General features: G+C 37.4%; 1 long non-coding RNA gene across 1 annotated transcript; it reads right to left on the reverse strand.

Annotated features, from left to right (window-relative positions):
• Positions 1-1,109: 1,109 nt before the first annotated feature.
• LOC110684557 lies at positions 1,110-2,070 on the reverse strand. The gene is made up of 2 exons (XR_002503771.1): positions 1,720-2,070; positions 1,110-1,189 (listed from the first exon to the last, which is right to left on the reverse strand). It is a non-coding gene; the product is annotated as an uncharacterized LOC110684557 (long non-coding RNA).
• Positions 2,071-72,089: the final 70,019 nt, after the last annotated feature.

Raw genomic sequence — 72,089 nt, forward strand, 5'->3', positions numbered from 1 at the left:
TTCTCTCTCTAAACTATCCTAATCCTAACCTAAACTTAGAGAGAGAATCTCTCCTAAAAACTAATGAGAGAGTAGAATAGATGGATATTGTTTTTCCTCCCTCTTAATTACCCCAAAAAATGGGTATTTGTACTAAGCTAAGAATACTAAGTAAGTAAAAGAAAAGAAAAGAAAGTAAAAAGAAAAAAGAAAAATAAAATAAGAAAACTAGAGATAAAAATAAAAGAAAGAAAATAAGAAAAAGGGAAAAGAAAACAAAGAAATAAAAATAAAAAGAAAAGAAAAATAATAAAAACGAAATCAATTCCCATCAAAACAACCAGTCGTTCCTCGACTTTCCTTAGCAGCTTTGAACTCAATTGAAGAACCTCACCATCACCACTGTTCATCAACCATCATCATCAAATCGTCACCGCTCATCAGTGGCGTCTCCAGGATTTCCAAATAGGGGGTTCGAAATTTCGAAAGTTCAGAATCATAATTTACAATTGAATGAATTGCATATTTGCATACAATTATGTACGAATTGCATATTTGAATACAATTATACGAATTTCATATTTGCATACAATTATGTAAAGACCAAAAGTAACTCAACGAATTTCACCAGTTTCAATGATAGGCTAAGTGGCTAACAGCAACAATACGGCAAACCACTCGCCAATTAACAGCAACATGCAACAATACAACAACAATAGGCTAACTGGAAACTGGAAAGAATGGATACGAGAAAGAAATAAACCAAAAAATATCAATAAGCAAACCACTCACCAATACGGCAATACTGCAATACAGAAGTTCACACAATCACTATAAAATTATTTTTTCAGATTTTTTTTTTAGATAATAAAAATCAATACATCATAATTTATCAAGATTCAAGAAGAAGAATATCTTTGCATACGGCAATACGGCAATAGAGGCATACAGCAATACAGCAAACTAAGAAGAAGAATATCTTTGCAATTGCATACAATTTTTTTCAGATTTTTTTTTAGATAATAAAAATCAATACATCATAATTTATTATCAAGAATTCATTCATTCAAGATCAAAACAAATAGTATGTAAAATATATGAAATTAAGAAGTAAAAATTCAGTTATTCACCTACAGAGCCACGAAATATGGATGAGTGGATGACGGAGCAGTGGAGCACCGAGCACTGATTATCCCCTTCTAATCGACTTCTGCAATAAATCGATGATAACCCATGATAAGAAGTCAAGAACAATGTACAGATTACACTAATTACAGAACATGAGAACAATGTAGTACATTCTAAAACAACCTCCATTGAATCATTGATAAACACTCTAAAACAATAGACAATCAACACTTCAACCAACAATCAACATTCAACACTTCAACAAGCAACAATTCAAGTATTCAACAAACAACAATTCAAGTACAGGCTATACAAATTACACTAATTCAAGTCAACAGACAACAATTCAACAAATGAACTACTTCTACAATCTACAAACCCTAAATCAGTAAATGAAAATCAGATACTTCCTTCCCCAAGACCCCAATTTCAACCATTTTTTCAATAGACAGTAGTCACCCAAAAACCCAAAATTGATAGCTAAAGTTCATCACACATTCACACATTCAAACACCACGTATTCACGTAATTATCTACAAAAATCATGAAACCAAAAACTTTATATATTATTAACCCAGAAGGCCAGATAGAACTAGATAGAAGACGACATACAATTAAAGCCTTAAAGGAAACCGGCAAAGTGGGCTGACTAGTGACTACTGGCCTACTGCCGACCTGCCGTGCTGCGGTGCTGGCTGAGTGCCTGAGTGGCTGCTGCGGACTTCTGCGGTGCTGCGCCCGTGCGCCGGGAAGAGAAGGAGCCAAGGAGGAAGAACGGGAAGAGAAGGAGCCAAGGAGGAAGAACGGGAAGAGATTAAGAGAAGGAGGAAGAAGTTAGGGTTTTGCAATTTGGGGGAATGAGGAAGAGGAAAGCTGGAAGCAGGGGATTAGGGGAAGCAGGATGAAAGGAAACAAAATGAAAAAATAAAAGTGTGAGTTATGGGTTTCGAACCCTGAACCCACAAACTCTTGTATCATTGTATGATGAGAGGTAAAAATAACCACTGGGCTACAACTTTACTTGTTGCCATATAATACACAAATATTCTATTTAAACCTATTTTGATTTTTTTTTTTTTTTAAAAAAAAAAGTTTTTAATTTTTTTCAAAAAATCAGTGGGTTCAATGAACCCACTTGAACCCACCGTGGCTCCGCCACTGCCGCTCATCCTCCTTGTTTATCATCAAGCATCATATAAAAATCGTTCTATCTTCATTAAGAGTCACGCGCGAAACTCGTGACATGGTTTGGTCGAACCACGGGTTGGTGCGGCCGAACTACAGGGTTGGTTCGGTCAAACCATGGATGTGTTCGACCACACCTCTTCAATTTACAGAACTTTAAAAGTTTTAGACTCGTACTTTGACCGAACTCTCAACGGTTTGCTCGAACCTAATTGGAATTGTATTTTGCTCGTGCAAATTGGTGATTGGATGACTATTGGCAGGTTGTTGCAGGTTGTTGACGGTGGTGCAGGTGGTTGATGGCGGTTTAGGTGCGTGAGAATGGTGGTGCGGCTGTGACTTTTGGTAATGGGTGGTTGATTATGGGTTTGTGATTGGGTTAATTGGAGATGGTGGTGGCTGTTCCCAGGTGAGTAGGTGATTGTTACGGGGGTGATTGGTGGCTGCTGTGGTTGATTGTGGTGGCGAAGGAGCAGGGGATTTTGATGGTGGCTGTTACGGGGTATTGGTGAGGGGCTGTTGTGGTGCAGTTGTTGTTGCTGGTGGTTGTGGGGTTGCGCGTTGGTGTGAGAACATGGGGTAGTGGTGGCTGTGATGCTTGGTAGATCTGTGGGTTTTCGTGGCTGGTGGTGGTTGAAATGGGTGTTGGTTGGACGGTGGAACAGGGGAGGTTCTAGGTGTTGAATGGTTGCGATAAGTGGATGTTGATGTGCGCTGTTGCGGCTGCTAGGTAGTAATTGGTGGGGGTTTTGGTGGTTTGTGAATTGATGTGGATGGTGGTCAGGCGTGAGGTTGTTGCTGGCTGGAGAATGTTATATTGCTGGTGAGTGGCTGTGTGGTGGAAGGAGGCAGTAGGCTGATTTTGGGCAGCAATTGAAAAGCCTTGACTTGGACCTTGAACTCGAGCCTACACACAAACAAACCAGAGGATAAAAGTGTGAAACCGAGACAAATAAAATAAAATAAATAAAAAGGAAATAAATAAAATAAAATAGAAAAAAGAGAAGTAACACTAAACTAATAAAAATAAATAAAAGTAAAAATAGAAATAAGAGAAATAAAACTAAAACTAATAAAGACATAAAACTATACAAGTAAATAAAATAAACTTAAAACTAAGTAAAACTATGAAAGTAACAAAGGAAAGGAACGAAATAAAATAAAACGAAAGCAAATAAAATACGAAAATAAACTAATTCTAATAAAAACTACGAAGAGAACTAAAACACGACAAAATTACCAAATAAACAAGAAATGTTATTAAACAGAAAACAAGAGAAATAAAGGGAAAATAAGATAAAATAAACAAGAAAATTACTCTAATACTACTCCCTATGAGTGACATAAATGTCACTCATCAGTATGCATATACATTTCCACATTTGTTAGTTTTCTCCTTGAAAACATATTTGCAGTCGATGGGTCTTTCACCCTTTATGCAAATTAATCAAGTTTCAAACATGATTTTTAAACATGGTGTCTGTTTCGGATTTTTATAGCCTCTAACCAATATTCGGAATTTGGATTTGACGTAGCTATCTTACAAGACATTATTCCTTTACTATCTAATAGTAAATAGTATGCTTGTAAGTCTTAGTTTTATTTCTAACTTAATAGAAATTTATAGGATTCAATCCTAGCCTTTGGTGAATTCTATACCTATACGCGGCAATTGCATCAACCACTGAGTTTCAAGGCGCTTCCAAAGCCCTTTTATTATGTTGATCTTACTCCAACATTTCTGATGTTTTGTGAGTAATGAATTCTCTTTTAAGGCACTTGTAAAGTCCTTTTGAGTATTCTTGATCAAGCATTCTCACGAAGCCCTTTTAAGGTCTTCCGAGATTCTCAATTCTAGTTTGTTGCTAAGCTCGATGGTCATCGAGGTCATTTTCCTTCCACTTGTCTCTTTGGAAACGTGTTACTTTCCAAAAAGACACCACTTAGAGAAACAAACACTATGTTCTCAATTAGGTTTTGGAGGTAATGCCCATGGTCTCACTTCAATGCTTACAAAGAGACATATATATTGTCTTTGGGTAAACGTTCGTAATGATGAAACAAACAATTAGCTCCCACTTGAGCTATCTTAGCCTTTAATGAGCCATTAAGCTCCCACTCAACCACCTAGCTCTTGCTAAGATGGTGAGATCCCACTGAGTCACTTAGCTCCCACTGAGCCAATGAACTCCTACTGTGGCTAAGAGTTTTAGACATATATTTGAAAAGACATTTAGAAGATAATTCTATCCATAACTGAATATGGCGTACATTCTTAGCTTTCGACATTTTGTTTAGTGTAACATTAGTCCTTTGTGCAAATCTTAAGAACTTTATAGGAAGGGATGTGATCCATCATTGTTCGAGTCATTTTTAAATGGCATCCAGGTCTCCGTGAAGACACTATGTTCTTTGTGGAATTATTTATGAAAATTTCAACTTCATAACTTTGTGATGGTCACGCTTGGCTCAAGCAAACATCGCTCGATCTAATCAAGACGTTTTGATATCTTGCCAAGTCGATTCTGTACTTCACTAAACTCTTGAACTATTCAAGGTCAAGTTTGTTCACATTTGATGAATATAACCATATTCTTTCAAATCCTCTTTAGCTTTCGGATTCAATTGTCTATACCAAGAACAATAGCTTATTACTTTGTCGGTTTCAACAAGTAAGACTTGCTTGTCTTAGAATGATTCCGAACGATCAACTTTCAAGAGCCTATCTAATAGAGCATTGAGTACGTTCTTGTCGATGTGACATTGCTAAAGATGTCGATGGGTTGAAATGGAATCTTATTCCTTTTCTTCGTTCCTCGTTTCCTATATTTCGTATCATACTCTATCTCATAATCTTTTAAGAACCATTTCTTTAAGAGTCTTTGACTTTTATACTTTGTTCGGCATAATGCGCCGTAAAACAAAGTTCCATCTTTTCCTTTAATTCATGCTTGAATTACTACAACAATGAGTCCTACTCATCTATGTATTAAGCGAAAAGATATGTTCGTTGTCAATATTGAGTTTGCAACTCAATACTTCATGTTTTATCAAAACTGCCTTGAATTTTGAATACATGATATCCAACTGCCCTTTTGCACTTTTTAAAAAAATTCATTTATGAGAATTGTATCTTAGAAATGCTTTACTTTTCTTTAAGAACCATTCTCAAAGATTTCCTTTACCAATCATGGAAAGCAATACAGTTTGATTTGGAATTCTACAAATATAAGTGCAAAGTATAACCATTTATCAAGTAAATAACATAATAAGTTTGAAAATTGAAAGGTATTCATGCAAATATTCAATCTTATTAAACGTCTTATCCACGCATTAAAATTGTCCCTATTTGGCGAGAATAAATCGATTCCAATATCCAAATAAACAAAGAGTGGTTAAGCGTGGTTTGGCTTGTCTTAACAATCAATCTCCTAAGGTAAGCAACGCTTTGCTAATGACTCAAAGCCACTCTTGGTTGAATAAATCGTCGCATCTAATGCTCTATCAACAATGTATCCACTTTGCCACGACATGTTAGGAATCTATCACTCAAATCGTTGAGTACAACCAAAACCAACTTGCATACTCGGTATGCCTTACATTCCTTGGAGAGGTAGTGATGCCTCGTTTTGGCGTAGCCCACCACTACCCTCGTTCGATTATTTTGGAATGGAAAATTTTACTCAATATTTAGGGAACTAGGGTTTCTATGTTGGTTGATTTAAGTGAACTTAATTAATCATCACAACATTCGGAATCCTAAACATGAATCTTAACATATAATTCATATACATATATATTTATCGAAACACATAAATAGAGATGTATTTGGCAACTAGCATGACCCCTTGAGATCTTCAAATCTCCCAAAGGTCTTCATTTGCAACTTCATGGCTTCGTCTTCCAAGAACCTCCATCTTCAAGACTTGACCATAATTAAATGCAACTACTAGCATCTACGATTAGGACTAATCTAAATATTAAGGTACAAAACTACTCAACGATACGTAGACCGTATTTAGTTTTACAAAAATACATCACGGATCGCATTCCGTATTTTCTATCCTAATCGAGCCCCACTAGTTGCCATTTCATAAAACTTGTGAGAGAATATACATTCCATTCATCCATTCACTACTTGTGAATGCCCCGTGTATTTTACAACAATAAACAAGTAACAATGCATAAACACGCGGGAACTAGTAACTAATCTAGGTGGTGAACCCAATTAACACGCCTAATTAAAACTAGTTAAAGTTGTTCTAACCGGTTATGCAAATAAGCGCAATTAATATTTGAAGCTCCCACTAAATTCCGCATCCAACTCAATTAATCCAATTAATTAAGTCGGTAAAACTAAAAATTTGTCAAAATAAATTTTGCCAATGCCACTCAAAACCCGAGGCCTAGCCTCTAAAATTTATTAAAATAATTAAAACGACAATTTAAGCAAAAATACGTAGTCCAAAATGTCTAAGTGCCTAGCACGAAGTCATGGAGTTCTCACATTCCGCACAATCGTTTGATGCTCAATGAACGTGGGAGTGGGCCCGATGTCGCTAAGCGTTACACCACCCACATCAGCAAACTTTCACACATCAATAACGTGGCTCTTGTATTGTTGTACGAACTCATTGCACTACATTGCTTCGCAAGCAACGTCTACGCATATTCCCTTTTACACGACGCATGCACCAAGCCCAAGCACACCATGCTCCTGCACCACGCACCATAGCAGCCCCATACACCACGCACCACAGCACGCACGCACGCACCATCAAGGCAGCGTGCTGCTGCTGTGATGCTGCTGCTATGAGGCCGTGCGCACCTAGTTACGGCTTGGCTGCACGCATCCTCAAGGCAGCCCCTTGGCAGCCACATGCGGGCTACTATGCAGCCCGGCTAGCCAAGGGTGTTTGTGCCTTGATTTGCGTACCATAGCCTCGGGATTTTGATCCAAAATTTTACGTGACATTATAATTAATTCTAAATTAATTTTAGAACTAATTTATTGAGCAAAATGAAAAATTTAAACAAGACTAACTTAAAAAAAAAAAATTCAGAGTGCATCTAACCAAAATAATTCCCAAGAACAATTCTTTAATTAAATTGGTTTAACTTGGTGCAACAAAAATAAGAGAGCAATTACTCACTATTAATTTAATTAATTTAAATTAATCTTGAGTTTTTGACAAAATAAGAGGGAGGTGGAAAAATGAACATAAGTTCAAATAAATTCCATCCTTAATACTTGTGAATCCTTGCAATATGAAGCTAAACAATTTTCTATCACAAAGTTTCAAACTTTATGATTCCAATCAACTAAAAAATGATTAAATCAACAAAGTTTAACAAAAATTCATGGAATTTAGTAACTTAAAGTTTCAATCACTTAACATAATTAAAGATTGAATCTTTAGTACTTGGAAGCCTCAAAGAACAACAATTTCACACTTAATGCAATTAGTTTGCAATTATGAAAAATAAAACCAAACTTTCAAGCACAAATTATCACCAAGTAATCATGCCTAAAGAGGTTTAAAATTGCATATAAAATATGTATTGAACCCATTACATAACCACCATAAATATGCAATTAATTTTCAAGGTTAGAAAGACTTAAAATTTTTCGTCAAAACGAAAAATCCCTCGAAAAGTGCATTTCTAGTTGTTTTTGGCTAAAAACCGAGCCCTTAAGGGTAAAACCATTTCCAGAACGTCTTTTCCAACCAAAATTCACTATTTTTGGGTCAAAATCTGGGTTCAGGGCTGATGATAGCTTTAATACGAGGTTAAAATATATAAAACGAGCTACTAATCTAATTAGCAACTCAAAACCAAAAAAATTAAGCCATAAAAACACCTTAAAAAATATTATGATTTTTAAAATAAACGAGCAAGGCTCTGATACCGCTGTTGGGGTTTGGTGAGTCCGACTCACCGCGGAAACAACCCCGACCCAAAGAACCACTCGCAATTAATAAAACCATAGAGCATAACAAATAAACATAAAAGGATAAAATCGGAATTTACCTTTGAAGCGTGCTTCGCCCTCAAAGTCAGGTTCTTACTTGAGAGTTTTAAGTTCCGAAAATATGCAAGCCTCCTCAGAAATCCACCCGCAAAAACTACTAGCGAATTTTCTGTCCGTTACGTCAAGGTTAGCGAGCTTTATTGAACTCTCTATTGAACTCCTTCTCAAGCACTCTTCCCATAAACCCAAGATGGGTATTTATAGGCAAGAGGAAGAGTGAGAATTTCTATCCCATCAATGTGGGAGTCATGAAATTCCACAATTTATTTTAAAGCTAAATTAAAATAAATAAGCAAACTAATCATAAATCTACAAGTGGCACTATCATATGTAAAGGGTGGTGAGGACCACATGGAGAGTAGGGGACCATACTTTCTCCCTACTCAATACTCTCCTTGTGCCACATGTCCCTCACCCCACTTGCTTCCCCTAGTACTCGACCCTATGGCCCAGCCGTAGCCCAGCTGAGAGCCACGCCCCGCACTTGATGTTGCAAGCTGCTGCTATAGTTAGAAAGCCACACACACAAGTGCGGGCTGCTGGCCCATGCGTGCGCTGCTAGCTGCTGCTACCATGCGTTGCTTGCGGCTGCTAGCATGCTGCAAGCTACGGTGCGCTAGCACGCACCAACTGGCCATGCATGGCTCGGCTTGTTGCGCTTGCTAGCCACCTATGCTAGGACATTTTTGCCCCTAGCACTCGAATGCTCGGGGCACTCCAATGCTAGGGGTATTTTGCGAATATGGTCAATTTATTATTATTTTGCGCGTCTCATCATTTACTATTTTTGAGTCAACTACCGACGCCAAGTTTCGACGCTCTAAGCTTGAATTTTCGACGTCTAAATATTTAATACTCGGGTGACGAATTAATTTCTTCCGAATTAATTTGTTGAGTCGGTTCGTTTACTGCTAATGGTGTGACCCGAAGGGGTCAGTCAAGATTAAGCTGTAATATTAATTATGCATTAATATTACTGATTGGAAGCGGCCTCCACCTAGGCATTCCGATCACTTGACCTTAATGAATATATTAGCTTTCTAATAATTCTGTACGCACTAACGGAATAGTAAACTTGTTCGAAGGACACCATTCCTTTCCTCTAGTCATTGTTTATGAACATATAATAAGTTATAATACTATAATTACTTCACAATCAACAAGTATAGCGAAAATGAGAAAGCAAAACAAAAAGAAACAAACCAGATTCAAAGAAAAGTGCAAAAATCGTACTCAAACGAAGAAATGCTCATACAAGGTTCAATAATTAACCATTTTTCATAAAATTTGTTTCAAAACACTCCTTAAACATAGCATAATAACATGGAACAAACAATTTCAAGAATAATAGTCTTAATAAAAAAAAAACCCCAAATTCGAAAATTGGGGTTTAATGATTCGAAAAACACCCAAATTCCGTCAAAAACGAACAAATTTAAACAAAAAAAAATTACATCTGATTATGCAAAATGTGAATTAAGGGTGAGATCTGCTTCCTTTGGCTTCGAAAATCGCAAAAAACCAAGTTTTTTAGAGAGAGAAAGGAACGAAAATGGCGAAGGAAGAAGAAGAAGAAGAAGAAGAGAGTAATATGAAAATTGCGCTTAACGATTTCTTTTTGACTTAAATGTCGCGCACAAATGAAACAGTTGCGCGTCACAGACCTGCGCAACTCAGAATGATGCGTGCGCTTGGCCAGCGCAACCCAGTGAGTTGCACGCGGATATTGGTCACTAAAATGATCGGTATCAATATTTTGATCTGTTTGATTATTTTCCAACGGTTTTTTTGCTCGCTATTAGACGTAATGGCGCGCAAATTATCAAAATATTTTTAATTTGCTTTGCATTTTTTAGTTTGTTTTGTTCTTTGATAGTTTTTTTTTTGCATCATTTTGCATGCACACCGTGCTTTGTGCCTTCCCTAAGCATACGTTTTGAACGTTTTTCGTAAAAGTATCTTATGACGTTCCGTGGTGGTGATTTACGTAAAAGCTCCCATATATAGGTTTGTCATTTTACTGTACTGACGTTGTAAATGACCGACTTTTCTTCTTTTTTCACGTCCACAGTAAAATGGAAGGCGTCATCATGCAGCGTATAAATGTAAGACGTGTCATACAATGTAAAAATGTATGGCGTAGGTGTTGCGTAAAATTTCACTTCTTCCCCGGCTTTGGGAGATCTACCTCTCAGAACTAAAAGGTAGAGAATTACTTTTCTTTAGTCGTTAGCTCATGAGTCGAAAGGCACGCCGAACCATTCAGGAACAAATATTTCTTAATTGAAAGCAAATACGGTAGTTAGTGCGCTTACTAGCTTACCAGGCAGTTAGGGTGTCGGCCACCCCCTGTATAAAGAGCGACGAGAGAATGTCGCACCTATGTAGTCACGTGCCCACAGTCCTGAGACACGTGTACTCATCTTGTGGACAAAACTGCCTAGAGAGTTGCCGATTTTCTTCTCTCTCACTAGATTTGGATATATGCCTCCAGCCCTAAGACATGTATTTTCATCTTGTGGACATTGAGTATTGCCTTTTGACAAGAGAATTGTCAAGAACTCTATTCCGGTTGCGAAAGCCGAAATGTTTAGGCTGCGAAAGCCTAAAGGCTACGAAAGCCAAAACATTCTTTTTATCATCTTCTTAAATTGTTAAAATTAGACTAAATTTTCAATGACATATCGAGGGACTTTAGACCAAAGATGACATGATTAGGAGGACATCATCCCCTTTTTAATCCTTTATAAACCATTCTCTTCTCATGACATGACATCACCCAGAACGCTTTCACTTATAAAAGTGTTCTACAATTGAAAAGGATTAATCTAGATTCTTTAGCGCGTTAAGACCTAGAAAATTCTTTTTCTATCCTTATTAGCTACTTGTTTCAAACGCTTAGCGAATCAGGGATCGTTTCGACATCCTTAACATTTCTGAAAGATTCTCTATTCTTTGAAAACTTTGCAGAATAAGTCTCGGATTTATTTCCTTGGCTACTTTGATCCTCGTCTATCCTAGACTCGATCAAAGTGGGGGCTAACTGTAGTCATCTACTTTTGGCCTCTCGTCCCGACAGGAAATGCAATGACGATAAATAAAAACATCTTCGTGTTGGATCGAAGTGAAGATTGCTTATGGATGATTTGTTAACCCGCAGAAAAATCCAATGATGAAAGATTTAGAGGCGCCTAGGTTAAAATTAAAGCTGCCGCAGAAAAATCCAGGCGCATCTCAATGAGTAGCACTGGTCTGGCGTGCACAACTAATTCAGTTGCGCGCAACACCCAGCGCAACTTCTAGAGATGCGCTCGCAGAAGATTTAGAATTTTATAAAATATAGAATCGAATCTTACCATCAAACCGCGCGCAAGACATTCAGTTGCGCTGTTGACATTCAGTTATGCTGCCCATAACAGCGCAACTAAATAAATTACGCTGGGATGCTGCGCGCAACTCATCCAGATGCGCGCAACACCTGCTGCAGCAGAATTCTTAAAACCCTAATTGCACTCATTCCCTATATGTAGGGGCTTATTACGAGGCTTAAACACACAAAAATTAACTAAAATCCTTGCAAAAACTCTTGTGAACTTGTGCTACCAAACCCTCTTGTCTAAAACACTAACCCATTTTGAAATTTTTTTCTACGGTGGAGGTTACTGAACAAGAAGGAGTCCATAAGTGTTCTAAACAGAGATCTAGCAAAGAGATGTGGTAAATTCCCCAGCACTTAGATAAATCACATTTACTTTTCTTGTTTAAAAGAACTTTAATCAACAAAATAGTGTTGTTTGACCACTTTAAAAGGATATTTAATTAATCGATTCCACATAGCATCTTATGTTAAATAAGATTAGAATTGAATAATTAATTGATTGATTGATCACCTAAGCTAAGGCGAATCTTGATTACGTTTTCTCCTTTCACGAATTTGAAATAAATAAAGAATAACGAATTTCCAATGTAATTCCTACGGTATTAATGCTTGTAAATAAAATTAACTAACTTAGTTTTAGGTATCACGTTGCATATATTGTTTGGTGATGAAATTGTAAAAAAGAAGAGCTAGTAGAGGCCGCACTAGGGATAGAATATCGATTCTCCTTTAAAGGGAATGTTATTTTAGTACCCTCTCTCCGGAAATCATTTCTTGTTTATGTAGTCCAATTTGGGCATGGGTAAACTTATGATTTGTGCTAAATATCCCATGATATCCACATGGGATAAAGGCATGAACAAGGTTTATGGGTTTTCTCAAATTCATTGGCGACTCCAGCTTATTTCGTACAAAAAAGCATGATGATAGAATCAATTCTAATTCAAGGTCGTCCAAACAGTCAGGAATTCAAGGTCCCCCAAACAAGTGTAAAGTACTAGGCTTTTAAATGGCCATGGGAATCTAAGGAAGGAACCCCTACAATAAGATCACCCTCCTTCCACTATTTCAGCCATATCTTTTTATCTAATTTTTTTTTTTAATTTGATTACCATTGGGTTGAAAGTAGACTTTATGAGCTTTCGAACGACACACTACATGACTTATTCAGACTTCAGAATCAAAAGATATGATAAAAACAAAATTGGCAAAATTGATGTCCCAGTGCCAAACGATAGGTCTGTCGTCTAGAGCTAATACCTGTCGCCTGGCACTGCTCCTGTCCTCTGAGGCTAACTCCTGTCATTGGCGATAGGATGTCTTTTATTCCAAATGGGCCTTAAATTCTTTTCTATCATTTCCGAGCTATTTTTTCTATAAATAGGGGTCGTATCTCCCCGTTTTTAATCATTCACAACCATCATCTCTCTCTCTATTCTCTCTCTAAAAGGTTTAAGCTTTCTTTTTCTCTATTCTCTTTCTAAAGCTTCCCTCTTACAAAATTCCTCATACATTACTTCTATACACACCTAGCTAAGTTCAAAGTTGTCTTCGCCCTAGACGTGAAAGGTTGATACTTTCTGAGGGTTTGGTCCCAAATCCTATTTCAATTATTTAAATTAATTATTTGATTTATTATTTTCCTTGAAGTTCATAACGTGTTTATATTTTTATTAGAAAGACATACGAGGAATCGAAGTACTTAATTTAATTGCTTTATTGATCTGTTGATGTAAAAATCATGCTTAGATTACTAGTATCATGTTAGGATGTCTTTATGCTTCCTAATATCATGTTTAGGGTTAACTAATACTTCTGATATTATTATGATGATTCTTATTTCTCTTGTAATATCATATTAGTATCATGTTAAGGCTAATTGATATTTAATGTTTAGTGACATGCTAGGGTTTGTTATTAATCTTGTTAGTATCATGCCTATGATCTTGCTATTAATATTATGCTTTATTGTTAACATGGTTGTTATGATAATCGACATGATCATCATCATTATTATTATTATTATTATAATGTTGCTTGATATATTATTATTGTTATTGCTTAATCACGCCTTTTTTACATGTTTAAAGGGAACTTTGTACTTGTAATAACGCTTAATAAGATAATTAAGATCTTGTTTAGGATGATATGGTTATAATTCAAGTGATTGCCAATGATAGATTTGTTTGTGCATTAATAATATTCAACCAACATAGATAAACAGGTTTAGGGTTAACCTATTGATTGCATGTTAGTCAGAAAGCGCACATGAATACGAGAAGAATAAAGTAGAGGCATTTTTTAAGGCAAGTTCAATCTCTTTTAGGTTTGATTTGTACCTTCATACCCGAACCTCCAGTCATGGTTCCAGACCTATTGGAGTTAATGATCTCCTGGATCGTTATGGGGTATAACCTTCACACTGTTAACGCTTTACAAGTTCCTAAAACTTATTAGAGACTCTTTTGCTCTAGCTTCCTTCCCTTTGGACGCCACCATGCTTAAGTGTATTATCACAGTGGGTCTTTAGTGTGGGGTTGTTGAAATATTCCCTACAGTTTTTTGGCGACTCCGTTGGGGAGGATCTCTATTTTAATTTCTAAAATTTATTTTAGCAATGAATTAGATTGAATGGATGAGACTCGAAAAGTTCTAAGTATTTCATGTGCGTAATTTTTACTGACATTTTTGGCCTAAGAATAAAAAGGTTCGCATTGGAAAGACTATCCATAATGCGTCTAAAACATAGGATTTTTACACGTAGGAAATTAGGGAAATATCTTTCACAAATAAAGTCGAAATAACGATACGACAAAAACTGATAAATTCAAGAACAGAAAGCTGTCGAGGCATGTAGGAATTAGCGCAGCGAAAACAACGTCAGCACCGAGCGATGGAACTGTTGCCCGGCGATAGTACTTGTCCTCTGGCGACAGTGGCATCGTTTGGCGACAGATGCTATTTTCGCGCGCTGAATTCTTCCAATTTTGAGCCAGAAATCTACCTTCTTGTTTCAACTAGTTTTCTAGTATTGTTTACTCGGTTTTACTTCCTAATTGAGTTGTTCCCTTTTTTCTAAAACCCATATGTGTTCTACATATGGCCATAACCCTTGGGTAATTCACGCTCCATCTACCCAATCGAACGCTCCTGGCAACGAAGGTACATCCAAGTTTGTTGAATTCACCAAACCATGGAAGCGAGTTTAACTCACGGGGTCCCATCCACTCGCACCTTCCACAGGTAAGGCTTCCGCGCGGTTTATCCGGACTCATAACCATGGACCCTTTTTTGAATAACCCATATCCTGAACTTTAGAGAACTAGAGCCATTGTTAGGTTGCAAACTCATTGCGTCATGTTTTGACTACTTGACTACTTGTGCATTACTTGCTTGTTCAAACTTACATGTGATTAAACTGACCATTTGGTTTCACTTGTAATTATGAATATGCTTAAATAAACTCACCAAAGACTAAAAGACTTTGCTTAATTAATTAGTTAATTAATTTTGCTAATAAATATGTCTAAAATCGAGTCATATAAAGTTCCTTTGAGTCAACTCGGTTTTTTATTCTCATATACTACACAAACATAAACTTGTTTTGGTCATATCCAGAGTTTTAGGAAGAGTTACGAGTCTTATGTCCTATGGTTCTGTAGCCCCGGGTTTTATCTTCCATTTGGTGTTGGTTTTGTTCAATCCAAAGTCACATATCAAAATTAATGACTAAAATAATACAGCCTGTTCTGTTTAGTGCACATACGTGAAGTCTTAACTTAATCTTTGTTTGAGTCTAGTCACATAGTCTAGTCCCATTGTCTTGACACGAGTCTTGAACATATCACTTACACTCTGATAACTTGTTATTTGATATAATTTTAGAGTGGTTTTTAACCTTGTTTACTTGATATATTGGCATTTTGGTTCACTTCTACTCTATCTTAGTTCAATTTTTGTATATCCCATCTTAGTTCAATTTTTGTATATCCCTTGCTTCACAGGTTGTTAGTGTTTTTTTTTTATTTTTTAGGTACAAAGACGACCATTTGAAGCATATGGATGATAAACCGAGGTTAGAAGCCGAGATAATGGAGCAAAACCGAAGAAAAAGTGAAGATAAGGGCCTTAAAGAGTCTGCACGGACAAGCAAAGTATTGCACGTCCGTGCTGGAGTGCTTCGACACAATCGGAAACTGCTGCTTGCTACTCTTAGGACCTGCACGTCCGTGCAGCTTGCCCAGCCTAAATCAGTTTCGAGACTGATTGTGCAGAACAAGGCTTGCACGCCCGTGCAAGATTTCCAGGCTGAATCAGTAGCAATTACCTCTCTTCTTTCGGAAGTGCACGGTCGTGCACATGGTGGCACATCCGTGAAATTTTGGACGCACGTCCATGCCAACCCGTAGCCGTGCCCGACTCTTGTTTTCTCCGTCTTTTTTAATTGGGGGTCTTTATAAATAACCCCTTGAGCTCATTTGTACGACATCCAAGTTTTTAGTGCTTTCTCTTAGTTTGTAATTGTATAAACACAAATATTCTCAAATTATTAGTTAGATTTTAATTAATAGATTGGAAATTTCAATCTTAATCATTGTAGAAGACATGTTCCACCATTGTTATCCAAGTTGAAGCCTCTAGTAACTTTTTCTCACTCTTCTCTTCTATTTTAATTGCTTTGATTGTTAATTATCTTGCATAATTCTTGTATTCTTATATTATTATTTAGCTTAATCTTTAGTTAAATCTTATTCATGAGTTACTTGAAATTCTTAATTGCTTTAATCTCCACGGATTGTGAATAGTATAATTTTCTAAGGTTTGGGTAAAACCCTCAATGTAGTCACTAATTACTTGTTGCATAAGTTAATTTCGTAATTTTTGGGTGTTAATTAGTTGAGCTTAAGTGGTTTAATTGCTTAGTTCTCGTATATGGCCATTGCTAGAACTATTATCCAAGCTTTCTCAACGAAGGATCGAGAGATGAACTTGAGTTAGCTCCCTTATGCTTAATGGACATGAAATGCCATGAGAATAGGAATTTCTAGTTAAGGGAATGTTTTTTTCATCGTGATTATGCTTTAATACGTGTTTTATGCTTTGTAACCACGAGAGTAGGTTGTATTCATGATTAAAGTAATCCATCTAGCTTGAGAGAGTAGTTGGGTGCTTTAGATTACTTCCCTTATATTATCCCCTTAATTTATCATTGTTTGCTACATGCTATTTGTAATTTGTGACGAATTTGAGTAGTATATCCCGAGCCCTAGAATCCTCTAAATGTTGTTAGTCACCTCTTAGTATTACTCGATTTGAATTAGTACATGTTACATAAAACCAAACAAATTTCGACTTCATTTAGCTTATTTAAACGGTAGTATCTCGGTGGTTCATTCAATGCCTCTCTTGGGTTCGACGCTTTCATACCCTTGTTATTAGCTAGTGAGACCAAGATAGGACTTTATCATTGGTAGGCTCAACGACGGCCTATCACACTCACAAGTATTCACACACTTTGTACATACTCTTTTCACACCATGATCATGTCTTAGGTTCATGCATGAGTCGTCCTTTCCGTCATTTGAGTTGGGGTCCACTTTATTCCAAAATTCTTATATATATCCCCATCTACATCATCTTTCCATTCTCTACATGATTTCTCCATATCATAATTTTCATTCTTCCAACCTCCTTTCATCTATTTAATGTTGAATAGAGTTTGAGTCAAATAATTAACAATAAATATCCCCAATTTCCTTTTCACTGCACTTGGTTAAGGAGAAAAGGGAGATTAATTAAGGAAAACACCTTTGTTCAAGTACTTCTTTTTGACAAACCAATTAGTCGGAAAAGAAAAGCTAAGAAGATAATGGAAACTCAAGAAGAAATCAATGAACTTAGGAAGGATGTGGCTAACGTAACTGAATTGGTGAAGGCTATATATGGCCCTTCAAATCAATGACCCTATGAAGAAACAACAAATGGAGCTCATGTAAGAAATCTTGAGCAAACTATCCAATAACTATAGGTTCCAGGGAATTAGTTCATTAGGGGTCTTAGTGGTCAAGGAACTTCTTCCGGAGAGGTTCAATGCAAATGACATCCCTAAGTTTAAGCCAACGGACAATGGCTTTTAAAACTATAATGAACATTAAGGGAATTGTTAGGAATATTTTTCATTATGTATATTTTTCAGTTTTTGTTCTTACTATCTCTAGAAACTGTTTGTCAACATTGGTTCTTTTCACTTGATAAAGAGAAGACCTCTACTTGGGATGGAATAATAAACGCTTTCATTGATAGATATAAGTGCAACATTCAAGTTGAAACGGACCATAGACAACTTGATATGTTAAACAAAAGGAAAATGAAGGGTTTACTTATTTATTTAACAAGTTGATGGAAACTTCCGGCAATATGGTCGAGGTCCCTACTAAAAAGGACTCTGTAAGGATGTTCATCAAGAACCTTCAAGACAAGTATTTGAAGTATTTGAAATATCAACATAAAATGAAAATTTCAAAGTCGTCTATGACCTAGGTATTGAAATCGAAGATGACATTGCAAAGCAAAAAGCTATTAACAATAGCAACAAGAGTGGTTAGAAAGGGAAGAAGAAAGACAATCCTTATTCTTCCAAAAACGTCCATTCTAGTAACAATATTAGTACCTTTGATGTCAATGAAGTCTTAGCCATGGAAAATCAAGGGTCTAAAAAGCAACTAAGGAAATATTTCACTCCTATTCGGATGAGATATGATACTGCCTTCGATCGACTCCATGCCAAGGGACTCATTACTCCTATTGGACCTATTAAAGATCCCGCACCTGAGAAGAGATTGCCTAGTTGGAACCCAGATGCACATTGCAAGTAACTTCAAGGTAGGGGTCACACTACTAAGAGTTGTTGGAAGCTAAAAGAGGCCATCCAATATTTGATCGATAATAACAAGCTTCCCATATCTCCAGCTAGCAAGAAAAGCGAGTGATGATAAGGCATAAGACAAGAGGTGAGATTCAATGACAAGATTTCGTGACCTTTTTTTCTATTTCTTTTATTCATCCTTTCCCCAATGAGTCTAGCATAGACACCTTTCATTTTCCTTAGATCTTAATTTGCAGGTTTTTTTCCTTTTTAACTTTTAATAAAATGAGCATTTCTTTTCTTGAATGTGATTATTGCATTACAAAAAATTCTATGTCGAACTAAGCACAAGGTATACTTATGAACAAAGGCACCTCTTGTAGCTTGTCGAATCACCTTTCAAATATGCAATCATTTCTTGATAAACCACTTTGAGCCTCGTCTAATGATAGACCTTTATTTTTTCAACCCACATCTACAAAACCTTGGGATGGGATGGTGTGCAACTTATGCAAATTCAAAATACGAAAGCTTAAGAGATTTTACAAAAAATCAAAAAAGAAAAAATAATAAAAGTGTACAAAAGGGAAAGTATTCCAATGTCATTGACATGAACATTTCTTTGATAAGAACACGTCTCGGATTGCGTCTTTTATCGAGTGCTTGGTACCGTGCCTGAGAAACATGAATGCAAAGTGTGTGATACACCGCATGATTGAGATTGCCCACACTTATCAAAAAATTCAAAAGCAAACAAAACAAAGAGCAAAAAATAAACAAAAGAAAGAGAATTAAAAGGTGAGGAAACCTCAAGCATAAAAATATAAAGATCTCAAAAACAAGGTTGCACACCTTAGCGGCTTATTTAGAGTCTTGAGCTTTAATCCTCTTCTTCTTCAACCTATAGCCGTACAACGTTACTACCCTTAAAAGACCTCTTTGAGGTATACACATACTTGTGCGAAATTCGGCTAGACCTAATTCCTAATGGATACGTAGGCAACCTCACATCGAGGTGCGGCCGTAATAAAAAAATGTATTCATATTTACAATCATAATTGATCATATCAAGGGATCTGTTATGCTCATCATATCCATTTAGATCTAGACTTGGGGGCTTGATCCCTGCATTATTAGCTTACCTATCCTAAGAGTCACCATCATTTGACTCTTCTTGAAATAATAATTTTTCAATGTAGTTATCCTTTGTAGCCTAACTTTAGTATCACTTTCACACACATCACAGATACATAGACAAATAATCCACCTCTTAGGAACCTTTTGTCATGAAGACTTAACACAACGTTTAAGTACGCCTTGTCATATCAAAATCACTCATCTTTGCATCATTAAGTATGAAGTACTTAGCCTCCGTGCCTATGTTACCTAAATACTTTCACTATCGAGTCAACTAGGATAGTTTAGGATGTTACAATCCTTACACTATGAGATACAAAGTCGACGCCTATACTTGATTAAGCTCATTCAACATGGACCTTCAAAAACTTCAATTCTTCCTTTTTTGAGTCTTTCTTTTTCGGGAGAAAGTTGGTACCCTCCACAAAAATGACGGAATTTTTTGTTTTTCTGCGTTTTTGAGTCACACATTAAGTCATGAGTCAACACTTTGCACACACGAGTCACACAAAATGAAGCACATTAATTCAAGTTTACACCTTGAGTCATGTCAAGTCATGTATGTCAAAACGCTTTGAGTCGAGTTATGACAAGTCATATGCAATGAGTCAAGCAACACTAAGCCTTAGGTCAATCCTAAAAACGAAAAGATAATCAAAGTCCTATAGTAAAAAATATAAATGCAGGTAAAAAATATTGAAGCAAAAGGACAAAAATGGCTTAGCAAATCCACTAGAGTCGGCCTGATCGCTGTTAGATTAACGATCACCCTGATTGATCGAGCACATCCGGATTTTGATTAAGCACCTCGCAAATTTCCCAAGATGAAAAATCTCTACGGAAATTAAATTGGACTTGGTTTTTGAAAAAGTTTCAAGGCATAGGAAGCTATCACTTCCAAAGAGGAAGACAACAATAATGTTCCCTGATTTTGTGAAAAAATCGCGAATAATAACTGTATGAAATTCATCAAAGATAAGAGGAGTTTGAGAAAAACTTACATGGATTGGTAAATTACAGATGAAGATATTTAATTTGCAAAATATTTGAGCGGATTTGGTTGAAAAGAAGCGACCAAGTTGAAGGTTTGGAGTGAAACCGAGCAACGAACAGCAGAAGCAGCGAAAATGGAGAAGGAAAGGTTTTGTATTTCAAAAACGTGACTCTATAACCAAACGACAAGATTGTCGTCTGGCGCTGGTCTTTGTCGCATAGCGACAAAAGTGAAATTATGGTGACAGTATACCTTGGCGCGCGCTGGTGCGGCAACAGGATACATGGCCCCCATATCAAATTATGCGGACCTCATGTAGTAATTTCGGGTTCCTTAGTCTGCCAGTTAGCCCCTATAAGCAAACTGATATGATTAATAGTCAGCTTGATTACAATCACAATAAGTGATCGGCCTGATGACAATCATATCGAATGAACAATTTTGAAATTACACTTTAATCTGTAGTCGGCCCGATTATTTTCTTGATTGATGATTGGCCTAATGACGATCAATTTACTGATTGCATATTAAATAAGCAAATTTGAAAACCGAGTTGATTAGTAATTGATTGTGATCACAAAAGATTCCTAGGATGGAGATTTCTGCAGAGATAGATTTGAAGATAGAAGAATCTTAAGATAAGGTTTTTCCCAAAGCTAGAAAGGTCGTTTACTCCTAAAAGAAAAGACAAGAAGATTTGAATATTCAAGATGAAGAAGCTTTCAATAGGAGGCTTTAAGATTTGAAGATTAGAGAAGGATGGTTTGAGATGAAACAACCTTAGATAGCTTTCACTAGGATTGGGGAGGTTATTATTTGATTTGAGAAGAACCATTTGAGATGAAGCAATTTTTGATAGTTTTAGCTAAGATGGTGGAAATTATCATATGGATTTGAGAAGATGGCACGAGATGGCTGATAAGTGACTTTTATGTCACTTTTAGGGTGTTTATTGAGTTGCTTTCCCGCTTATTTAACAATAATTTAGCCCATTTTGTTCTTTATTTCTTTTATTTGCTTATTCTCGTCTTTTATCTTTATTTTAAGTATTTTAGTAGTTTTTAATAGTTTTTAGTTTATTTTCGTATTTTAAGTTAATAATTCCTAGTTTCTCTCATTTTCTTATTTTATTTTATTTTCATATTTGTTTTTTTATTTTATTTTTATTTAATTTCTTTTGATTTTATTTTTTTAAGTTATTTTATTTTATTTTATCTTTATCTTATTTTATTTTTATCTCGTGGTAATGCCCTCGTGATTTTGGTTGTAGGTGTTCTGGGTTTCAAAGTTATATTCGTAGTTGCCCACCTCTTATCCTTCACCACACAACCACCTATCCTACACCATAACTCAACCCCATCTCCCACTCCCCTGCTTTCCTCAACAACACCAACAACAATAGCAGCAAATCAATATCACTCACAATACCAAATCACCACCAAACCACCACCAATCTCAGCCTCCACAACCATCGCAACCACCAACTCCACCTCCTTACATCAATTCTCCCCTGCTCCACTGCTTTCCACACACCAAACAACCACTAGCAACCCCTGCTCCCTCACGCAAAACAGCCAGCAATCACCACCACACTCCCTTGATTTCCCTCTCCTCTTCTCACCTTCACGCAACAACAACAACCACCCGAACTCACCTCCAATCTACCTCCGTCAACCACCAATTAAGACCACTGTCAGCCACCAGAACAACAACAACAATTGCAGCCCGCAATTCGCCCAACACCCAAACCACTCACCAATTAAACCACCAATTCACCGCATCCACAAACCATCCAAAACCACCAGCCGCGCCACCGTTCTTTATCACCGAAACAACAGCAACCTCCAATACAAAGCAACCCCCAATACGAAATAGCCTAATTTAGCCCCAATGCGACTAGAGCTACTTGCGGCCGCGCAGCCCTGTCAGAAAGCGCGCAATTGGAATCCAAAATCAGAGTTAAGGCATTAAGTTTGCGGGACCCTGTGCCCAACTTCTGTGCGGGCGCGCAAATGTGGGTTAATCACGAGCTTTTCACGTGATTTTAATGAAAATCGGATGGCTGAGATGTGATGATGCTTGATGATGATAATACTAATTGAAATTGATGAGCGGTGGTGATGATGGTTGATGATGCGAAATAAAGTTAAAATATCATAGCAACCACGAAGTGAATTTTGGGGAATTGGGGGTCTAATGCTTTTCGTGGGTTTAAATCTATTCTTTTTGTTTTCCTTTTTTTTATTTTATTTTTCTCCTTTATTTTAGTTTTGTTATGTAATCAGTTTATTTAGTTTTCTTTTTATTTTCGTTTTATTTTAACTTGTATTATAAATACCCCTTTGGGGTTCAATACTCTCTTAACTTTCAATCAACATTTTATTTTAGATAGATTAGAATAGTTTAGCCTCTTTTATTTTATCTCTTAGGGTTAGATTAGGATTTTCTCTCTCTAGTTTAGGAGTAGTTGTAGAGAGAGAAAGCTTGGATTTCCATGGATTTTTTGAGAGGTTGAAGAAGCAACTTTGTGGAACTTCTTTTCATCTATTCAAAAAGCATTTTCTAACTTTCTCTCATCTTTATTTCTTTGCTTAATTCTTAGTTTTTGCCTTTTGTTTGTTGATTTGAGTAGATTAATTAGTTTGTTTGTTTAACCTTGTTTTTATTCTTATTTTACTTTGTTTTCCATGTCTTTGTTCTTTATGTTAGCTTAGGTCTTGTTCTAAGGAATTGGATGAATGTTATATTAATGAAGTGAATGATTGATTGTGATTAGTATGAAATTGTTTCTTGATTATTGTGTATGGGGTGATGCTTTTATGGATTAGAATCTTTCTAGTTAATCGATTCTATGCTCTTAATTGTGCTTTCAATCAATTGTGCGAGAGTAAGTTGGTTGAGAGCCCTAAATTCTTCCATACCTTTGCTAGGCTAGTTGCACGAGAGTGAATTAGTTTAGTAGGATAATTAACATGCTTAATTGTGCGAGGGTGAGTTAAATGTGTTGATGTTCCTAATCGAGGTCATTTTCATCTATTTACATGATGTTGTTTAATACATTGATGTGATTGGATTCCACTTTCCCTAGTTTAAGTTATTTGCTCTTAATAGTGTTTGGTTTAATCTCTCTCTATCTCACAACCATTCCTACTAGTCTAACTTGCACAAATTGATACACTTAGTCTTCGTGGTTTGACCCTTTGCTTGCCACTAACTAGTTTAGTGTATGGTTAGGTATTATAAATTTCTAATTTGGTTAGGGTTAGTAGACCAACGACCTACTTCCACCCTCGATCAATGGCCGGTCTTCGACGACGTTCCCTAAGATTGTGAAGGTTGTCACCAAGATTTGAGAAGATGGCACAAGATGGGGCGGTTTCGACAACGTTCTCTAAGATTGAGGAGGTTGTCACCTAGATTTGAGAAGATAGCACGAGATAAGAGGTCTTTGACAACGTTCGCTAAGATTGTGGAGGTTGTCACCTAGATTTGAGAAGAACGCTTCGTGATGAGGCGATATTCGTCAACATTTGTTATTATTGGAAGGTTGTCACCATGACTCAAGAAAATAACTCAAGATATAGCAGCAATGATAGACGGCGTTCCCTATCTAGGATGTAGAGAGTTGTCACAAACAACTAAAGATGGCTACAAGCGGAGTTATCTTCGATCATATTCCCTAGGATGTGGAAGATGGTCACAAAGCAGTAGAAGATCGCTACAAGAAGAGAAATCTTTGATGGTGTTCCCTAAGATGTGGAAGACTATCGCAGCGGAAATTGAAAGCAACTACATACAAGCGGAGCAGTCTTCAAGCGATGTCCCCTAGCTTGAGGAAGATCGTCAAACAAAATTGGTTACTCTAGAGGCGTGTGCTCGACGGTGCAATATACGTGTTTCTTAAATCTGTTATCTGTAAAACTAACGCTAGTTTGCAGGTATTGGCGTTACAAGAATGATTTAGGTCGCAGATCGTTTTGAATCATTCTCCGTACCTATCACTACTTTGACTTTTATTATCGAAACTTGCTTTCTCTAAACTCACCCAAATTTTATAGAAATCCAAATGTGTCTCCCCAAAACCAAACCCAGTGATGAGTACCTTTCACGTTATTTGATAATCAAACGAAGTGAAAGTGTGAAAAGTCTAGTGATATGGATGTTTTTATTAAAGTATCTCTCTTTCTGTTTTAAAAAATATTTCTTCTTATACTCTATTTATGAAAATAGATAGTCCCATTTGGTTTGGTCAATGATAAGAGTCACATAATGGTGTAGTTGGATGGGCATGAAAAGAACTTTCCAACGATATATTATAAGCCCAATTCCGATGAATAATGAGGAAGTTATGGCCAAAATACTAAACTGGGCCCAAATCGGATTTTACCTACGACCCAATGATCATGTGGAGGGTACAAGGGTTTAATCCTGTTCCTAAACTATTAGGATTAATTAGAATCTTCCCTAAGTTTCTAAAAGATCTTAATTATCCTTTTTAAAAAGATAAGATCATAGAGTTTGAAATTGAATAAAACTTTCCTTTTTTTTTTAAATCCTAATTCTATTCGGATTTAAAGATGTTCAAACCCAGTACAATATTATTTTCGTGCCTCATAATTTTTATCCAAATCTTTTATGGTTTGATAGATCTTGAATTTATCTTTCCAATGATATATTATAATATTAATTCCGAGCTACAATGAAAAAGATATGAAAGGAATACGAAACTCTATCCAAAACTGACACCCTTCCACTATTTCAGCCATATCTTTTTATCTAAAAATATTTTAATCTGATTACATTTTGGTTGAAAGTAGACTTCATGAGCTTTCCAACGACATACTATATGACTTATTCAAACTTCTGGATCAAAAGATATGATAAAAACAAAATCCGCAAAACAACTGTCCCAGTGCCAAACGACAGGTTTGTCGTCTAGCGCTAATACCTGTTGCCTAGCACTGCTCCTGTCCTCTGGCGCTAACTCCTGTCATTGGCGACATGATGTCTTTTATTCCGAATGGGACTCAAACTCTTTTCTATCGTTTTTGAGCTATTTTTCTATAAATAGGGGTCGTATCTCCCCATTTTTAATCATTCACAACCATCATCTCTCTCTCTATTCTCTCTTTAAAAGCTAGAAGCTTTCTTTCACTCTATTCGTTTTCTAAACCTTCCCTCTCACAAAATTCCTCATACATTAGTTCTAGACACACCTAGCCAAGTCCGAAGTTGCCTTCGCCCTAGACGTGAAAGGTTGATACTTTCTGAAGGTTTGGCCCCAAATCCTATTTCAATTATTTAAATTAATTGTTTGATTTATTATTTTCTTTAAAGTTACTAACGTGTGTATTTTGTTATTAGAAATATATACGAGGCATCGAAATAAGTAATTTAGTTTCTTTATTGATCTTTTGATGTAGAAATCATGCTTAGATTATTTTGTTGATTCCTAGTATCATGTTAGGATGTCTTTATGCTTCCTAGTTTCACGTTTAGGGTTAACCAATAATTCTGATATTATTATGATGCTTCCTATTTCTTTCCTAATAACATGTTAGTATCATGTTAGGGCTAATTGATCTTTAATGTTTAGTGACATGCTAGGGTTTGTTATTAATCTTGTTAGTATCATGTCTAGGATCTTGCTATTAATATTATGCTTAATTGTTAACATGGTTGTTATGATAATCGATATGATCATCATCATTATTATTATGATTATAATTTTGCTTGATATATTATTATTGTTATTGCTTATCACTCCTTTTATGCATGTTTTAAGGGAATTTTATACTTGTAATCACGCTTAATAACATAATTGATAATATTGTTTAGGATAATATGGTTATAATTTAAGTGATCGCCAATGATAGATTTGTTTGTGCATTAATATTCAACCAACATAGATAAACAGGTTTAGGGTTAACCTATTGATTGCATGTTAGTTAGAAAGCGCACATGAATACGAGAAGAAAAAAGTAGAGGCCTATTTTTAGGGCAAGTTCAATCTCTTTTAGGTAGGATTTGTACCTTCATCCCCGAAATTCCAGTCATGGTTCCAGACCTATAGGAGTTAACGATCTCCTGGATCGTTAAGGGGTGTAATCTTCACCCTGTGAACAGTTTACAAGTTCCTAAACTTGTTGGAGACTCTTTTACTATAGCTTTCTTCTCTTTGGACGCCACCATCCTTAAGTGTATGATCACTGTGGGGCTCAAGTGTGGGATGCTTGAAATATTCCCTACACTAAGTAATATATTTTATATCTTCATTGAAATATTCCCTACACTAAGTAATATATGTTATGCTTGAACTGTCTCAGTAACCACTATAGTTTGATCGTGGTCAACTTTTTGAAACATTCCATTCAATACTTGGATAACAGGGAGTATGATGAGAAAGATAAGTCTTTCTGTAGAATTCTTAGATCTATTGTGTTAAGATTTTTTTTATCTATAAAAAGTAAATTATTAAAGTAAATAACACTACTATTAAAGTAAATGATTTTGTATTAAAAATATATATTATAATGTTTGTAAAAAAATATTATAAAATATAAAGTAAAAGATGTTTTGATTAAAGTAGATCATATGTTTATTAAAGTTGATGAATATGTATCAAAAGTATATATTATAATTCATGTAAAAAAAAAAGATAAAATATAGAGTAAAAGATATTCTGATCAAAGTAAATCAGATGTTTATTAAAGTAATCTATACTATAAATTTGTTTTACTTATATACATTGCTTTACAAATGTTATAGGTGGAGGAAATGTCAAACTTTCTGAAGATAATTAATCATAATCATAAAAAATCTGATAAAATACTTGAATATGAATTTGATGAAGTTAACTTCAAGTGGAAGACACCAAGATATACACTTAATTGTGGTGTTTTTGCAATGATCCATATGCTTTGTCTTTCTGGAGACACTTTTGATTCTGACCTTGAATTAGCAAATAGGAGATAGGTGTGTCGTGCAAAAATATGTACTGCCATTTCTTTGGTAGATATAAACACCAAAAGAAGAAAAGTTGTGAAAAAAGTTTCTAGGTTTAGAAAAGTTAGGAAACTTGAGAAAGAGAAAGGGGTGGAAGATATGATATGTGTTTCTGATTTCTTGAAGAAACACAAGGAAGTAATGGAAAACATGAGCTTGAAATGTCATCAAGTGATTAACTACATAGAAATCAATGATGTTGAACACTATAAGTTTAACTTTGAATATAATTCAACAATACAACGAAGTAGTAGGCTGGTTTATAGATTTAATTGAAATAGTAAGGGAAGATTGTAACGCTTTGCTCAATGAAAGGAAAGTTTCGAGTAATCTGATCAATGCTTAGGCAAACCCCTCAATAACAATGAAATGCAAAGAGAAAGGGCTAAAAATGACTTGATTAGATTCTTCTTTGGATTTGACTTCATGGTATGTTTTTTAGATTTACTTTTATAATATAAAATTATGCATTGAATAAATATTTGAAATAATCTTGGGATTTTTTTTTTTTTTTTTGTAACAAGATGCATTAACTATGTGTTTGAATGCTCATGGGAAAAAAGGAGTAACAAGTCTCCAATAACTATGGATGGATCGGAACAATTCACAATCATTAAATATGGATGCAGCTCAATGTGTAAGACATAGAATAAATATTTAAAGTAGAACAATATATGTTTAAAGTAATATAAAACAGCTTTAAAGTAAATATGTGTCCTAAAAACATGTGCGCATATATTTATTCCACTGAAGAAGGAAGATCATTATTTTCTTGCTGTCATAATGATCTGTGCCATTTATGGCACCTTTAGGCTATGTTTTCTTTATATTTCTATGCTCGTTTTTAGTCGTTTATTTCGTGTTTTTAGGGAATAATCCTTGATTTGCGTGTTTGTGTGTTAGTTTAGAGAAATGCGTGCTTTTAATGGTTTTTTTATTATTTTATTCATTTCTCGGCTATTTCCCTCGCTTCTCCGTTTGTTTAACTTGTTTTGTAGGTGTGTCGAGCTTACCGGGATTTAATCATCAAGGAGGGAGCTCAAGTGCATTCAAGGAATTTAACGGAGCCAAGTTAGGGAATCCAAGCACGCAAGTCAAGCTAATCCAAGAAACAAAGGAAAATGAAGGCTTGCAAAGAATCAAAAAGGACCTTTATGCATTGTTTCGGCCATATCTCGAGTTCTACAAATCGGATTGAGGTTATTCAACTTGAGTTGGAAACTAGACTTGAAGATTCCAATGATAGGTTGCACGCCTTCATAAGACTCCTAGATTGTGAGTTACAGCCTTCCAAAGTTGGCCCGGGAAGTCTGCCGCAACCTATTTCTGCCGATTTTGGGTAGTAAGTCCCCGAGGCTGGCCGCAAGACTTGGCCCCGCGGGCGCGGCCGATTTCTCCGAGGGCACATGCTTCCGGGTCTTTAACTATTTTATGCTTCTTTTCTCCTTTTGTTTTTAGATTGTTTTTTTTGGTTTTTATGAGGATTCATTCATGTAAATCTTAGTTCAGAATAGTTTTCTCTCTCTTAGATTGCGAGCTTCTCTCTCTAGATTAGGGTAGATTAGGAGTAGTTTAGAGAGAGAAAGTGAAGGATTTCAATGGTGATTGAGAGATTGAAGATACAAGGGTGACAATTGTGTTCAAGGTCTTCTCTATTATCAATGAGCATTGTTAACTCTATATCACCTTATTGCTTTATTCAATTTCATGTTTGTTTGAATTGATTTTGATGTTCAATGCTTGTTTAATGTATTTGTTCTTGATATTTTGTGAATTCTTGATTTCTTTAGTTGATTGTTGATTAGATGATGATGTTAGAGTAGTTGTTGACTTGGAATTGGGTGAAACTTGTATGATTGATTAATGTGATTAATTTGGGAATTGTGTTGATTGATTGTTGAGATTAAAGTGATTATTGTAGGTTTGCATGTGTGTAATTCGATTAGGCCTCAATAATTATGCTAGATTGCATTGTAATTGCTAATGATACGAACAATTGATTTAGTAATTGCAATTATCGATTGGTTTTGATTGTGATTCTCTTAGTTTGTTATTCATAGTGAACCCTAGCTTAACAATTAGGAGATAGCTCTTTGATTCCAATTGATTGCTCTTATCATTAGTTTTTCACAACCTTTAATTGGCATGCTCTTCTCAAATTGTTGCAATTGACATGATTACTTGTTGATCCCTGTAGGGAATAGATTTCAAGCTTTAAAAATTCCACTAGCTTGAACCCCACTGTGATCATACACTAAAGTACGGCGGCGTCCAAAAGGGAAAAAGATAGAGCAAAAGAGTCGCCAACAAGTTTTTAGTAACTTGTAAACCGTTCACGAGGTGAAGGTTACACCCCTTAACGATCCAAGAGATCTTCAACTCCATAAGGTCTAGAACCAAATAAGGGTTCGGGGATGAAGGTACAAATCCAACCTAAAAGAGATTGAACCTGCCCTAATAATAGGCCTCTACTTTATTCTGATCGTATTCATGTGCGCTTTTTAATTAACATGCAATCAATAGATTAACCCTAAACCAATTTAATCTATGTTGGTTGAATTTAATGCACAAATAAATCTATTATAGGCGATCACTTGAATTATAATCATAATTAACCCTAACAAGTTTATTAATTATCTTATTAAGCGTGATTACAAGTACAAAGTCCCTTTAAACATGCATAAAAGGCGTGATCAAGCAATAAAAAATAAATAAGCATCAAGCAACATAATAATAATCAATAGTCATGAATACTAATTATAATAATCATAATAATAATAATAATCATAATAATAATAATAATCAATAAATAAAATAATCATCATCAAAATAATAATAATAATAATAATAATAATAATAATAATAATAATATTCATGATCATCATCAATTATAACAATTATAATCATAATCATGTTAATATTAAAGCATAATAGTAATAGCAAGATCCTAGGCATGATACTAACAAGATTAATAACAAGACCTAGCATGTCACTAAGCCATAAAAATCAAATCTTTAACCCTAACATGATACTAACAATCATAAATATTAGGAAGAACATAGGAAGCATCGCAGAAATCATATTTAATATATTTGATATTATAATTACCCTAAACATGATACTAGGAATATAATAATAACAATATAAACATGATTGCTACATCATAACATCAATTAAAACCATTAAAGTACTTACTTTGATGCCTCGTACCTCTTTCTAATAACAAAATACACACGTTAGTAACTTCAAGGAAAACAATAATCAAACAATTAAATTAAATAATTGAAAGAGAGATTTGGGACCAAACCCTCAGAAATTAAAACCTTTCATGTCTAGGGAGAAGGCAAGTTCGAATATGGCTAGGTGTTTCTACTTCTTGTGAATGCGGAATTTTGTATGTAAAAGCAAAGTTTAGAGAAGAAAGATGAATGAATGCTAATTAAAACTGATTGTAGATCATGAAAATTGGAGAATGATTAAGAGAGAATTAGAGAATTAACGATCGCGAATGAAAACTGATTGTAGGTGAATGTAGATGAGAATTGGTGAATGAAAACGGAGTTTTCAATACGATATTTATAGAGAAAATTAGCCAAAAAGATAAATTAAACAAAATAGAGTCTGACGCATAAAAAACAGAGTTGGCGCCAATCTTGGCTAGCTGGCGCCAGGCACCAACACTAGCGTCAGGCGCCAGGCCTGGGGTTAGGAGCCAAGCCTGATTTTAATTCATTTTCGAAAATCAGATAAGTTTGTCGTACTGGAGGATAAAATCAAATAATTTCCTCAAAAATGCTTTTTGATTTTGATTAAAACTCTGAAAAGTCAAAAGTCAATTTAATAATGCTAATTGAATTAGGAATGAAAAGAACCTTCTAGAAGATTCTAGAAGACTAAAACCATTCCTAATTTCATTAGAAATGATAAATCATATTAGGCCCTCCTCTAGATCATTGGGCCGTACATAAAGCTCAATCCGGGCCCAACTCAGTATATTGGCCATAACTTCCTCAATATTCATCGGAATTGGGCTTATAATATATCGTTGGAAAGGTCTTTGCAAGCCCCATCTAACTACACTATTATTGGACCCATATCATGGACCAACCAAACTGGATTGGATGTTTTCTTAAAATAAGTTTTCAAAAATAGAGAGAAGAGACAAGAAAATAAAACTCTCCGCAACACTAGACTTTCCACACTTTCGCTTCATTCGATTATGATTCGACGTGATAGGTACTCATTACTGGGTTTGGTTTTGGGGAGACAAAAATGGGTGTCTACAGATCCCCCCCCCTTTGACTGAGTTTGGAGAAACACAAGTTTCGAAAACAAAAGTCAAAGTAGCGATACGGACGGAGAATGATTCAGAATGTTCTGCGATCCTAAATCAATCTTGCAACGCCGATACCTGCAAACTAGCGTTAGTTAAAGAGTTAAGAAATACGTATCTTGCACCGTCGACCACACGTCTCTGAAAGTAACCGATGTTTTGATGACCTCCTGCAAGCTAGAGAATGCCATCCCGCTTGAAAACCGCTACGCCTGTAACTGCTTTCAAATTTGGAAGATTGCTTCGCCTGAAATGATCCTCCCCCGCTATGATGATATTCCACGTCCAAGGGGATAATATCGAAGATTACTTCTCTTGAAACAATCCTCAGTTGTTTGTGACAACTCTCCACAATCTAGGGAACGCCACCTTGCTGTTTCGATGTTCACTCGTCTCTGAACAAAGAGCTTCTTTTTCCGCTGTGATAGTCTTCCAAAAGATCACTGCTTTTATCCTTAATGCTGCTATGCCAGTACGTCGACGCTTTGCTGCTTGTGAACCAGTATGTCGGTGCCTTTGCTGTGATGACAATCCTCTTTTCTTTGGGAATAGTTTCCAACAAAACTCTTGTATGATGTATGACAATCCGATTTAGGGAAAGTTGTCAATGCCACGTAAAAATCTATCCTTGGAAATGTTTCCACGATGAAGCGACAATCCGTATCTTGGAAAATTTGCCAAAATCCAATCTTTGGAAAAGTTGCCAATGCTTCGTAATAATCTTTCATAAGAACTTTGCTACGATCGACAATCCACATCTTGGAATATAACTCTTGAAAGAAATCCTTCTTGGAAATTTCCCAACGCTATGCGACAATCCTTTTAGGAAATATTGCCACACTTGACAATCCGCGTCTTGGAACATTTGCAAAAAAGAGTCAACCGACAATCCACTTTGGGAAAATTTGCCACTTACTGAAATGAATGACAATCCACGTTGAGGAACTTTTCCGAAATTTATGATGAATAGAGACCTACAACAATCCTTTGGAAATTTTGCCATAGGGAACTGGGTGTATGACAATCCAATCTCGGGAAACTTGCCAAAGATTTATGAATGTATGACAATCCGAACTTGGAAAAACTTGCCAAACAAAGAAGGAGTACGACAATCCACGCTTGGAAACTTCGCCAGAGATGACAATCCAATCTTGGAAAAATTGTCGTTGAAGAAAATGCACGACAATCCATTTTTGGAAATATTGTCAGTTGGGGATGACAATCCAGTTTTTGGAAAACTTTGTCGTTTAATAAGAATGCGCGACAACCCATATTTGGAAATATTGTCGTTTAAGTGCTTGCTTTTGAACCGATTGTAATAAGCCACTGTTTTAGGCGCTTAAGCTAAGTGAGACGATTTTTTTTGTCAGGTTAATCACTTACTATGATTGTAATTGAGCCGACTACTAATCATGTCAAATTACTTATAGGGGCTAACTGGCGTACCAAGGAACCCAAAATTGTTGTATGAAGTCGAAATCACCTTTCTGAGAGGCTTCGAGCTCTGTCGCTGCTGAAATATCTCTGGCGCCAAGAATTGGAGTAGGGTCCTCCCTATTCTGCTACACCTGTATTTATTTTGAATATAGAACTTTGCCAATTTCTTCAATCATCTTAGGGTTGACCTAAGGTTTAGCATTGCTTGACTCATCGACTTGACACGATTCAAGGTATAAAATTGACTCGCTGATTGACTGACTCGAGGTTGACTCGACTCAAAGTGAAAAGACACGTGTGACTCATGACCCGTGTGTGCATTGTAATGTGACCGTGCGACTCGAAAATGCAAAAAAAGCAAAAAATTTCCGTCATTTTTGTGGAGGGTACCGACTTTCTCCCGAAAAAGAAAGACGCGAAAAAAAATTGAAGTTTTGAAGGTACATGTTGAATGAGCTTAGTCAAAATGTTGTTTGATACTATTTCTCAAGGTGCAAGGATTAACCCATCCTAGGCTATCTCAATGGTTGACTCAATGATGAAATTATTTGGGTAACTTAGGCACGGAGGCTAACCACTTCATACTTCGTGATGCAATGACAATTATGATTGATGAGTGATGTTGATATGACAAGGCATGCTTCAATGTTGATATTTCATGAGAAAGGGTTCCAAAGGGAAGTATTTGGTCATGTATCTGTGATGTGTGTGATAGTGACACTAAAGCTAATCCACAAGAGCTAAGTGTGTGGAAAGATATTATTTGTTAAAAGAGTCAAATGGTGGTGACTCTTAGGCTAGCTAAGCTAATGATATAGGGATCAAGCCCCCAAGTCTAGCTCTAAGTGAATAGGGATGAGCATTGGATATCCCTTGATATGGTCATGGTGCAAGTATTTGAATGTGAATATGAATGCATGTTTATTACGGCCGCATCTCGATGTGAGGTTTCCTACGTATCCGTTAGGAATCAGGCCGAACGTAGCTCTAGCCGAACCTCGCACAAGTGTGTATACATCAAAAGGTCTTTTTAAGGGTTGTAACGCGTTTAGGCTAAAGTTTATAGAAGAAGGGGATCAAGGCTCAAGACCCTAGATAAGCCCCCAAGGTGTGCAACTTTGCTTTTGAATCTTTATAATTTTATGCTTGAGTTTCTACTCTTATTAGCTCTTTTTGCTTTAGTTTTTTTTTTTTTTTTACAATGTAATGAAATGAAATGATCATATATAAGGAAATAAATGCTCATTTTATTAAAAGAAAATAAAGAATCTACAAAATTAATCTAAGGAAAGGAAAAGGTGTCTATGCTAGACTTATTGGGGAAAGTGTAAAAATGAAAAAGAAATAGAAAAAGAGGTCATGAAATCTTGTCGTTGAAGCTCGCCTCTTGTCTTGTGTTGTTTGCTCCGACATCATCCAGTCTTCTTGCTGGCTAGAGGCAATGGGATCTTATTTGCCTCCATGAGATCTTGAATGTGGTTTTGAAACCTATAGCATTCATCAGTAGTATGACCGCGCCCTCGATGGTACTTGCAATAGGAATTTGGATTCCATCTCGAAGATCGATTTTCTGGTGTTGGATCCTCGGTAGGGCCAATAGGTTTGATTAATCCCCGATCGTAAAGGCGGTCGAAAGCAGCATCGTAGGTCATTCCAATGGATGTGAACTCTTGCCTGGGTTTCCTTTTGATCCTTGATTGTCCACGGCTAAGACACCATCATGGTCAAAGGTACTAACATTATTACTAGAGTGGGCGTTTTCGGAAGAAGAAGGATTGTCGTTCTTCTTTCCTTTCCAGCCACCGTGGTTACTATTGTTAGTAGCTTTTTGCTTTGCGAGGTCATCTTCGATTTCAATTCCGATGTCATAAACGGCCTTGAAAGTATTAAAATTGTGTTGATATTTTAAATGCTTCGAATGCTTCTCTTGAAGATTCTTGATAAACATCCTCACAGACTCCTTTTCGGTGGGGACCTCAATCATCTTGGCGGAAGTTTCCCTCCATTTATTAAAGAAAGAAGTAAAGCCTTCATTCTCTTTTTGTCTTAGCATCTCAAGTTGTCTATGATCGGTTTCAACTTGAATATTGCACTTGTATCTATCAACGAAAGCGTTTACTATCGATTCCCATGTAGAGGTTTTCTCCTTGTCAAGGGAGAAGTACCATTGTTGGCAAACGGTTTCAAGAGATAGTGAGAACAGAGAGGGGAAACCTTCTTATCGATACCCTTAATACTCATTATGGTTTCAAAAGCTCTTAGATGAAAGTAAGGATTATCCGTTGCCTTGAATTTTGGGATGTCGTTTGCATTGAACTTCTGCGGAAGAAGATCTTTTTCCACCGAGACCCTTTGTGATGTAAGCTCTTGAAACTTGTAATCTCTAGATAACTTGCTTCATCTCTCTTGCATGAGGTCCATCTGTTGTTGCTTCACGGGGTCATCGATCTTGAGTGCGAGAAGCTTCAGTGTCTCAGTCACGGTAGCCGGTTGGTTCTTAAGATCATTGACTTCTTCTTGAGTTGCCATTATCTTCTTAGCCTTCCTATTTTGACGAATCGGTTTATCAAAAAGCGAGACCTGAATAAAGAGGTTGTCCTTGATTAATCGCCCTTCTCTCTTCGATCAAGTACTGTGGAAAAGGAATTTTGGGATATTTATTGTTAATTATTTGACTCAAGCTTTATTCAACATGCAATGGATGGAGGAAGTGAAGAAAGATAAGAATAGAATGTGAAGAAGATTTAGATGGATAGATATGAAGAATTAGGAGTAGAATGTACCCCCAACTCAAATGACGGAAAGACCGACTCATGCATGAACCTAAGACATGGCCATGGTGACATACACTCAAAGTGTGTGCTAAGACTAGTGAGTGTAGGTGACATGTTCAGACTCGTGTCATGACCATGTGGCTAGATTATGTGACTAAGACTCGATTAATGATTCGACAAGGTGTTATTGACAGCGGAAATTAACCGAATTAATTAGCAAACTGGTTAATTAGACACTAGGTGATGACTCGACCAATAATCCGAACTGTCGGCCACACGACAGGACTGGCGTCACACCATGGAGCTTGGCGCCAGGCGACAGAGCTGTCGTCAGGCGCTACACTTCATAGTGTGGCGCTACAGCTCAGACCTTGGCGCCAATATTGGAGTTTCAGTCTGGGACTGTTTTCGGTATTATTAGTAAATCGGGGTATGCCTAAAGTCGTACTAGGTCAATTCTGATTAAAATATTAGACTTTAATGACTCAAATTAATTAATTATTTAAATAGATGGGCAAAGTTCTTTAAGTCATTAATTTTTTAGTCTCGACACAAGTCAACAAACGGTTAATATAGAATATATATGCACAACAAATAATGCACACTTAGTCAAGTAGGCACAATATGATGCAATGAGTTTGCAACCTAACCATGGCTCTAGTTCTCTAAAGTTCGGGATATGGTTTAGTCAATAGAGGGTCCATGGTTAATTGTCCGAATGCACCGCGCGGAAGCCTAACCGTGAAGGGTTGGCGCGAGTGGATGGGACACCGCGAGTTTTAAAAAAAGCACGCTTCCATGGTTTGATGAATTCAACATCTCGGATGTACCCTTTGTTGCACAGAGCGTTCAATCGGGTAGATGGAGCATGAATTCCTAGAGGGTTATGTCCATATGTAGAAAACATATGGGTTTCAGAAAAGTGAGAAAAAATTCAATCAGGAAGTAGGATCGAGCAAACAATACAAAAAACCGGTCGAAATTAGAACGCATATTACTGGTTCGGTATTGGGGGAAATTGGCGCCAGCAAACAGAGACTGGCGCCAGCTTTTAACTGTAGCGTCTGGCGCCAATAATGGCGTCTGGCGATACAACTAAAACACTAGCGCCAAGCTCTGGCCCCTGACGCTACTTCCCACATGTCTCAGCAGCTTTCTGTGCTCGTTAAAATTTTCAAGTTTCGCGCGGTGTTATTTTAGTCCTAGTTGTGAAAGATATTTCTCAAATTTCCTACGTGTAAAATCCTATGTTTTTAACTCATTACGGATGGTCTTTCCAATAAGATCTTTTTTATGCATATGAAAATAATGTTAATCAAAATTACGCACATGAAATACTTAGTCTCATCCACTCATTTTAAATCATTGCCGAAACAAATTAAAGAATTAAAATAGAAATCCTCCCCAGTGGAGTCGCCAAAAACTCTAGGGAATAGATTTAAAGCTTTAAAAATCCCACTAGCTTGAACCCCACTATGATCATACACTAAAGTACGGTGGCGTCCAAAAGGTAAAAAGATAGAGCAAAAGAGTCGCCAACGAGTTTTTAGGAACTTGTAAACCGTTCGCGAGGTGAAGGTTACACCCCTTAACAATCCAAATAAGGGTTCGGGGATGAAGGTACAAATCCAACCTAAAAGAGATTGAACCTGCCCTAATAATAGGCCTCTACTTTATTCTGATCGTATTCATGTGTGCTTTTTAATTAACATGCAATCAGTAGATTAACCCTAAACCTGTTTAATCTATGTTGGTTGAATTTAATGCACATATAAATCTATTATTGGCGATCACATGAATTATAATCATAATTAACCCTAACAAGATTATTAATTATCTTATTAAGTTTGATTACAAGTACAAATTCCCTTTAAACATGCAGAAAAGGTGTGATCAAGCAATAAAAAATAAATAAGCATCAAGCAACATATTAATAATCAATAATCATGAATAATAATTATAATAATCATAATAATAATAATAATCAATAAATAAAATAATCATCATCAAAATAATAATAATAATAATATTCATGATCATCATAAATTATAACAATTATAATCATAATCATAATCATTTTAATATTAAAGCATAATAATAATAGCAAGATCCTAGGCATGATACTAACAAGATTAATAACAAGCCCTAGCATGTCACTAAGCCATAAAAATCAAATCTTTAACCCTAACATGATACTAACAGTCATAAATATTAGGAAGAACATAGGAAGCATCGCAGGAATCATATTTAATATATTCGATATTATAATTACCCTAAACATGATACAAGGAAAATCATAATAACAATATAAACATGATTTCTACATCATAACATCAATTAAAACCATTAAAGTACTTACTTTGATGCCTTGTACCTCTTTCTACAAAATACACACGTTAGTAACTTCAAGGAAAATAATAATCAAACAAATAAATTAAATAATTGAAAGAGAGATTTGGGACCAAACCCTCAGAAATTAAAACCTTTCACATCTAGGGCGAAGGCAAGTTCGAATATGCCTAGGTGTTTCTAGATCTTGTGAATGCGGAATTTTGTATGTAAAAGCAAAGTTTAGAGAAGAACAATGAATGAATGCTAATTAAAACTGATTGTAGATCATGAAAATTGGAGAATGATTAAGAGAGAATTAGAGAATTAACGATCGCGAATGAAAACTGATTGTAGGTGAATGTAGATGAGAATTGGTGAATGAAAACGGAGTTTTCAATACGATATTTATAGAGAAAATCAGCCAAAAAGATAAATTAAACAAAATAGAGTCTGACGCATAAAAAACAGAGCTGGCGCCAACCTTGGCTAGCTGGCGCCAAGCACCAACACTAGCGCCAGGCGCCAGGCCTGGTTCCAGGCGCCAAGGCCTGGGGTTAGGCGCCAAGCCTGATTTTAACGCGTTTTCGAAAATCAGATAAGTTTGCCGTAATGGAGGATAAAATAATATAATTTCCTCGAAAATGCTTTTTTATTTTGATTAAAACTCTGAAAAGTCAAAAGTCAATTTATCAATGCTAATTGAATTAGGAATGAAAAGAACCTTCTAGAAGATTCTAGAAGACTAAAACCATTCCTAATTGCATTAGGAATGATAAATGATATTAGGCCCTCCTCTAGATCATTAGGCCGTACATAAAGCTCAAACCGAGCCCAGTTTAGTAAATTGGCCATAACTTCCTCAATATTCATCGGAATGGGGCTTATAATATATCGTTTGAAAGGTCTTTGCAAGCCCCATCCAACTACACTATTATTAAACCCATATCATGGACCAACCAAACTGGATTGGCTGTTTTCTTAGAATAGGTTTTCAAAAACAGAGAGAAGAGAAAAGAAAATAAAACTTTCCGCAACACTAGACTTTCCACACTTTCGCTTCATTCGATTATAATTCGACGTGAAAGGTACTCATCACTGGGTTTGGTTTTGGGGAGACACAAATGGATGTCTACAATCCCCGTTCCTAGTGTTTTATTTGTTTGGTTACTTGATTCGTTAGTTGTTAGTGTTACATCTTAACTTTGATTTCGACCTAGCTTAGGTGCATAACTGAAAGTGCTTGAACATTACCGTTCCTTTGGGTTCGACCCTTGACTTGCCTCTATACTCGTATTTAGGTTTGTTAAGTGTTTATAAATTTAGTTTGACCAAGGGAAGATTAGATAACGACCTATTGTATATTCTCACCTCCTTTTTCCTTTTATTTTGAATAAGCCCTTCTCTTTCCTATTTAGCCTTTGTTTTGCTCGGGACGAGAAAAAGTCTAACTTGGGGCAATTTGATGAGTGTATTTTATGGCACTCATAAGGGAGTCTTTTAGGATGATTTCTTCTCCTTTTCATGCTTTCTTATCTTATTTTTGGTCCTTTTTCCTTTCTTTCTTTCTTTCCTTGTGTTTTTCGTGTTTTCTTCGTGTTTTCTTTTTAATTGGTCCTTTTTCCCTTTTATTCTTTTCCTTTGTTTTTTCTTGTAGGTACCTAGGAGTTGTCTTTGCAAGGGGATCAAGATGAGTTATATTGTCTAAGCAAGGAGGAAGCAATCTGCTTGGAGAGGGCTAAGAGAGGGCTTGGAGAGGCCTTGGAGAGGGCATCAAGCCCTGCCAGGTTGCCGCGGGTGCGGGTCTTGAAGGCCGCGGGCGAGGCTCGTTTGCACTAAATTGGCCAATTTCGACAAGGAACTCTCCGTAGTCTGGCCACGGGCTCCCTGCGGGCGCGGGTAAATTGAAGAGACCGCTCTAGATCAGATACCGCGGCCCTCTGATCACCCTTTTTGAGAAGGGGATTTGCCGCACCCTTGCCGCGGGCGCGGAGGTTTTGCTGCGAGCGCGGGCTAGAAGACCTGAGGGCGCGGGTGTTGCCCAGATAGCCCGCGGTGTTTTTTATGGGTTTCGTACCTAACGAGCGGAAATTGAAGGTCGTTATCTACCCTTCCCAAAAGTCAAACTAAATTTGTAAACACTTAACCAACCCTATACTATTATATGGTAAGTCAAGGGTCGAACCCAAAGGAATGGTGGGCTATTGCCTATTGTCTATAGTCAAGCTATCCCGAAGTCTAGAGATAGGGTGTGAATTCTATGCTAGGACAAACACGAAAAATAAACGAGAAGAAATCAAATGTAATAAGCACTAGGGCTAGGATCCACATGTAGTCATAATGGAATCAACTAATTGGGAGGTCAAATTGGCTAAGTCAAACAATGTGAGGGAAGATCAATCATGCAACCAATAGAGCATATCAAGCTATTCTCATAGAGGTCTAACTAGCGTCAACTACAATAAAATCTAGCTAGGAAACTTCACAAGACACTTCAATTGTTTAAATGCAAGCCACAAATCAATGGTCCGTATCAATGTGAACTTACAATGCAATCTAGTGCAACAATCAAAGTTGGCCAATCTTCAATCAATCATACACATGCACATGATCATCAACAAAATTTAATCACATTATCAACTCAATCAATTATTCCCAATTAGCACTAATCCATTACTCATACATGCTTCACCATTACCCTAGCAAGTAATCTACTCACTAGCCATTGAAATTAAGATCAAAACAACAATAATCAACAAATTCATCATGATCAAATCAAAAAACTAAAATCAACACAAAATCAATCAAACTTCAATCAAACTTGAACAGTCAATTAAGCAAATGAAATCAAACTAAAGATCAAACTATAGATTGAATTAAAGAAAGGGAATCCTTACAAACTTGATCAAAAATGAAAGGCAATGTGGAAATCTACAATCATCAACAATACACCATTAACTTCTCTCACTAAAACCTAGAGTTTCTCTCTCTAAAAATATGATCTAAAATTATCTAATGAATTCTCCCCCAAAAGTTCTCTAATCCCCCCTCTAAAAATAGAAGGAAAGATATAAATGAAGAGTTAGTTAGACCGTCCCAAAAGAAACTCCGGAAGGTGCGGTCGCATCAAGGAAGAGGCGCGACCGTGGGAAAAAGGGTACGGAACAGAGACCCAGGGGGCGCGCCTGCGCCACTCCCTGGCGCGCCCGTGCTACCAAGGTGCGCGGCCGCACCACCTGCGTGCGCGCACCTGGCAGTAGGGCATTCCTCTCCTTCTTCGCCCTAGCTCATCCTCGTGCGCTCGTCTTGGTGATGATGATGAAAAATAAGGTAGGCAGTCCTGAAATGGATAATTTGGTGGGTTCATGGAAAAGATGATGCCCCCACCGCATATGTGCACCAATCTCTTGACTTGCTCCTTGCGTTCCTTCAAACTTAAAGCTCCAAAAGGCGCACATGAGGCACCCAAATTGATGAGAAATATGAGAGGAAGGCTCGGGAATCCTAGGAAACACGATCATAACCTGAAAGAAAACTAAAACAAACAAATAAAAGGGAAAAAGAACAAATTAACTAAGAAATGCACAAAACAAGGAATCTAACTATGGAAAGCACAAAACTAATGAAATAAAGAACAAAACTAAGAAAAACTAAGGAAAAGAGCTATAAAATAGCATGAAAATCATCTTAACAGAGGCCAAATGAGCTATAAATGACCCTCATCAAATTCCCCCAAGCTAAACTTTTGCTCGTCCTCGAGCAAAACAAAGCAAGAAAGGATAAGGATGAAAGACTTATTCTAAAAGAAAAAGAAAGACTCAAGATGAGAATATACACTAAGACTCACTATCGTAGGAATCACGGTTGCTTTTAGCTACAACAAACCCTTTAAACCTTAAAGTCGCCTATGAGGACGAGTGATTGTCTCGGAAGGGTATCCTAAGAGTTTACCCACAACTCTCCACCAATATCAAAGAGGAAAAACCATAAAAAGAAAAGAAAAGAGAAAAAGGAAAGAAAAACCTTTGCGAAATGGACTTACAAAGAGACTATAATGCAAATGAATGAAAATCTTTCTCAAGTAGTCAAGGTATTCACTTTTTAAGATATCCAAGGTTGATTGAAACATAGGGTATGCTAGGCATAGGAACTAGACATCACAATCCACGTTCATCCCCAACGATCTTACCGCGTTCTCCCCACTAATCTCAAATCTCCCCTTAGTGAGCATCCCAATGATTCCTCAAAGGAAATGGAAAAAGAGATTTATTTAGGCTACACGACAATCTTGACTATGAATCCCCTTTCCTTAGGAAATGACCCATGATTCTCTCCTTTGAATAGTGACTCAACTTTCTATGTCGAAAGGTATTTCCCCAAGGTTGTAACGTACGGCATAAAGGGTGAAGGTAGGCTAAAATTTAAAAAATTTGGCGGTTTTCTGAAAAAAAAAGTGAAGCAAAAGGGTGATCAATCCTTAACAACACGTTCAAGAAATCACCAAACAAAAACAAAACACCCAAGGTTATTCAAAGCCAAACTCACAAGAAATATATACAAAATTTATAAACGCTTCTCACCCAAGCTTAAATGAAGCATTGTCCTCAATGCTTAGAAGGAGAAAAGAATACATTAAAATGTTTTTGAATTTTTCACTTTTTCAATTTTTTGTTTTTTTTTTTTTGGTAAAGCTTTGCTTTGTCCTTGCCTTTTTCTAAATTCCCGGCTTTTTTTTTATATTGCACTTATTTGTCCATGCCTTTTTTACTGTAGGACGGCTTTCACTCATACTCATTTGCCATTATTCACAAAGGAAACATAATCACAAGCTTGCATCAATGGAACCACATATCCCAACTATATCACCACAGACTACATCAAGAATGATCAATTGCTTCACAAAAACAAGAAAAGAAAGAAAATGAAACAAAAGGCCAAAGATCTAAAGATGAGGCTTGAAAAGAAGGAAATAGGCTCAAATGGTTGCAAGAAGGTAAATGTAAACCCAAATACAAATATTAAACAAACTCTCCTAAAAATGAAAAATACCACCCCGAAAAAGGTGCCTTTGTCCTTCCTAGATAGCTCGGTCTCGGGTTTAAGAATCATAAATCAAGCTTTATAGATTAGGTTTGCAAAGTCAAGGATCCACGCCGCTCATACAAAATAGGTTGAAGGCTTGAAAAACGATGAACCTCACATGGATGTAGCAAAAACTCACTAGTGGTGTCAAATCGTCTATAGGGAGCAACTACCAAGCATGCCACAAACAAGTAGAATAAGGCTTCATGATCCTCCTAGTTCAAAACCAACTACCCTAGCATACACCAATCCTAGAGTCAACCAAACATAATCTCAAACCGTTCATACCTTTACTACCTAGGAAGAAAGTCATGCAAAAGACAAAGTCCAATGTACAAAGTCCAACTCATAAGGAAAACAAAAGGCAAAAATAAGCCTCAAAGTCAATCCACAAACCAAAACAAGAACAAAGGAAAATAAAAGGAAAGAAAAATAAGATAAAAGAAAAGAAAAGGAAAAGGAAAGTCATAGATAAAGAAGAATAGGAGAAAAGGAGAAAAGAACTAGAAAGCAAGTTAAACACTTATATCCCAATCGACATACAAGTGATCAAATGACAACATCGTCATCGATCCCAAACACATTACGTGTTAACAAGAAAACATCCTCAAAATGTTCAACTTCCCCTAAACTAGACCTAAATTATGAATCCAAAGAAAATAGAGAGAAAAATTAGAATGGTCTCACCGGGCTATCCATGCTTAGCATAATAAACAAAGGCGATAGAAAGAACCACCTTCGTTGCGCTAAAAAATCGTAAGCATCATCAAAAAGCCATGTGAGAACAAGAAAAGTAAAAGAAGTTATAATCAAAGAAAAAGGTTAGTAACTTCAAAACAAAAGAAAAAGATACTTAAAAGTAAAACTAAACGAAGCTAACAAAAACACTAAACAACTGAGCAAAACTAGGCTAACAAAAACCAAAACGGAAAGTAAAGAAAAACTAAGTAAACAACTAACTAACTAAAAGGCACTAGACTACAAGATTTGGATTCAAAGGGTTTTTGATTCAAGGGTTTTGGATATAAGCGAACAAGAAACAATCAACATCATCACAAGAAAATCATCATAATAACAATGGAAAAAAAAAACTCATGGGACTAGCAACAAGCATCCACAAGACTGGAGATCAAGATAAGAAAACCATCATGCAAGAGGCAAATAAAATACAAGGTAAGAAACAACAACAAATATTGGCAACCGAGATACAAAGAAGTTCCCCAAGCTAAACATGAATACATCTCAACATCCCAACAATACAAATAAAGCACATAAACATAAGGGATTGAGGTAAGAGGCACAAAAGAGAGGGAACTAAGACTCATCATTACCACCACCACTTGGCCCAGCCTCATTAGAATCATTGTTTCCCATGTAGTCATCGAAGATTGGGGATGAGTAAGGAGCCCAACCTCCGGCGAATCCCTCAGGCCAACCATAATGCCCCTTAAAGTTATCTTGCTGCCAAGGGGCAAGAGGTGTGAATTGCTCCGGCAAGGTAAGCTCAAATGGATGGTTAGGGTGCACATAAGGGTAATTAGGGTCACCCCTATAGTCACACCCTCCGAGATCACGGTAAACGTAGTTACCACGCTCGTCCGGGTAAGAACGAGGCTCGGTACCGGGCTCTAAAGGCCCTTGCCAATAAGGATGCCCATGCGAAGGTATAGGACCTTGTTGGGGCGGAAAGTAAGGATAGTTAACCGGGGGAGTGATGCGCCCTCGGTTAACCTCCGCATCATAGAGTTGTTGTTGTGGGATGAACATACCTTGTTGCATTTCGGAAATACCTCGCATTTGGGAGTAGAGGGCCTCAAAATCTTGGTCATACATGCCCTCCAAGCAGATTTGCAACCCACTCATTTAATTACTAAGGGCCTCTAAGTCAAAGCTAGAAAATTAGGGTTGTTGCACTTGCCCTTGTTATTGTTATTGTTGTTGTTGTTATTGTTGATGATGATGACGTTCTTGTTGTTGATGATGACGTTGTTGTTGTTGATGTTGTTCTTCCTCATCTTCTTCTTCTTTTTCTTCCTCATCGGAGTCAATGAAGGGGCTACGGAAGCTCTTGGGGACATGCCACAAATTAGGGGTGTTCGTCCGGTGGAGAGATGTCAAAGATGGGTTGGGAAGGTAGCACCAATGCTTGTTATCCCGAAGCCACTCATAATGCCCCTCCTCATAATGCTTGGAGATAAATTGAATTTGCCCCAATTGTTTCATATCAAGGTACACAGAATCTGCATCTCCAAACGGCTTGCAATATCAAGGTGGAGGTTGGTCAAGAGCCTAGTGACCATTCCCCCACAAGGAATCTCACCGGTGTCCCGATCTTACAAGGCTACACAATAATTGGCAAAGATGTACTCCAAGATCAAAAGGGCACGATATTCTCCTCTAGTGGCCAACCATAGAATTTTGAGCTCCAATTTACTCATCTTGCCCAACTCTTGTTTGGGGAAAACCAAGTACCCCAAAAGTGGGTGAATAACCCGAAGACAAGGTTGGTACACATTGCTAATCTTGGCCCGCTTGGTGACAAACTCACCACCTCCGGAGATATCGTCCCACCAAGAATCCTGAGCATACTCCTCAAAAGTATAAGGCTTTAGATCCAAGATGTCACCATGAGGATCAAAATCTTGAGCGACATAGAATTACTTTAAGGAGTGGTCGAAGAAGTTGTTGAAAATTTGGAATTGAACCCTATATTGACCTTCTACGGGAACTATCTCAACCGTAGCAAAGAACTCGAGAGTGGGCTCAACATAGGTACGGTAGCTATGGTAGATGAATGTACCTATCCAAAAGTTGATCAACAACTCCCTTACTTCCTCATCAATCCCCAACGCGGACATGTTGGGTTTGAAGTAGTGTCTTGTGGGTTTGAGGGAGCGGTTTTCCTTTAATTTATGGTACCGGTTCTTTTGTTTTTTATCATGAAATTTTCTTTTGGAGGGTGGAGTAGGGTTTCGTCTTTGGGAGGTGGATGTGCTTGGGGTAGGTTCTTTAGTGGAGGTGTTTGTTTTGCGTTTCTTGACAAGGTTTTTGAGGACTCTCGACATGATGAACTTCAAGTGCAAGGATCACAAAAAACCAATCAAAAATTCCCACAACAATCCGCAAAATCACCAACCAAGAACTTCAATATCCAAAATTCACAATTCCAATCCAAATTACCAAACAACCAACAATTTCTTCCCACACAATCAACAATCACAAGAAGAACCATCAATACCACAATAGCACCTTACTACCCAAACTACCAAAATTAAAATTCCAAAATTCTCAACAAAATTGCTCACAAATGCAACAAAATCAAAAAACAACACAATGTGAGGTGAAATCAAACGACAAACAACTCAAATAATCAACCAAAAAGCAATATCAAACATCAAAATCATCAAAGTTGGTACTACCACTATTCATGCTCGTGAACAAATCAAAACTTGCAAATATATGACATAATTAAGCAATTAAAAGCTAGAGAAGATGATTATACCATATATGAAGCAAGATTGAACCACTTTTAACCACCAATTTCCACCAAATAGAAAAATCCCAAATTATACCCAAGTATGGAGGAGACAGTTTTGAGGTTTAATTTGATAAAAGTAGTATGAATTTAATGATTTGGATGAAAATGTAGAAGGTTTTAGTGAATTTGGAGTGAAAATTTGAGTGATTTGAGTTGAAATTTTGATGAGTGGTTGAAGTGTGCGGTGCGGTCTTGAGGGTTTGAGGATGATGGGGGTCGAAGCTATGAAGGAGGAATAAGGGGAAATGAAAGAAGGAAGGAAAGAAGGAAAATAAGGGGGGCACGGGCTGATGCGCGGCCCCACCAGCTAGATGCGCGACAGCACCATCCAAGTGCGCGGCCGCAACAGGTACGTGCGCGCCCGCACCTGCCTAGCCCAATTCTTCTTCTATTTTTTTTACTTCTTGGTGCGTTCACCGGTGGGTACACGAATAATGATGATGATAAACACCAACATAGGCAGTAGCAAAATCTCGTTTTAGTGGGTTCAAAACTAGAATTTCATGAACCCACCATAAGAACCCACCAAGTGCAATCGTCCTTCAACTTTAAAGCACAAAATCCCTAACTTACCTCACTAAGATTCTTACCCTTTTACCTCAAATTTTTGATAAATTCGAGTATAATCACATCAAAACCGCAGAACACCTTCTCATTCTTCATGCTCACATGATGAAATCCAATCCAGAAAATGCAACCTACAAATCCAAACAAGTAGAAAAGTGAAAGAAAAGAAAAGGAAATAAAAGAAGGAAAAATAAGAAAGAATTCAAAATTCAAAAAGATAAGTTAGAAACTCCGGGTTGCCTCCCGGGAAGCGCTTGCTTAAGGTCCCTAGCTCGACCCTTCCTCCAAATCACGAAGGGTCGAAGAACACCACCTTCTTCAAGGTAGCGAAAATAGCAAAATCCTCTTCAATTTTTAGCAACCTCTCATTGTTTCTTAGTGAAACTTCCTTCAAAGACTTCTCAATCGCAAATTTTTCTTTTCTTAACTTCTTTCTCTTTCTCAATTTCTTAGAATAACGAGCTTTCTTCTTTGCCTTGTTGCTCAATGTAGATGGATACTCAAAATCCATAATCATGGAAACATCCCCTGCATCTTGAGGATAGAGCTCAAACCAATGACAAATTTCAACTTCCTCTTCGTCCATAAGCTTGAGAATCATCATTTTCTCTTCGCTAACCTTCTTGCCATCAAAACTTGAAATAACATCATCACAATTTTCAAGAACATCGTTAGTTGAAGAATTAATCATACACACATTATTAATAGAGCGAGGGGAATTAGCATACTTAATTCCTTGCACAAGAGACAAAGACTCAAGCATTGGTTTCAAATCAAAGCTTTCCTCTTTCTTACCAACTCTCAAGGTAATATGGCCTCTTTTCACATCTATTAAGGCTCCCGAAGTGGCTAAGAAAGGTCTTCCTAAAATGATAGGGATATGGTCATCTTCCCCAATCTCAAGCACAATGAAATCAACGGGAATAGTGAACCCTCCTATCTTAAGAGGAACATCCTCAACTCTCCCCTTTGGAATCATAATAGTCCAATCGGCCAATTGAAGGGTTATTTTAGATGGGAGGAGCTCACCTAGCTAAAGTTTCTTGAAAATGGAATAAGGCATGACGCTCACACTAGCTCCAAGATCACCAAAAGCATTATTAAAAATTTTCCCTTTGATCTCACATGGAATAGAGAAATTTTTCGGATCCTCCATCTTCTTGGGCAACATATATTATGAATGAAAGTACTACAATAACTCCCAACTTTAACTGAATCAACTTCATTACTCATTCTCTTCCCACTCAAAATCTCCTTAAGTATCTTAGAGTACCTAGGCATTTGTTGAAATGAATAGTGTCCTTCGAACAAGTGTATTATTCTGATAGCGGGTTCAAATTTATTAGAAAGCTAATATATTCAGTAAGGTCAAGGGATCGAAATGCCTGGGTGGAGGCCGCTTCCGATTAGTAATATTAATATAATTAATGTTACAGCTTAATCTTGACTGACCCCTTCGGGTCACACCCAAGCAAATACATGCGAACCAACTCGACGAATTAATTCGGAAGAAATTTATTCGTCGCCCGAGTGTTAAATATTTAGACGTCGGTAATTCGAGCTTGGAGCGTCGAAACCGATCGTCGCAAGTTGAGTCGAAGATAATTACTAATAAATCAATAAAATTACCAAAATACCCCTAGCATCGAGAAAACCGAGTGCTAAGGGTATATGGCCTAGCAAGGTGGCTAGCAAGCGCACCAAGCCGAGCCTAGGCTGGCTGGTGCGTGCTAGCGCGCCTTGGCTTGCTAGGCTGGCCAGCAGCCCGCACATGTGTGTGTGGCATGCTAGCAGGCCTTGGCCAGTAGCCAGCACAAATGTGTGTGGTGTGCTAGCAGCCTCGGCCAGCAGCCCGCACTAGCATGCGTAGCTTGCTAGCAGCAGGCCTGGCCAGTAGCCCGCACAAATGTGCGAGGCATGCTAGCAGGCCATGGCCAGCAGCCCGCATGTTGGTGCGTGGCTTGCTAGCAGCAGAACTCTACCAAGCAGCCAACACACATGTGCGTGGCCTGTTGGGCCGTAGGTGTGGCAGCAGCGAGCAGCCCACAATTGGGGTGCCTTGGTGCCCAAGCGGGGTTGCCATGTGGCGCAAGGTGAGGGAGAGAGTGGGGAGCAAGTTTGGTCCCCATCTCCAAGTGGTCCTCACCTACTCTCTCATGTATGCTTGACACTTGTTGTTTTATTACTAGTTTGCGTAATAATTTTATTTTATCTTTAAAATAAAATGTTAAAATCTCATTGTCCCACATTGACGGGAGAGATTTTCATACTCCCATCTTTCCCTATAAATACCCAACTTTGGGCATTGGAAATGATGCTTGAGTGGGAGTTAAAAAGAGCATTCCATAATTTTGGGAAAACTCTTAAACTCATATAACACTCGGGTTTTGGTCGGACCTCGCTAACCCCCAGGTAGTAGTCCTCGCTAACCTCTCTTGACGTGCTCGTAGCTTTCAAGTAAGAGCCCGGGTTTTTGGGCGAAGCTCGCTTCAAGGGTAAGATTCGTTATCTTTTCTTTGTGATTATTTATTTATGCTTTATGATTTTAATTATTGTGAGTGGTTCCTTGGGTCGGGATTTGTTTCCGCGGTGAGTCGGACTCACCAAATTCCAACAGTGGTATCAGAGCCCCGCTCGTTTATTTTTATAATCATATTTTTCAAGGTTTATTTTGGCTTAATTTTCAGGTTTAAGTTGCTAATTAGATTAGTAGCTCGGTTTTATTTAATTTAAACCCATTTTTTAATGTCGATTTTGGCCCAGAACCCAGATTTTCGCCCAAGACTAGTGAATTTTGGGTGGAAAACGTATTCTGGAAAGGTTTTTACTCCCAAAGGGGACTGTGATTTTAGCCAAATTCTGACCAGAAATGCCTTTTTCGAGGGGTTTTTTGTTTTTGACGAAAAATTTTAAGTCTTTTCTAACCTTGAAATTAATGGCATAAATAGTTAATTATATGGTTGACAATTTGCATTATTTTCTGCATTTTTATGTCCCCTTATCTCACACTTACTTGGTAGTATTTGATGCTTAAAGGTTGATTTATTTTCACATAATTGCAAACTAATTGCTTTTAGTGCGAAAGTTTTATTTTTGAGGCTTCCTAAGTGTTAAAGATTCAATCTTTATTTGTGATAAGTGATTGAAACTTTAAAAACCACTAAATTCCATGTTTTTTTGTGTTAAACTTTGATGTTTTAATCTTTTTGAGTTGATTGGAAATATAAAGTTTCGATTTTTGTGATAGAAATTTGGTTATCTTCATGTTGGAAGATATAATTTTAAAGGATTCACAAAATTTAGATGTTGGAATTTTCATTTGAACATTAAAGTTCATATTTTTCCAACTTCCCTTTACTTTGTCAAATTCTCAAGTTTAATTTAAATTGATTAAATTGAAAGTGAAAAATTGCCTCAATTTTATGTTGCACCAAGCTAAACCAATTTAATTAAGAATGGTTCTTGGAATTATTTTGGTTATTTGCACTTTGAAAATTTTATTAAGTTAGACTTGTTTAAAATTTTATTTTGCTCTCTAAATTAGTTCTAAAATTAATTATTGTTGTCTCGCGAAAAGGGACCAAATCCCGAGGTCATGGCACGCAAAACGAGGCATTACATCACCTTGGCGAGCCGGGCTGCATAGCAGCCCATATGTGGCTGCCAAGGTGGCAGCACCGCCTTACTTGCGGCCACATGCGCGGCAGCAGCCACGCAAGGCAGCAGCACACGCGCGGCAGTAGGTGCGGGCTGCAGCAGCCACGCGCGGCTGTGCCGTGGCATCAGCTCGCGGTCGTGTGCCGTGGGTCGTGTGTTCGTGGTCTTGGCGTGTGCATATGCTTGGTGCGGTGAGGTGGTTAGCCGTAGTAGGCTTGATGTTGCTTATTTTTCCGTTTTATTTATTTTAATTAATTTTGTTTATTTTAATTAAAATTTTGGGAGGCTAGGCTACGGTTTTGAGCGGCATTGGCAAAATTTCATTTTGACAAGTTTGGGTGCTACCAACTTAATTAATTAGATTAATTAAGGAAATGCGGTATTTAGTGGGAGCTTCAATTATTAATGATGTAAATTATATAATCGGTTAAACAACTTTGACTAGTTTTAATTAGGCGTGTTAATCGGATTAACCACCTAGATTAGTTACTAGTGCGCGCGTTGTTCAAATGCATTTTACTTTGTTTTAATTTGTAAATTGCATGGGCCATTCACAAATAGTGAATGGATGAATGGAATATATATATTCTCTCTCACAGGTTTTATGAAATGGCAACTAGTGGGACCCGACTAGGATAGAAAATACGGACTACATGCCGTTATGTATTTTTGTAAATCTAAATACGGTCTACGCACCGTTAAGTATTTTTGTACTTTAATATTTAGATCACTCCTAGTTGTAGACACTAGTTTTTTCATAGTTAGGTTAAGTCTTGGAGACGGCGTATCTTGGAAGACAAAGCCTTTAATTATAAATGAAGACCTTTTGAAGATATGAAGATCTCAAGGGGTCATACTAGTTGCCAATATGCATCTATAATTTCGCTTTATATTTTATGCTTATATATATGTGTGAATTATTCGTTAGATGCATGTTTAGGTTTTCTTGATGTAGCAATGATTAGTTAAGTTCACTTAAATCAACCAACATAAAAATCCTAGGTCCCTAATAATATTGAGTCAAACTTGCCTTTCCAAAACAACACTTACTCGCCGAACGAGAGTGATGGTAGGCTACGCCAAAGCGAGGTGCCATCACTTCTCCAAGGGGCATAAGGCACACTGGGTGTGCACGTTGGTTTTGGTTCAACTCATCGGTATGGGTGAGGAGTCCTCACATACTGTGGCAAAAGAGACACATTGTCAAAGATGCATTAGATGCGACGATTGTCTAACCAAGAGTGGCTTAGAGCCATTAGCAAGGCAATGCTTACCCTAGAAGATTGAGTGTTTAAGACAAGCCAAAGCATGCTTAACCACTCTTTGTTTCTTCGTGCATTAGATGCGACGATTGTCTAACCAAGAGTGGCTTAGAGCCATTAGCAAGGCAATTCTTACCCTAGAAGATTGAGTGTTTAAGACAAGCCAAAGCATGCTTAACCACTCTTTGTTTCTTCGGATCTTGGAATCGCCTTATTTTCGCCAAATAGGGACAATTATTATGCGTAAATAAGACGTTTAATAAGATTGAAGTTTGCATGAATGCTATTAAATTTCAAACTTATTATGTTCTTGATAAATGGTTATACTTAGCACTTATATTTATAGTATTCTAAATCAAATAATATTGTTTCCGTGATTGGTAAAGGAAATCCTTGAGAATAGTTCTCAAAGAAAGGAAAAGCATTTCTAAAATACAATTCTCATGAATGACTTTTATAATTAAGTCCGAAAGGACGGTTGGACATCATGTATTCAAAATACTAGGTAGTTTTGATAAAACATGAGGTATTGAGTTGCAAACTCAAGATTGTCAATGTTTGACAACCAACGTATCTTTTTGCATCACAATTGAGTAGGACTCATTGATGTAGTAATTCGAGTAAGAATTAATGGAAAAGATGAAACTTTTTTTAAACGGCGCACTAGGTGCTTGATTATGCCTAACAAAGTATAAGAATCAAGGTACTTAAAGAAATTATTCTTAAAGTAAGATTATGAGATATTGTATGATAAGAAATATAGGAAAGAAGGAACGAAGAAAAGGAATTAGATTTCATTTCAACTCATGAGTTCATGTTATTGTAGTTAACTTAGCAATTCATTATCTTCACAAGTATCGGATACTGCTTGAGTGTTCCACTATGTGAGTGACCTCAAACTATTGAAGTTAAGCTAAGTTATCAACTTACAAGCTTAGAATGAAGCAGTTGTAAGGTCGTATGTTTTGTTTAAAGACCTTTTAAGCCAAAGGCTGGAACAAGTAATAGTTATTATATTCCATAATCAGCATCTGATCCGTTTACACATGGAAAGACTCACATTCAAAGTAATGAGCAATAGTTGCGAGATTTATTTGAATGGGATGGTTATCCAAGCGTTGAGTTAAGAATGCTTGATTATAAACAAACATTTCTCTAACATGATAAACTCACTAAGGTCAAGTCATGGGCTTGATTTGCGTTCCAAATATCTTTAGCAATGTCACATCGACAAGAACGTACTCAAGGCTCTATTAAATAGGTTGTTGATAGTTGCTTGATTTGGAATCGTTCTAAGACAAGCAAGTCTTACTTGTTGAAACCGACAAAACAGAGAGCTATTGTTCTTGGTATAGATAGTTGACTCCGAAGGCTAAAGAGGATTCAACTACTTCAACGTTTCACAAAGAATTTGAACGGATATGGCTATATTCATCAAATGTGAACAAACTTGACTTGAGTAGCTCAAGAGTTCAGTGAAGTACATAATCGACTTTGCAAGATATCAAAACGTCTAGATTAGATCGAGCGATGTTTGCTTGAGCCAAGCGTGACTATCTCAAAAATATGAATGGAAATTTTCATAAATAACTCCACAAAAAACATAGTGTGTCTTCATGGAGACCTCGGTGTCATTTGAAAATGACTCGAACAATGATGGTTCACAACCCTTCCTATAAAGTTCTTAAAGATTTGCACAAATGACTAATGTTACACTAAACAATGTGTCAAAGCTAAGAACGGACACCATATTCAGTTATGGATAGAAATAACTTCTAAAAGTCTTTTCATGTATATGTCTAAGGCTCTTAGTCTCAGTGGGAGTTCACTAGCTCAGTGGGAGCAAAGTGGCTCAGTGGGAGCTAGGTGACTCAGTGGGAGCTGAATGGCTCAATAAAGACTAAGATAGCTCAAGTAGGAGCTAACTGTTTGTTTCACAACGAACTTTTACCCAAAGACAATATACATGTCTCTTTGTAAGCATTCAAGTGAGACTACGGGTATTACCTCCACATCCTAATTGAGAACAAAAATTGTTTGTTGCTCTAAGTAGTGTCTTTCTGGAAAGTAACACGTTTCCAAAACGAGAAGTGGGAGGAAAATAAACTCGATGACCATCGATCTTAGCAACAAACTAGAACTGAGAATCTCGGAAGACCTTAAAGGACTTCGTGATAATGCTTGATCAAGAATACTCAAAAGGACTTTACAAGTGCCTTAAAAGAGAATTCATTACTCACAAAACATTAAAGATGTTGGAGTAAGATCAACATAATAAAAGGGCTTTGAAAGCGCCTTAAAACTCAGTGTTTGATGCCCGTATAGGTATAGAATTCACCAAAGGCTTGGATTAAATCCTATAAATTTTCTATTAAGTTAGAAACAAACCTTAGACTTACAAGCATACTATTTACTATTAGATAGTAAAGGAATAATGTCTTGTAAGATAGCTACGACAAATCCAAATTCCGAATAATGGTTAAAAGCCATGAAAATCCGAAATAGAGTCCATGTTTGAAAATCATGTTTGAAACTTGATTAATTTGCATGAAAGGTGAAAGACCCATCGATTGTAAATAAGTTTTCAAGGAGAAAACTAACAAATGTGGAAATGTATATGCATACATAGCTAGATTGGTTGTAAAGGATATAATTAATTTCAAGGAGTTGATTTTAATAAAATCCCATTCACCAATCGGAATGCTCAAGTCTTTTCGTGATTGATCTAGCAAAATTGCGCATATGAAATATGGAAAAATAGATACAAAAACCGCCTACCCAAAATAGGATTTTGGAAGTGACTATGGAATAGTCTAAGGGTTTTTGAAAATCTAAATAATGCTAGATTTGAAAGCAAGAACATGGCATCCGTCATAGGATTAAAGGAAGCATTGCATGAAGGAATTGGAACGTGTTTTCTCATAAAGTTAATAAGAGGATTGACTTATGGAGAAACATAGAAATTCTGATGAACAAGAAGTTTAGTGGGAGCAAAAGTAATGGTCCAATAAGAAGTTTACGAACTCTATTGTGAAATAACCATCAAATGCTAAATGTTTAGATTTGAAAGTATTTCGACAATGAACCGAGCTAAAGAAGATACTTAGTACATGTTGGGAATTAAAATCTATGGTATAGACTTAATTAAATGTTTAAATGAGTAAAAGAAATTACCGTGTTAAACATGAAGGACTTTGAAAGGCTTTCGACCCATATGTATGAAGCTAAGTAAATGTTTGACCTATGTATAAGCTATGCTAAGTATTAAGTCAAACGAGAAAGACTCTAGTAGGAGACTTTCAACCACATCATATAGCGAACAATTTGGCAAGACTCAGTGTAACTGTATGAGCTAAATGTTACATGGATGGATTAAAATTGAGAATCATTCTAGAATTAAATCCATCATGTAAGGCTATGATATGGGATCGTTAGATGACTTACATGCTTAGAGCATGTGAAGTACGTATGCAATACCGATCGACATTAATCTAAGTATTAGATCATTAGATTATAGTCAAGAACATCCAAAGAACTTAGATCAGTAGTTGGATGAGTTCTTGACGCATGGAAACAAATATAATTTGAGTTTTGATGTTGCAAGCACAAACCTTAACAAGGATTAGATCCTTAGCAAGGAAGCCATTTATAAGCACAAGGCAAGAAGTGTCGTGGCTTGAGAATGGTAACATGGATGTGCATCCATGTAAAATGTGCGGGAATTTAAGGAAAATTTCCATGATCACAATTTATTAGGGTATCCCAAATCGTTGTGAGTCGCTTGGAGTAAAACCCAAGCAAGGAATCATCGGGGAGTCTTCTAAAATATATGTTGAGAATATTGTTGCCTTAAAGGCAATAATAAGATAGATGTTAAATGGAAAGGTTCGTTGTTGAACATTAATGATTGTAGGTTGTCAAGTAGAAGGTTTAAAATCATGAAAATGAGTGGGAGCCATTGCTTGGACAATAAATCCTGAATCACATGTAATCCATTAACACTCTCAAAATTTTATCATCTTATTATGGAAATGGTGGATAATGAAGATGCTAAGGTTTGCAAAGTAATTTTAACTAAACCTTTGCAATAAGTGAACGACAACATTCATAATTGCATGAAAGAAATCAATCATATCAAATATGGGTGTGATTTCTATGAATGTTTTATGAAGAGTATTACTCTTTAAAATTTTGGGAAAAACCATTTATCATAAGATGAAACATTGTGAAGTTTCATAGTGGAATAAAATATTTCTAAATATTCCACAAAACTATTTAATTGTGGTTTAGAATTAAATAATGAGTCCATTCAATTTTAATAAATATTCAAAATAGGGTATCAAGTCAATGGCTTGGATAAAGAAACACCTATTAAGTGAACATTGAATATTTTAATAAAAAATTATCCCTAATCAAGGTCATATTTTGTGGACGATTGATGACCATCAGAGATTAGTGTGTAGTATGATTTATAGCACCGTTTCTTGTGCTATGAGGATATAAATCATTTGCATAGGTATTGGTTTAGAACCATACTGGATCGACCTATGAGGATACTTTAAGAGATTTAAAAATCGTCATAAGTATTTTCTCATTATTACTACCGGAACTCTTTTCCTTTGACCATGAGTAGTTGGAGATCTCTTGTTTGAGTACTGGTCCGCTTTGGTATCCGTAACTGGGGATTATAAAGACAGATATTGGGCGGGTGAGTCCTCTTAGTAAGAGAAGCTACATTACAAGACTGGAAATGTCCCCCTACTAACAGTAGGGAACATGTCTTGTTGTTTACAAGGCCTCTCGAAGAGCGAGACTGTGAAAAATGCATGGTCGTGCTCAGATGGATTTTAGAAATCATATGCTTATTGATAGTCAAACTCGGATTTCGAGAAACACTTCTGGACGTAACAGAGATGACTAGTAATCTTACTCTGTAGTTCATGAAGAGACATGAAGAGACATAGGATAAGGGCTATACACTAAATGCACACTTGTCCGGAAGGACAAGTGGGAGATTGAAAGGAATAGTGTCCTTCGAACAAGTGTATTATTCTGATAGCTGGTTCAGAATTATTAGAAAGCTAATATATTCAGTAAGATCAAGTGATCTGAATGCCTGGGTGGAGGCCGCTTCCAATCAGTAATATTAATATAATTAATGTTATAGCTTAATCTTGACTGAACCCTTCGGGTTACACCCAAGCAAATACACGCGAACCAACTCGACAAATTAATTCAAAAGAAATTAATTCGTCGCCCGAGTGTTAAATATTTAGACGTCGGTAATTCGAGCTTAGAGCGTCGAAACCGATCGTCGGAAGTCGAGTCGAAGATAATTACTAATAAATCAACAAAATTACAAAATTACCCCTAGCATCGAGAAAACCGAGTGCTAAGGGTATATGGCCTAGCAAGGTGGCTAGCAAGCGAACCAAGCGGAGCCTAGGCTGGCTGGTGTGTGCTAGCGCGCCTTGGCTAGCAAGGCTGGCCAGCAGCCCGCACATGTGTGTGTGGAATTCTAGCAGGCCTTGGCGAGCAGCCAGCACAAATGTGCGTGGCGTGCTAGCAGCCTCGGCCAGCAGCCCGCACTAGCATGCGTGGCTTGCTAGCAGCAGGCCTGGCCAGCAGCCTGTACAAATGTGCGAGGCATGCTAGCAGGCCATGGCCAGCAGCCCGCATGTTGGTGCGTGGCTTGCTAGCAGCAGGCCTCGACCAAGCAGCCAGCACACATGTGCGTGGCCTGTTGGGCCATAGGTGTGGCAGCAGCGAGCAACCCACACTTAGCGTGCCTTGGTGCCTAAGTGGGGTTGCCATGTGGCACAAGGTGAGGGAGAGAGTGGGGATCAAGTTTGGTCCCCATCTCCAAGTGGTCCTCACCTACTCTCTCATGTATGCTTGACACTTGTTTATTTATTACTAGTTTGCTTAATAATTTTATTTTAGATTTAAAATAAAATGTGAAAATCTCATTGTCCCACATTGATGGGAGAGATTTTCATACTCCCATCATTCCCTATAAATACCCAACTTTGGGCATTGGAAATGATGCTTGAGTGGGAGTTAAAAAGAGCATTCCATAATATTGGGAAAACTCTTAAACTCATATAACACTCGGGTTTTGGTCGGACCTCGCTAACCCCCAGATTGTAGACCTTAAAGTTATGTTCGCCTTTTTGTGGGTGGATATCGTCGAAGGCGCGGCGCTTGACGTGCTCGTAGCTTTCAAGTAAGAGCCCGGGTTTGTGGGCGAAGCTCGCTTCGAGGGTAAGATTCGTTATCTTTTCTTTGTGATTATTTATTTATGCTTTATGATTTTAATTATTGCGAGTGGTTCCTTGGGTCGGGGTTTGTTTCCGCGGTGAGTCGGACTCACCAAACCCCAACATTTGGGTAATTGCATCGGTGAAGGGGATATGATGGTGAACTTCCTTGAGCATATCAATAATCTTTCCAAATTTCTCCTCAATTTTGTGCCTCAAGAATTTTAGTGGTTATGGAAGGTCGGTTCTCCACACTTCCTCACGCACTTTCACACTACTCTTCTTTTTCTATTGCACCTCCTCATAACTCCCACTCTTAGACATAACCTTCTCAACTTCCACTCTTGGGTCACTCCTCTCCTCATCCTCCTCAATGGACCTAGAAGCTACCTCATTAAGAATTCTCCCACTCCTAGTGGTGATAGAATACACGGGTTTCTTAGGTTCCACTCCTTGAGAAGGCAAAGTGGATGGACTAGCACAATCCTTTAGAGTGTTGGCTAGTTGGGTTATTTGTGTCTCAAGAATTTTGTTATGAGTCATCATCTCATTAAATCTCTTGTCACTCACCGCCATATATGAATTGATGATCTTGGTTTGGTTACCAATCATTTCTTCCAAATTTGTCTTAAATGATGATGGTTGGTAATAAGAATTTTCACCATTTCCTTGAGGCTTTGGAGAAAAACCGGGTGAGGGTCCCCTTTGGTTGTTATTTTGAAAACTTCCCGATTTTGGTTGTTGTTCCAATTGCCACTGCCTTGACTATTGCCACCATTATAGTAATGATTACCAAAGCTGAGATTGACTTTGGTTACCATACGCATGGCTCAGGTTTTAATTACTATAGCCTTGGTTGTTATAGTTACCTTGGTTTCCTTGGTTCCTATAGCCTTCATTGTTGTAGTTATCGAAACCACCTTGGGGTGACAATTCCTATTACTAAAATTCTTAGGTCCATCAAACCTTTGACTACCATTGGCATTAGACACAAAGTTCACAGGTTCACATTCATTAATTTCAACATCATCACATCCATCAACAAAAGTTTGAGAACACATGGAAGAATCATGATCATAAGATCCACAAGAATCACAAAATAGATAACCACTTGGCATGTTATTGGAAGTAGAAAGAGTAGAGTTAGAAAGTGTACCTCTCCCTTTGGATTGAGAGGGAAGACTCAATGAATTCGTAGAAACACTCTAAAATTTTGCTTTGATCGACGTCACTTCCTTCCCTAGATTTTAAATTTGGGAGGACAAGTTGTTAATCGCGTTGAGATGATCCACCGAATAAACCGTTGAGCCACTCTTGCTCATAGACTTCCTCTCTCCTTCTTGCCAATCTCTATATTATCTCACCACATCCTCAATTATGTCAACTACCTCTTCTTCCGTCATATTCATTATAGGACCTCCGGCTCCTCAATCTACGCATGACTTGCCTTTAGTACTCAAGCCTCCATAGAAAATTTGTATAACTTGATAGGTAGGAATTCCATGATGTGGACACTCTCTTTGGTACTCCTTGTACCTCTCCCATGTTTCATAGAGATTCTCATTAGTCCTTTGTTTGAATCCTTGGATCAAGGCTCTAGCCTCTACCGTCTTCTTTTGTGGGTGAAAGCGAGACAAGAAAGCTTTTGTGACTTCATCCCACGTCCTAAGGGAATTTGGCTTAACCTCTTTATCCAACCACTCTAAAGCACGACTAATAAGAGAAAAGGGAAACAACTTTACCCGAATGAACCCTTGAGAAATGCAGTTCACCTTGATAGTATTATAATACTTCTCAAATTCCTTTAGGTGATTCAACGGGCTCTCACTCTTGGCTCCACTAAATTGCCTCTTTTCTATCAAAGTAATCATGTCCGGTCTTATTTCAAAATCGTTCGCCGGTGTTGTAGGTGGAGCAATGCCACTCTGAAACCTATCAGCACCGGGAATTCCCAACTCCTTCAAAGCTACTCTTGGATTCTCTCCCATGCCTTGCTCTTCTTCTTCCTCAAACTCTTCGTCACTTGAGGAACTTAGGCTCAAAGACCGGTTGGCTACCCTTCTTCGTGAAAGAGTTCTTTCAATTTCCAGATCCAAAGGAACTACGATAAACTCTAGCTAGGAAACTTCACAAGACACCTCAATCGTGTAAATGCAAGCCACAAATCAATGGTATGTATCAAGGTGAACTTACAATGCAATCTAGTGCAACAATTAAAGTTGGCCAATCTTTAACCAATCACACACATGCACATTATCATCAACCAAATTTAATCACATTATCAACTCCATCAATTATCCCCAATTAGCACTAATACATAACTCATACATGCTTCACCATTACCCTAGAAAGTAATCTACTCACTAGCGATTGATATTAAGATCAAAACAACACTAATCAACAAATTCATCATAATCAAATCAAAAAAAACTAAAATCAACACAAAACCAATCAAACTTCAATCAAACTTTAATAATTGATTAAGCAAATGAAATCAAACTAAAGATCAAACTATAGATTGAATTAAAGAAAAGGAATCCTTACAAACTTGATCAAAAATAAAATGCAATGTGGAAATCTTCAATCATCAACAATACACCATGAACTTCTCTCACTAAAACCTAGAGTTTCTCTCTCTAAAAATATGATCTAAAATTATCTAATAAATTCTGCCCCAAAAGTTCTTTAATCCCCCCTCTTAAAATAGAATGAAAGACTATATATAGGAAAGATACAAGAGAAGAGTTAGTTAGATCGTCCCAAAAGAAACCCCCAAAGGTGCGGTCGCATCAAGGAAGAGGCGCGGCCAAGGGAAAAGGGTACGAAACAGAGACCCAGAGGGGCGCGCCTGCGCCACCCCCTGGCACACCCGCGCCACCTAGGTGCGCGGACAGACCACCTGCGTGCGCGCCCGCACCTGGCAGCAGGGCGTTCCTCTCCTTCTTCGCCCTAGCTCATCCTCGTGCGCTCGTCTTGGTTATGATGATGAACAATAAGGTAGGCAGTCTTGAAATGGATAATTTAGTGGGTTCATGGAAAAGATGATGCCCCCACCGCATACGTGCACTGATCTCTGATCTTGACTTGCTCCTTACGTTCCTTCAAACTTGAAGCTCCAAAAGGCGAACATGAGTCATCCAAATTGATGAGAAATATGAGAGGAAGGCTCGGGAATCTTTAGAAACACGATCATAACCTAAAAACATACAAATAAAAGGGAAAAAGAACAAAGAAACAAAGAAAGGCACAAAACAAGGAAACTAACTATGGAAAGCACAAACTAACGAAATAAAGAACAAAACTAAAAAAACTAAGGAAAAGAGCTATAAAATAGCATGAAAATCATCCTAACAGAGGCCAAATGAGTGCCATAAATGACACTCGTCATTTTCCCCAAGCTAAACTTTTGCTCATCCTCAAGCAAAACAAAGCAAGAAAGGATAAGGATGAAAGACTTATTCTAAAAGAAAAAGAAAGACTCAAGGTGAGAATATACACTAAGACTCACTGTCGTAGGAATCACGGTTGCTTTAAGCTACAACAAGCCCTTTAAACCCCAAAGTCGCCTATGAGAACGAGTGAGGTCTCGTAAGGGTATCCTAAGAGTTTACCCACAACTCTCCATCAATATCAAAGAGGCAAAACCATAAAAAGAAAAGAAAAGGGAAAAAGGAAAGCTAAACCTTTGCGAAATGGACTTACAAAGAGACTATAATGCAAATGAATGAAAATATTTCTCAAGTAGTCAAGGTATGCACTTTTTAAGATATCCAAGGTTGATAGAAACATAGGGTATACTAGGCATAGGAACTTGACATCACAATCCACGTTCATCCCAAACGATATTACCGCATTCTCCCCACTAATCTCAAATCACCCCTTAGTGAGCATCCCAATGATTCCTCAAAGGAACCGGAAAAAGAGATTTATTTAGGCTACTCGACAGTCTTGACTATGCATCCCCTTTCCGTAGGCAATGACCCATGTTTCCCTCCCCCGAATAGTGATTCAACTTTCTAGGTTGAAAGGTATTTCCCCAAGGTTGTAACGTAAGGCATAAAGGGTGAAGGTAGGCTAAAATTTAAAAAATTTGGCGGTTTTCTTAAAAAAAAAAAAAAGTGAAGCAAAAGGGTGATCAATCCTTAAAAAAAAGTGAAACTTTGCTAAACAACACCCCCAAGCTTATTCAAAGCTAAACTCACAAGAAATATATACAAAAAGCGTAAATGCTTCTCACCCAAGCTTAAATGAAGCATTGCCCTCAATGCTTAGAAAGAGATAAGAATACATCAAATGTTTTTGAATTTTTCACTTTTTCAATTTTTTTTTTTTTTTTTTTTTTTTTTTTTTTTTTTTTTTTTTGTAAAGCTTTGCTTTGTCCTTGCCTTTTTCTAAATTCGGACGGCTCTTTTTTATATTGCACTTATTTGTCCATGCCTTTTTTAATGTAGGACGGCTTTCACTCATACTCATTTGCCATTATTCACAAAGAAAACATAATCACAACCTTGCATCAATGGAACCACATATCCTAACTATATCACCACAAACTCCATCAAGAATGATCAATTGGTTCACAAAAACAAGAAAAGAAAGAAAATGAAACAAAAGGCCAAAGATCTAAAGATGTGGCTTGAAAAGAAGGAAATAGGCTCAAACGGTTGCAAGAAGGAAAATGTAAACCCAAAAACAAATATTAAACAAACTATCCTAAAAATGAAAAATACCACCCCGAAAAAGGTGCCTTTGTCCTCCCTAGATAGCTCGGTCTCGGGTTTAAGAATCATAAATCAAGCTTTATAGATTAGGTTTTCAAAGTCAAGGATCCACGCCGCTCATACAAAATAGGTTGAACGCTTGAAAAACAATGAACCTCACATGGATGTAGCAAAAACTCACTGGTGGTGTCAAATCGTCTATAGGGAGCAACTACCAAGCATGCCACAAACAAGTAGAATCTGGCTTCATGATCCTCCTATTTCTAAACCAACTACCCTAGCATACACCAATCCTAGTGTCAACCAAACATAGTCTCAAACCGTGCATACCTTTACTACCTATGAAGAAAGTCATGCAAAAGACAAAGTCAAATATACAAAGTCCAACTCATACGGAAAACAAAAAGGAAAAATAAGCCTCAAAGTCAAACCACAAACCAAAACAAGAACAAATGAAAATAAAAGGAAAGAAAAATAAGAGAAAAGAAAAGAAAAGGAAAAGGAAAGTCATTGATAAAGAAGAATAGGAGAAAAGGAGAAAAAAACTAGAAAGCAAGTTAAACACTTATATCCCAATCGACATACAAGTGATCAAATGAAAACATCGTCATCGATCCCAAACACATTACGTGTTAACAAGAAATTATCCTCAAACCATTCAACTTCCCCTATACTAAACCTAATCTAAGCATCCAAAGAAAATAGAGAGAAAAATTATAATGGTCTCACCGGGCTATCCATGCTTAGAATAATAAACAAAAGGCTATAGAAAGAACCACCTTTGTTGCGCTCCAAATCCGTAAGCATCATCAAAAAGCCATGTGAAAACAAGAAAAGTAAAATAATCTATAAACAAAGAAAAAAGTTAGTAACTTCAAAAAAAAAAAAGAAAAAGATACTAAAAAGTAAAACTATACGAAGCTAACAAAAGCACTAAACAACTGAGCAAAACTTGGCTAACAAAAACCAAAACGGAAAGTAAAGAAAAACTAAGTAAACAACTAAACAACTAACTAACTAAAAGGCACTAGACTACAAGATTTGGATTCAAAGGGATTTGGATTCAAGGGATTTGGATGTAAGCGAACAAGAAACAATCAACATCATCACAAATAAATCATCACAACAACAATGGCAAAACAAACTCATGGGACTAGCAACAAGCATCAACAAGACTAGAGACCAAGATAAGAAAACCATCATGCAAGATGCAAATAAAATACAAGGCAATCGAGATACAAAGAAGTTCCCCCAAGCTAAACGTGAATACATGTCAACATCCCAACAATACAAATCAAGCACATAAACATAAGGGATAGAGGTAAGAGGCACAAAAGAGAGGGAACTAAGACTCATCATTACCACCACCACTTGTCCCGGCCTCATTAAAATCATTGTTTCCCATGTAGTCATCAAAGGTTGGGGGTGAGTAAGGAGCCCAACCTCCGGTGAATCCCTCGGGCCAACCATAATGCCCCTTCAAGTTATCTTGCTGCCAAGGGGCAAGAGGTGTGAATTGCTCGGGCAAGGTAAGCTCAAATGGATGGTTAGGATGAACATACCTTGTTGCATTTCGAAAATACCTCGCATTTGGGAGTAGAGGGCCTCAAAAGCTTGGTCATACATGCCCTCCAAGCGGATTTGCAACCTACTCATTTGGTTACTAAGGGCCTCTAAGTCAAAGCTAGCAAATTGAGGTTGTTGCACTTGCCCTTGTTGTTGTTATTGTTGTTCATGATGACGTTGTTGTTGTTGATGTTGTTCTGCCTCATCTTCTTCTTCTTTTTCTTCCACATCGGAGTCAATGAAGGGGCGACGGAAGCTCTTGGGGACATGCCACAAATTAGGGGCGTTCGTCCGGTGGAGAGATGTCAAAGATGGGTTGGGAAGGTAGCACCAATGCTTGGTATCCCGAACCACTCATAATGCCCCTCCTCATAATGCTTGGAGATAAATTGAATTTGCCCCAATTGTTTCATATCAAGGTACACGGAGTCGGCATCTCCAACCGGTTTGCAATAAGGCAAATGATGATCAAGGTGGAGGTTGGTCAAGAGCCTAGTGACCATTCCCCCACAAGGAATCTCCCCGGTGTCCCGATCTTGTAAGGCTACACAATAAGTGGCAAATATGTACCCCATGATCAACCGGGCACGATATTTTCCTCTAGTGGCCAACCATAGAATTTTGAGCTCCAATTTGCTCATCTTGCCCAACTCTTGTTTGGGGAAAACCAAGTACCCCAAAAGTGGGTGAATAACCCAAAGACAAGGTTGGTACACATTGCTAATCTTGGCCCGCTTGATGACAAACTCACCACCTCCGGAGATATCGTCCCACCAAGAATCCTAATCATACTGCTCAAAAGTATAAGGCTCTAGATCCAAGATGTCACCATGAGGATCAAAATCTAGAGCGGCATTGAATTGCTTTAAGGAGTGGTCGAAGAAGTTGTTGAAAATTTGGAATTAAACCCTATGTTGACCTTCTACGGGAACTATCTCAACCGTAGCAAAGAACTCGAGAGTGGGCTCAACATAGGTGCGGTAGCTATGGAAGATGAATGTGCCTATCCGAAAGTTGATCAACAACTCCCTTACATCCTCATCAATCCCTAACGCGGACAAGTCGGGTTGGAAGTAGTGTCTTGTGGGTTTGAGGGAGCGGTTTTCCTTTAATTTATGGTACCGGTTCTTTTGTTTTTATCGTGAAATTTTCTTTTGGGTGGTGGAGTAGGGTTGCGTATTTGGGAGGTGGATGTGCTTAGGGTAGGTTCATCAGTGGAGGTGTTTGTTTTGCGTTTCTTGACAAGGTTTTTGAGGAATCTCGACATGATGAACTTCAAGTGCAAGGATCACAAAAAACCAATCACAAAATTCCCACAACAATCCGCAAAATCACCAACCAAGAACTTCAATATCCACAAATCACAATTCCAATCCAAATTACCAAACAACCAACAATTTCTTCCCACACAATCAACAATCACAAGAAGAACCATCAATACCACAATAGCACCTTACTACCCAAACTATCAAAATTCAAATTCCAAAATTCTCAAAAAAATTGCTCACAAATGCAGCAAAATCAACAAACAACACAATGTGAGGTGAAATCAAACGACAAACAACTCAAATAATCAACCAAAAAGCAAAATCAAACATCAAAATCATCAAAGTTGATACTACCACTATTCATGCTCGTGAACAAATCAAAACTTGCAAATATATGACATAATTAAGCAATTAAAAGCTAGAGAAGATGATTATACCATATATGAAGCAAGATTGAACCACTTTTAACCACCAATTTCCACCAAATAGAAAAATCCCAAATTATACCCAAGTATGGAGGAGAGAGATTGGAGGTTTAATTTGATAAAACTAGTATGAACTTAATGATTTGGATAAAAATGTAGAAGGTTTTAGTGAATTTAAAGTGAAAATTTGAGTGATTTGAGTTGAAATTTTGATGAGTGGTTGAAGTGTGCGGTGCGGTCTTGAGGGTTTGAGGATGATGGGGGTCGAAGCTATGAAGGAGGAATAAGGGTAAATGAAAGAAGAAAGGAAGGAAGGAAAATAAGGGGGGCACGGGCTGATACGCGGCCCCACCAGCTAGATGCACGGCCGCACCATCCAGGTGCGCGGCCGCAACAGGTACGTGCGCGCCCGCACCTGCCTAGCCCGATTCTTCTTCTTTTTTTACTTCTTGGTGCGTTCACCGGTGGGTACACGAATAATGATGATGATAAACAATAACATAGGAAGTAGAAAAATCCCGTTTTAGTGGGTTCAAAACTAGAATTTCATGAACCCACCATAAGAACCCACCAAGTGCAATCTTCCTTCATTTTTAAAGCACAAAATCCCTAACTTACCTCACCAAGATTCTTACCCTTTTACCTCAAATTTTCGATAAAATCAAGTATAATCACATCAAAAACCACAAAACACCTTCTCATTCTTCATGCTCACTTGATGAAATCCAATCCCGAAAATGCAACCTACAAATCCAAACAAGTAGAAAAGTGAAACAAAAGAAAAGGAAATAAAAGAAGGAAAAATAAGAAAGAATTCAAAATTCAAAAAGATAAGTTAGAAACTCCGGGTTTCCTCCCGGGATGCGCTTGCTTAAGGTCGTTATCTCGACCATTCCTCCAAATCACGAAGGGTCAAAGAACACCACCTTCTTCAAGGTAGCGAAAATAGCAAAATCCTCTTCAATTTTTAGCAACATCTCATTGTTGCTTAGTGAAACTTTCTTCAAAGACTTCTCAATCGCAAATTTTTCTTTTCTCAACTTCTTTCTCTTTCTCAATTTCTTAGAATCACGAGCTTTCTTCTTTGCCTTGTTGCTCAATGTAGATGGATCCTCAAAATCCATACTCATGGAAACATCCCCTCCATCTTGAGGATAGAGCTCAAACCAATGACAAATTTCAACTTCCTCTTCATCCATAAGCTTGAGAATCATCATTTTATCTTCACTAACCTTCATGCCATCAAAACTTGAAATAACATCATCACAATTCTCAAGAACATCGTTAGTTGAAGAATTAATCATTCACACATTATTAATAGAGCGAGGGGAATTAGCGTACTTAATTCCTTGCACAAGAGACAAAGACTCATGCATTGGTTTCAACTTAAAGCTTTCCTCTTTCTTACCAACTCTCAAGGTAATACGGCCTCTTGTCACATCTCCCGAAGTGGCTAAGAAAGGTCTTCCTAAAATGATAGGGATATGGTCATCTTCCCCAATCTCAAGCACAATGAAATCAACGGGAATAGTGAACCCTCCTATCTTAAGAGGAACATCCTCAACTCTCCCCTTTGGAATCATAATAGTCCGATCGGCCAATTAAAGGGTTATGTTAGATGGGAGGTGCTCACCTAGCTTGAGTTTCTTAAAAATGGAATAAGGCATGACGCTCACACTAGCTCCAAGATCACAAAAAGCATTATTAAACATTTTCCCTTTGATCTCACATGGAATAGAGAAATTTCCCGGATACTCCATCTTCTTAGGCAACATATTATGAATGAAAGCACTACAACAACTCCCAACTTCAACCGAATCAACTTCATTACACATTCTCTTCCCACTCAAAATATCCTTAAGGAACTTAGAGTACCTAGGCATTTGGGTAATTGCATCGGTGAAGGAGATAGAAAGGTGAACTTCCTTGAGCATAGCAATAAACTTTCCAAATTGCTCATCAATTTTGTGCCTCAAGAATGTTTGTGGGTATGGAAGGTCGGGTCTCCACACTTCCTCACGCTCTTTCTCACTACTCCTCTTTTTCTATTGTACCTCCTCATAACTCCCACTCTTAGACACAACCTTCTCAACTTCCACTCTTGGGTCACTCCTCTCCTCATCCTCCTCAAAGGACCTAGAAGCTTGATAAGCCGTCTTATCAAGGGTTGAGAGAAGAGTTTTAGGGTGTGTTTTGATGTTGTGCATGAGTTTTTAATAGCTTTTGTGAGTTTCGGGCGGTGATCTCACTTGTGTGCAAAAGCCGGGATTTATAGGTGTTAGTGAGTGAGTTCAGGAACTAATGAGGAGGATTATAGAGTATGGACCTTAGCTCGTGATTTGAGAAGCGTGATGGAGCTTGGAAGAGCAAGGGAGAAAGCTTGAGTAAAGGTGAAGCAAAGCTAGAAGAAAGAGCAAAGAAGACAGCAGAAGACAGTAGAACCGCTGCCAGGGCCAGAGCCGCTGGCAGCGGGTCGTCCAGATTTCGGGGCCTGTTTTGGTTATTTTTCAGCAGTTTGCTTTGTCTTGGCTCGTGTTTTGTATTTATTTATTATTTTTATTATTGTGTTATGTTATTTAAGTATGGAAACATATATATAGTCTATTTTTATGAAGAGTTAAAAAAATTAATTAGTGAGAATTAAGTTAGAGAGAAGTAAAAGTTTTCTAGGGTTCTTGGCAAATTTCAGAAATCTTTGTTTTTGAATTAGAATCCATGGAAGCTTAATCTTCCGGATTCTTGGTTAAAGATTGAAGCTTTTGGCTACGAATTGTGAGATTTCTCTTCTCTTTATTATCTATTGAATGTTTATTATTCCTTTGAATTATTTCATGATTTGCTTTAATCAATTGCTAGGTTAGAATTGTTAGATTCGCTTGCATCTAATTAATCTTTCCAAAGTAGCAACTTTGGGTTATGAATGCATGCTTTTGATTGATAACTTAAAGAGGGAATAATATTATTGAAGAAATTAGACCGCTTGTGTTAATTTATTCAATCCTTGTTGATTTCTCCGTTTATGTTCTTCTTGTGGATGATTTAGAGCGCTTGTCTTAAATTATACATTAGAAAGGGTTAGAAAGGAGCGCTTTGCTATTTCTAACTAGCTTATGAGAATTTAGAATTTAGAATTCTACAACAAGGTGTTCAATAGTGTTTGATTGAAGAGGCTTCTATGATCAATTTGTATGTTCAATTGTGGATTTCGCATAACCAAGACCGTTATTCTCATTGATTGCATACTATTTACGTTCATTGTTCTGATTTAGTTTAATTGTCACCATTGCTTGTCACCATTGCTTGTCCAAACCCCCTTGTTACTTAGATTACTACGTTCCTAGAGTAATTCCACTTAGGTTTGCAGTTATTAGTCCCTTTTTCCCTGTGGATTCGAACTCGACTCCCCTAACTACGTTTATTTGCAGTTAGCTTAGTTGTGATATTTTTGGTTGCATACGACTGAGGAACACCAAATTTTTGCGCCGTTGCCGGGGACTAAGGCGTTACTTTTTAATGGTTTATCTTAGTAGAATTTATTTTAGGACTGTTCTTAGCTATCTTTCTTTGTTTGTACGCTAGGGTATGATAAGTACCCGTTCTGCTAACAAAGTAGTTTTGCAGTTTGATCCAGAAATTGAAAGGAATATTTCCAGGTTGCGAAAAGAGGCAAGAACAACCCCCAGTGAATCAACGTACTCCTTCAATATTCAAGAAGAAGAGGAGATGGCTGACAATCGAACTCTAAGGGAACTCACAGCTCCCAACTTGAACCAACAACCGTTGTGCATTGCATACCAGCAGTTGGAGGAAGGTACTAATGTTGAGATCAAATCCGGTCTAATTCATCTATTGTCGGCATTCCATGGCATGAAAGGCGAAGATCCGAATAAACATCTGGCAGAATTTCATGTGGTTTGCACTAGCATGAAACTGATTGGGATGACTGATGAACAAATTCAGTTGAGAGCATTTCCTTTCTCTCTCAAAGATGCAGCAAAGGATTGGTTTTACTATCTTCCCCCAGGTACCATAACAACTTGGGCAGATTTAAAGAAGTGTTTCCTTGAGAAGTACTACCCAGCCACTATTTCTGCAAGCCTTAAGAAAGCTATCAGCAATGTGGATCAGAAGGAAGATGAATCCTTGTATGAGTATTGGGAGAGATTTAAGAGATTGTGTGCTAGTTGTCCTTACCATGGGTATTCCGATCAAGACCTCATCCTATACTTCTATGGAGGTCTAACTGATGATGAATTGAGGATGGTGAATGCAGCAAGTGGTGGAGGGCTAGTGAATAAGACTCCAGGAGATGCAACTAGGTTGATTGCAGAGCTAGCAGAAAATTCTAGGCAATTCAGTCAGAGAACTCCCACGCGCCGGGTGAATTTAGCAAATTCGAATACAACTGAGTTAGAGAGTCAAGTAGCTGATTTGACTTCTATGATGCGTGAGTTCATGGTGAACTCAAGGAATCCACAGCAACTGAATGCTTGTGGTTTATGCACCTCCATGGGACATCCCACTGATGCATGTCCTCAATTACAAGAGGAGCAGAATGAGCAGGCCAATGCAATGGGTTTCCAAGGGCAAGGTCCTCAGAGAAGATATGATCCATATTCAAATACATACAATCCAGGATGGAGGGATCATCCAAATTTGAGATATGGGAATTCCCAGGGGAACCAACAACAACAGCAAAATGCTCAAGGCCAGGAGCAATATCAGCAATATAGGGCACCATTAGCCAAACCTCAAGGCCAAAGCTCAAATTCGAGTAATATGTCAACTGAAGAAATGATTAGATCACTAACTTCTAATGTTTCTACTATGCAGCAAAACATGGTGCAATTCCAGCAAGAAACCAAATCCAGTATTCAGAATTTGGAAAGTCAAGTGAGCCAAATTTCAAGTGCAGTGAGCAGACTTGAAGCTAAAGATTCAGGAAAACTTCCATCTCAAACGGAGTTGAATCCTAAGCAACAAGCCAACGCTATTACATTGAGGAGTGGCAAGGAGCTGAAAGAGACTGAAATTGCAACCAAGAGGGCTGAAGAGTTGGTTGGAGCTGAAGAGAAGGAAGTGGAACATGAAGCTGTAGCAAATCCTCCCACTTTTCCATCTTATGAACCCACACCACCTTTTCCTGAAGCTTTGAAAGAAACAAAGAG

This window comes from Chenopodium quinoa, unplaced genomic scaffold, assembly GCF_001683475.1.
Source record: "Chenopodium quinoa cultivar QQ74 unplaced genomic scaffold, ASM168347v1, whole genome shotgun sequence".
Taxonomy (NCBI): Eukaryota; Viridiplantae; Streptophyta; class Magnoliopsida; order Caryophyllales; family Amaranthaceae; genus Chenopodium; species Chenopodium quinoa.